The sequence below is a fragment of the Silene latifolia genome, chromosome X, assembly GCF_048544455.1.
Source record: "Silene latifolia isolate original U9 population chromosome X, ASM4854445v1, whole genome shotgun sequence".
NCBI classification, from domain to species: domain Eukaryota; kingdom Viridiplantae; phylum Streptophyta; class Magnoliopsida; order Caryophyllales; family Caryophyllaceae; genus Silene; species Silene latifolia.
Genome location: NC_133537.1, coordinates 276,381,017 through 276,453,105, shown reverse-complemented (window position 1 = coordinate 276,453,105; position 72,089 = coordinate 276,381,017). Strand labels below are relative to the sequence as shown.

Genomic DNA, 72,089 nt, shown 5'->3' with positions numbered 1-72,089 from the left:
CGTTAAGTTTTAATTTAAAGTACTTTGGTATTGTTGTACTTTGTTATTCACTACCTCGGGAAACCGAGATGATAACAGTCCGGTTTATTAGGGAATGTCTTGCTAAAGGCTCCTTCATAAACCGGGGTGTTACACGGAATAAGACTAAGGCAGAGCACATATTAGATATCTAATCGAAATTGCTAGTTCGAATCCTATACCCAAATTAGAAAATTATAAAAGTAAATATATCCAAATACAAGTTTTGTCGATAATATCCTAATACCTAAAAAGAGCGAGGAAGTGTTTGCACAATTTTGGCTGACTGGACTATTTTACCCTCTATACTATACCTTCTGCAGTCTTGCTTAATTTATGCGGAGACTATTTTACCCTTACTCAAAACATACGTATAATTGACCAACATTAGAAGGTTAGATGCCTCTTGAGTCTCGACTCCTTTAGGCGTAGGACAATTAGGCCCTTGCTTAGCTGTCCACTTCTGACTTTGCTGAATGTATATATAATTGACCATATTTTGCCAGGTGTGCATCGTATTCGACACGTTGTTTCCTCGAGTCCACTTCTCCCTATACCTTCATAAATAAACTTATCTTACACCGCTGTTCTTTTTTTCCTTCCCTTTCATCTTTTTTAGGGTGTATTTAAATTGAGTGATTTGGAAGGAAAAGAAAGGGAGAGACAGTAGGGGATTTAAAATCCCTCATTTGGATAGCAAATGAGGGTGGAGGGAAATGGAGGGGGAGAGATTTGGAGGGATCAAATTTCTCTCCACCAAGCCTTATCAAAATCTCTCCATAATAGGCAAGATTTGGAGGGAAATTGTATCCAAACACCCACACCCCATTCTCCCTCCCCTTCCCTTCTCTCCTTTCCCTTCTCTCTTTTCCTCTCCCCTCCCTTTCCCTCCACTTTTGCTATCCAAACACACCATTAGGGTCCGTTTGGATACAATTTTAGGAGGGAAAGGGAGGGGAGGGGGAGTGAGGGGAGGTGAAGGGAGGGGAGAGAAGGGGAGGACAAATGGAATGTGGGTGTTTGGATAACAAAAATTATGAAGGGATATGGAAGGGGAGGAAGGAGGGAGATGAAGAATGGATGGAGGATTGAAGGATGGTGGTGGTATAATTAGAGTCCAAATAATGTTTTCTTTCCAAATCTTGCCACCCTTTGAAAGATTATAATTTGTTCTATAGGAGGGAAAATAAGTCCTCTCATTTCTCTCCCCTTCCATTTCCTTTCTCCCATATTTTTTATCCAAACAAAGGAAATTAAATCCCTCCCTTTCCCTCCCCTCCCCTTCTCCCCTTCCATTTCCTTTCTCCCTTTTTTTATCCAAACAAAGGGTGTGTTTGGATAGTAAAAGTGGAAGGGAAAGGGAGAGAAGGGAAGGGGAGGGAGAATGGGGTGTGGGTGTTTGGATACAATTTCCCTCCAAATCTTGTCTATTGTGGAGAGATTTTGATAAGCCTTGGTGGAGGGAAATTTGATCCCTCCAAATCTCTCCCCCTCCATTTCCCTCCACCCTCATTTGTTATCCAAATGAGGGATTTTAAATCCCCTACTCTCTCTCCCTTTCTTTTCCTTCCAAATCACTCAATCCAAACACACTCTTAAGCTTCCTGCTCCTCTAAACGCATCTAAACAATTTGTCTGTAATTAATTCAACGTCGGTCATTCCTCTGTGGAACGACTTTCAATCAGGTTTGTATATTTGTGCTCTCTAATATGAAATTAGCAGCCTTGACATAGTCAACTTCTGATTGTTTATCTTTCTCTTTGATGTGTTCTTAACAGTCTTATACTTGTATGTGTTCATTAGCTTTAGCTGATGTGTTCTACTTTTTTTTTTTTTTTTCTAATTAGAAATACTAATTGGTGGTCAGCTGAATTGAGAGAGTACTTTCAAGTACTTTAGCGTGCAACACCTTTATTGTTGAAGAAGAATTAGAATTTCCGTTAGACAACAGTTTTCGTCGTTTTTGGTTAGCTTAGAACAAGAAGGATTACGGCGCACACCAACTGTTCGATGAACGCTACATGGCGTGTGTCTAGGTTACGCTACTTCCGTCTTAATTTCGGTATCTGAGCCATGGAGAACATGATAGTCGTGTTTTTTTAAAATTATATAAACAATATCTCAGGTTAATATCTCGATGTCCGAGGTCAATATCATCAAGTTGCAAACATACACAATCTTGTTCGCGATTTTTCATTTGTTGCTGTTAGCTAACGAATGTTCCATATGATTGAACATAATTATTTTTCTTCGCTGTCTAAACTTCGCTTTGTTAGTCATTACATATTTACATGTGTCAAAGTTATCACATTAAGAAACGCAATCAGTAACTTAACTTCGGAGATTTCTCGGAATACCTTTAGATTTTGCTTCCCCTATCTTTATTACTCCCTCCGTCCCGGTCAATTGTTGTCTTTTGGTTTTGGCACAAAGACCAAGTAAAGAGGAGAGGGCCAATAACTAAATGACAAGTGGAACAAATTGAATGAGAATGATCAAGTTACTCATCAAGTTCATTCTTAAAATAGAAAGAACAACAAATGACCGGGACACCCAAAATAGAAAAGGACAACAAATGACCGAGACAGAGGAAGTACTTCGTTTATGGATACCGACTTGTTCAACTGATGTGTCCGGTGCTCTTTGTATTCCCTTATTAGTCGGGTCCATTTGCAGTGACCCTCTTAACTTATTTTCCTTGTTACTACACCGCTTTCATTCCATACCGGTTCATAGCCAGATTAACGAATTTTATATGGTCAGTCTTGTGTAACATTATTAGAATGGAAGTTATTTCACCTTATGTAAGTTGAATTACATTTAATTCTATCTAATATCACAAAATCAAATTAGTTTACTTCATTTCAGGTCTGCATGTCCACAAGTTGGTGGTATATCAGTTACGTACTCTTTAATCTGCTTAAGCTTCAATGCGGTTACTGAAAGTGTCCAGCAGGTTTTTGCTTTGGCTGAACTCTTTATTATTAGTATATACATTTTGTTGTCCTCATATGTATAACGAAAAACGAATAGTAGTACTTTAGCAAAGTATATATAATGCTTAATGAGTTGTCATTAGTTCACATATATAGCCAACATTACTCCAAAGTGATAGATGAACCAACTCAACCAAAACCTTAAGGTTATGGTTGAGGCCCAACTATTATAAATATTCCTATTACGCTCCCTCACTCAAATGCCCGTTGGGCTTGAAGAGTGGTTAGTTGTCACCGGCTCCCCGCACCGTGTCTTTGGGTTTCCACTTCGAGTTTTTGAGGAGTTTTGAAGTTGTCAGGATTTGAACCCGTGACCTTCGGTCACACTGGCTCTGATACCATGATAGATGAACCAACTCAACCAAAACCTTAAGGTTATGGTTGAGGCCCAACTATTATAAATATTCCTATTATAATAGGAATATTTATAATAGTTGGGCCTCAACCATAACCTTAAGGTTATGGTTGAGGCCCAACTATTATAAATATTCCTATTACAAAGACCGACCAAGAGATGGACTATCAAGGTGCGTGTGAAAGAGAAGTCTTTTCCTCTGACTGCTTCTCAAAGTTCCAAGAAATATCAGAGGCTAATAATTCTTATCGATGGTCAGGTAAACTGAATCTTTTTCCTTTCGTAAATCATTCTTTCGCTTGCTTTTATGAAATAGTGGTTGTTTTGCAGACCCTCGCTTCACTGATATCGCTCTAGTACTTTTGCAATAGTTTTGCTTTGTTTCGTTTGCTTTTGTAGTTTTTTGGTTGGTTTAAAATTTTCATGTTAGCTAGAATCAATGAAATTTAGATTACTCCTGCCGCCGTCGTCATTTGTTTCCGTTGATTCACATGTCCCTCACAAAGAATGATATACCTTCTTAAAAGAGGCTTTCTGACAATTTCATCCTGCTTAGTGTATGGCAGATGTCAAATTAAGTTGGCCATGTTTCCTTTTATAGCAGGATACACATGCTTAAACTGAAAAAACGAACGTACAGTGCAAGGGAAGAAGGAAAAGATTTCTTATTGATACTACTGTCAAACAATACAACTAAATATATACTAACTTACAACTTATCAAACCCTATATTAGATCCTACATATAAGGTAACCATATATACACTTAACTAATATAACAAAGATATTATACATCTAATATCACAACAATATTATCCCAAGATATCGGATAATATCGTTTAACACTCCCCCTCAAGTTGGAGCACTCGGTAGTCTAATGCCCAACTTGAATTGTAGATAACGAAAAGTGTCAACTCCAAGCGCCTTAGTAAAGATATCTGCCCTACTTTGCTCCTTGCTTGGTATATAAGAGGTCGTAATCGTCTTGCTAACGATATGATGCCGTATGAAATGACAATCAATCTCGATGTGTTTTGTTCTATCGTGAAACACGAGATTTTTCGCTATGCTCAAAGCAGCTTTGTTGTCACAGAATAATTCGATGGGCTTCGTATGATTAATTCCCAGTGACCCCAGAAACGATTTTAACCAAATAACTTCACTAGTCACGTTAGCCAGCGCACGATACTCTGCCTCAGCCGTAGATTTTGCCACCGTGCTCTGTTTTCGTGCCTTCCATGAAATAGGCGAATTTCCCAACATGACAAAGTAGCCCGTCAATGATTTTCGAGATAAAGGACATGTCCCATAGTCGGAATCTGAGTATCCTCGTAAATTCAAATCACTATGTCGTTCTATAACAATTCCCTTTCCTGGACTTCCTTTCAAGAAACGAATCACTCGATAAACCGCATTTAAATGCTCTTTTCTTGGGGCATGTACAAATTGTGACAATATATGCACCGCATACACCAAATCTGGTCTCGTGATTGTCAAGTAAATGAGGCGCCCTACTAGACGTCGATACTTCATAGAATCATTCAAAATGTCCCCCGTCGCCAACTCCAATTGATGATTGGGTTGAATTGGCGTGTCTACTGGCTTCGCCCCATCTAATTTCGCCTCTTCTATAATCTCCATGGCATACTTCCTTTGGCTAAGGAAGAGTCCTCGGGATCCTGTGGCAACCTCTATCCCGAGGAAATACTTGAGCCTACCGAGGTCTTTGATACCAAAACTTCGGTCAAGAAAACTCTTAAGACGATTACTTGCCTCATCGTCATTACTTACAATTATCATATCATCCACGTATACCAAAACACCAAGGAAAATATTATTTTTATTGTAAGTAAATAGCGAATAGTCAGCCATGGATTGGACAAAACCATACCTCGTCAAAGAATCCTACAATTTCGCAAACCAATTTCGTGAGGCTTGCTTGAGCCCATATAAAGACTTCATTAGCTTGCATACTTTAGTTGATCCATTTGCATCAAAACCAGGCGGCATTTTCATACAGACCTCGTGTAGCTCACCGTGGAGGAACGCATTATTGACATCCAGTTGGGCAATGGACCATCCTTTTGTGGCCGCAACAGTGAGAAAACAACGCACGCTTGTCATCTTGGCAACCGGAGTAAAGGTCTCATGATAGTCCACTTCTTCCACTTGGGTGTATCCTTGAGCAACTAACCTTGCTTTATATCTTTCAATGGACCCGTCTGCCTTATATTTGACCTTATATTTGACTTTGTAAACCCACTTGCACCCAATGGGTCTTTTGTCTTTTGGAAGATCAACCACCTTCCAAGTACCATTCATCTCGAGTGCTTCATATTCTTTCGACATAGCCTGTCTCCATTCGCTTCTTTGGGCAGCCTCATGATAGCTACGCGGTTCTTTTATTGCGTCTATCTTGGCTAGAAAACTCCTGTGATTAGCAGAAAAACAGTTTGTAGTGACGTAATTAACCATAGGATAACGAGTACCTCTCTTTGTGGACGTCAATTGGGTCGAGTGAGCTTTCGAACCGGGGTCTATGATGCGTGTTGACTTGCAAACGTAGTCCTTCTTCCAATATGTGTCGAATTTTTCACGAGCACCTCTTCCCATATTTTTATTTTGTGTCACAGTTTCTGCATTTTCTGCTCCTGTGTTTTCTGTTTCGGTGCAGCCTGCGTCTTGCACCTCTTCACTATCGGTCTCTCGGCTTAATTCGTTTGTGGTAATGGTTTCAGTGGTATCAATATTCTCATGAGTATTGCCACGGTCAGCTAAATCTTCATGCCCAATATTTAATTCATCATCGAAGGCCGGCATATCATTTTGATTTATTTGTTTTATTTCTTGCTCAGTGGAAGACTCATTTGCGAAGGGGAAAACGTGCTCGTAAAATATTACATCTCGTGACTCGAATAATTGCTTTGTCTTTAAATCGTAAACCTTCCACCCTTTCTTGCTATGAGAATATCCTAAAAACACGCACCTTTTTCCTCGTTCATTGAATTTGTCTTTGGGCTTGTCTTTACTGTGAGCATAACACACTCCCAAAAACACGGATATTATCAAGGCAAGGTTTGGTTCCATACAAAACTTCATAGGGAGCGTAAGACCATTTAGCAAACGAGTAGGTGTCCTATTAATTAGGTACGCAGCGGTTAGAACACATTCCCCCCAGAAAATAATGGGTAAATTGCTTTGAAATCGAAGGGCCCTGGCTTTTTCTAGAATGTGTGTATGTTTCCGTTCCACCCTACCGTTTTGTTGTGGGGTGTCAATTTGACTTGTTTGGATAATTATTCCATGTTCATTATAACAGTCTTTCATAGTACCGGAAAGTAATTCCGCCCCATTATCACTTTGTACTATCTTAACTCCTTTCCATTGTGTCCTAGTCATGTTACAAAAATTCATCAATAATTGACTAGCTTCCCCTTTATCACGCATCAAATAAACCCAAACACCTCTACTTCGGTCATCAACAATGGTAAGGAAATATTGGGCTCCTGACAAACTTTTAACATGATATTTTCCCCCGATATCGCAATGTATAATACCAAAAAGTTCATCACTTCTTTTATTATTTAAATTGATGGGGCATATTCTGCACCCGCTGACCAAGTCAACATATTGACCAAGGTCAAAGCTAAAAGACAACAAGTCAAAAGAAAAACGGCCTAACCGACAAAGCCCGGCTGTCATGGGTCTCGGCTCGGCAACTAGCCGGCCGAGAGGCATATCCGTATACTCACATCCAGTCCCCTCGGCATGGAGTCAACCAGCTGCCGGCCACATCATGGGTCCCTCGGCCGAGGGTAAGACAGATCTTTCCACCGCTTTCGCCACTTGGCCACTACGCGACAAAAGGTGAAAGTCTATAAATACTCCACATCTCTCATTGAGAAATCAACTGGAAAATCTGGTATAAAACTCTCTTATCTCTCTACAATATACTTGGATAAGTTAAACATACAACTTATCAAATTGATGGGGCATATTCTGCACCCGCTGACCAAGTCAACATATTGACCAAGGTCAAAGCTAAAAGACAACAAGTCAAAAGAAAAACGGCCTAACCGACAAAGCCTTTGTCGGCTGTCACTGGTCTCGGCTCGGCAACTAGCCGGCCGAGAGGCATATCCGTATACTCGCATCCAGTCCCCTCGGCATGGAGTCAACCAGGCCTGCCGGCCTGTCATGGGTCCCTCGGCCGAGGGTAAGACAGTCTTTCCACCTGCTATGCCACTTGGCCACTACGTGACAAAAGGTGAAAGTCTATAAATACTCCACATCTCTCATTAAGAAATAAACTGGAAAATCTGGTATAAAACTCTCTTATCTCTCTACAATATACTTGGATAAGTTAAACATACAACTTATCTCTCTAAGTTTACTGACTTGAGCGTCGGAGTGAGTACGCTCGGCCCCAAGCCGAGCCCTCAGTTTGTTCATCTTTACAGGAAAGAGTGAAAGGAAGAGACGAGCAACGACATCATTCTACAAGCTCAAGTGGTCACAATCCTGCTCCGGAATTACACCCGGAACAATTGGCGCCGTCTGTGGGGAGACGTACTAAAAGCTAGTCACCTACATTACCAAAAAAAAAAAAAAAACCATTCAGCGAGCTAAGAAGATGTCAAAGCAACGAAACTGTGAGTGAAGGAACTGCATTCTTCCAGGATGACACGTTCCGTACTTCGAGATCGGCGATCCCCACCGGCCGAGTCACTGACACGGCGCACGGGATGCCGAAAGAGCTAGAAACACCGCTGCCTACCGACCAAGTCATTGTCATGGGACATGTGGTCGATGCGGCCAAATTAAAGCTATTCCTAGACCTGATGGGTAGTACGCCGATTACCTCTGTCACGACGACGGGGGGGCGGCGCATCCCACAGGTGACCAGGGCCCATAGAGTGACTCAACAACTTGTCCGGAGCGATACAAGGAGCCGGGCGTGCTAGAACGCCAGCAGAGCCCGGTGGTGCCGGTGGCGGACCCGAGTCCTTCCCCACTCGCGGAGGACAAACGTCGCCGCGAAACAACGAGGCCAGCCCCGAAGGAATGAAAGAAGTCCGACTCACCAAAGTCGGACAACAAGCCCTTCCCGCCATAGGGAGATAAGCCGGACTAAGGTTGCGAGGAGCCGATCGCCGCGTGTCATTCGACACGTGGTCGACAAACCCCTCGGTCGCCCTATGTCCTCGAGATCCCCGTGCCGACTAAGTGCTGAGCCGCCGCCCTATCATACAAAGGGGATAGCGACCCGACCGACCATGCCGAGGCTTTCGAGTCGTACATGTCGGTATGGGAGCGGCCGATGAGGTGTGGTGCCGAGTCTTCCCAACGACCCGTGGGATGGCTCGAGTTGGTACAAGGGCTATCTAATGGCTCGGTATCTTGTTATGCCGACACGAGAGATAATTTCATACCCCAAAGATGCTTGCAACAAGAGAAGGGCCGTGGAAACATCAGATCTCCTAACTATCCGACAGGGGGAGGACGAGTCCCTCCGAAGCTACGTGAAAAGATTCGACGCAAAGGTTCAGCAGATCCGTGAGCTGAACACCGAACTGGCGGCCTTCGCGCTGATGAAAGGCCTCCCGAAAGGGGAGTTCAAAAACGAGCTGATCAAGTGGAAGACTATCACAAAACCTGGGTAGGCCACAGTGAAGCTGGGCACCCAGAGAGGAAGAGCCGCCGGGACAACGTAGATGAAGGTCGCCGTGACGGGAATAGGTCACGGCCGAGAGATCTAATAGGAAATGCTTGACACTCGGCGGGCGCCGGGGGGAGTTCGGGACCATACTACCAGAAGCGGTACAGTAGTCTCACCCCCCCTGGTCGCCTCTCCAGCCGAGGTCTTTACCCTAAGCAAGAATGATGGACAGAAGTGGGCAAGGCCCCCCAAGGCGAGGGGGGACGGTGACACAAGCCAGTTTTGCGAGTACCACGGCCACACCGGCCATAAAACTGACAACTGTCGACATCTAAGGAACGCCATCGAAGAGCTAATCCGAAATGGGGGCCTCAACAAGTATGTAGCTGGAGGCCCAGGAACAAGCACCGACGGGGCGAATAGAAAATCAGTTTTCCAACGGATGGGAGTAATCCAGGTTATCATCGGGGGAAACGAGAACGGTGGGTCAGCTAATGGGCACAAACGACACCTAAATGAGTTATACCAAGCCATCAACTTTGTGCCTAAAACAGCGATCCCCACTTCCACCATCCCCGATATAACCATTGGAAAGAAGGACTACGAGGGAGTCGTCGCCCGCCGCACAAATGACCCGCTTGTAGTCCACACCGGATATAGCCAACCACTTGGTCAAAAGGTGCCCGATTGACACAGCGCCTACACGAACATCATGTTCGGAGTGCTTTCTTAATCTCGGTCGAAGATTGGAGACCGAGCCCCCGCATTAACCCGCTATACAACTTCTCTGGGGGCCGGCCTGGTCCCCATGGGGTCAATCGATTGCCGGTGATGTTCGGCCAAGCGGATGCGGCTAAAAATGTTTTATCTGAGTTCGTGGTTATCGATGGTTCGTCTGCCTACAATGTTCTCATAGGCCGGGTCACTTTGAGCAAGGCCGATGCAGTGATGTCCATCCGGGCCCTGACATTGATGTACGTCTCGGACCGGGGGGAAGCATAAATGCTCGTCTCAAAGGACGAGAAAGATGAAATAGTCAATATCTAAGTGTCTGCCAGGGGGTGCAACATGCAATCCCTCAAAGTGGCGAAGAAATCGGAGAAAGGGAAGAGCCCATCCTTGCAGCAGGAGGGCGAGCCGATGAATACTAATGTCGGCATGGTCGAAGGAGCCGAGACCGAGGAAGTGGAAATTGACCCGGGCGCACCGTAATCGCGGTGTCAACCTGGAGCCAAAATCAGGGCTGATCTCCTAGACCTACGAGGAAGAACAAAGATGTCTTCGCATACTCAGTGCGCCGAGATGCCAGGCGTGAGCGGGAGGTGATCGTTCACAAGTGAACGTACTCCCCACCGCTCGGCGGTCAAGCGAAGATGAGGAACTCCTCGGCCGAGAAGGATGAGGCCATCAAAGCTGAAATAGACAAATTATTAGCGGCGGGCTTTATCATGCCCTGTACTTACCCTGAGTGGCTAGCAAATGTTGTAATGGTGAGGAAATCGTCAGGGGCGTGGAGGATGTGTGTTGATTTTACCAATCTTAATAAAGCGTGCCCTAAAGATTGCTATCCCTTGCCTCGAATAGATGGTTTAATTGACGCCACGGCAGCTACACTATGCTAAGCCTCGCTAGACGCCTTCTCGGGTATCATCGGTATTTATGGCCGAGGAAGATATGCCTAAATGCGCATTCATCACCAGTCATGGCACATTCATGTATAAAATGATGCCGTTCGGTTTGAAGAACGCTGGCGCAACTTACACTAGGTTGGTGGACAAAGTGTTCCAAAATAAAAAAGGGCGAAACATCGAGGCTTACGTCGACGATGCTATTGTAAAAAGCAAGTCCGACAAATGAGCACTTAGCCGATTTGGGCGAGACATTTTGTTCACTAAGGAAATATAAAATGAAGCTTAACCCAAAGAAATGTAACTTCGGTGTCCGGGCCGGAAAGTTCCTCGGCGTGCTTGTCAGCGCCAGGGGAATTGATGCCAATCCGGAGAAAGTCAAAGCAATACTAGACCTACCGGAGCCGAGAAATCGAAAAGAGGTTATGACGCTGACCGGAAGGATGGCGGCTCTCGCCCGCTTCATCTCTCGGTCGGCCGACAAGAGCACTCCGTTCTTTAAAGTGCTGAAGGAGAATAAAAACTTTAGCTGGGGGGAGGAACAGAGCACGGCTTTCAGGCAACTGAAAGCCCACCTTCTGACACTGTCGACCTTGTCTAGGCCGACGCTGGGGGAGACGCTATATCTATACTTAGCAGTAGAGCTGTTCAAATGCGGGCTTGGGCCAGACATGGGCCGGGCTATGAAGGAAAAAGTTGCCCTTAAGACCTTAGTGGGCGGGTCGGGCCTTAATTATGGGCCAATTATTCTTGCCCTTGCCCACCCTTTAGTCAAAAGTCGGGCGGCCCATGGGCTAATGGGCCGTAACACGAAACTTCAATTTAGATGGTTTATTAATTAAAATATATAAGGCTACCCAATATATAAATATTTTCGTTATATTTTAACCGTTATAGTTTACCTATTATTTTAGCGTTCCACATCCATATAAAATTGATACAATTTTCTTTGAAAATGTCTTTTTTTAAGAGTAAAAGTAAAGGATTTAAATAATAAATGGGCCTAATGGGCCGGCCCACGGGATTTTCTTGTTGTCCATACCCGCCCATTAACTTGGTGGGCTGGGCTTGGCCCGCCCTCTTAATTTTTCGGGTAAAAAATACTTGTCCAAGCCCACGTAATAAGCGGGCTGGACGGGCGGGCCTAATGGGCGGGATGACCCATGAACAGCTATACTTAGCAGTTACCTCGGCCACGGTCGGTCTAATCGTCGTCGGGAAGAAAATAAGCGGCAATACCCAATTTACTTTATCGACCATACACTCGCTGGCCGAAAGAAATTACCCACGAATCGAAAAGGCGCCCTCGTGTCGTTTGCCGCAAGGAAGCTGAAACCCTACTTGACGCACATCCAAAGGTGACGGTCTTAACCGACCAGCCATTGGAGAAAGCATTAGAAAAATTCGAAAAATCCGGCAGACTTATCAAATGGGCGGTGGAGCTCTCCGGCTTTGGCATTGATACAAGCCGAGGCCTTCGATAAAGGGGCAAGCGCTTGCGGACTTCTGGCCGAGTGCACTTATCAAGAAGAATCACATCCCAGCGTGTGGGAAGTGTATACCGACGGGTCCTCCACGGCGAACAGCTCAGGAGCCGGCATCCTTATCATCAGCCCTAACGGTAACGAGTTTGAGTACGCCTTGAAGTTTACCTTCTCGGCCTCAAATAACGAATCCGAATATGAGGCGGTGATATTTGGAGTCGAGTTAGCTAGAGCTGCCGGGGCGGAGCATATTGTGTTGAAAACAGACTCGCTCTTAGTGACTAATCAAATCCGAGGAGAGTATGAGACTCGAGACGATGGGATGGTAAGGTATCTGGAGAGGGTAAAAGCTGACACCTCAAAATTGAAATCTTTCCAAATACAGTGCATCCTCAGGTCTGAGAACCACCGAGCCGACGCTCTCTCAAAACTTGCCAGTTCAAGCATCAAAAATGTCAGTCGAACCGTGCTGGTGGATATCAGAAATGCTAAAAGCATCACTGAGACCGTCGGCATGGTGGGCGACATCGAAGCCGAGACGACGTGGATGACTCCGATAATGAAATACAAGCTGACAAAAGAGTTGCCGGAGGACCACAGTATGTCTCAGAAGATAAGAAGGATGCTGCAAGGTACTTAGTGTTCGAAGGAGAATTGTACAGAAGGTCCGTAATAAGACCACTCTTGAAATGTGTCGGCCTAGCCGACGCGGAGCTTCTACTGACAGAGATTCACGAAAGCATCTGCGGACATCACATGGGGGCGAGAACGCTAGCCCACAAAGCTCTCCGAGCTGGATACTTCTGGCCTACCATGCTGAAAGATTCCAGGGCAAAAACCAAGAAGTGCAAGAATTGTCAGATGCATGCTCGGGTAATACATGCACCTTCCCGAGACCTGCAACCGGTACTTAATTCCCTACCATTTGCACAGTGGGGGATGGATTTATTAGGACCATTTCCGACGGCCTCCGGAGGAAGGAAGTACCTGATTGTCGCCGTTGACTACTTCACCAAATGGGTCGAGGTCGTGTCAGCGGTACTGCAAAACCACGGCGCCGTAAGAAAGGTGATTTGGGAGAACATCATAACTCGTTTTGGGTTGCCCCAAGTCATTGTATTTGACCACGGCCGAGAGTTTTGGAGCGACACGGTGATGAATTGGTTGGAAGAGCTCGGTATCAAATTTGCATACTCCTCTGTCTGCCACCCTCAGAGCAACGGGCAGGCGGAGGCAGCTAATAAAAAAATACTGAACGGGTTGAAGAAGAAGGTTGAAGATCTAAAGGGAAGATGGCCTGATGAACTACCCGGCGTCCTGTGGTCCCTTCGAACCACGGAGAAAGAAGCAACAGAGTACAGTCCATTCCACCTAGTCTATGGGTCTGAGGCCGTCCTGCCAATTGAAGCAGCGGTGCCGACATTCTGAACGCAAACCTTTAACCCAGTCGAAAATGAAGAAGGCCTGAGAGCCTCCCTAGACCTGGTCGAAGAAAGTCGAGATACGGCACGCTCAACTTGCGCAAAGATATCAAAACCGAATGAGAAGAGTATACAACCGTAGGGTCCACAAAAGGGACTTAAGAGTAGGAGATCTAGTACTGAGAAAGTCGGCCGCAACCAACAAAGGAAACATCCATGGTAAGATGACGGCCAACTGGGAGGGACCCTACAGGGTGGTTGAAGAAATGGGGCCGGGGACATACCGGCTGATAGACATGGAGGGTGTGCCTCTAATGAGCCATTGGAACACAGACAACCTTAGGAAATATTTCGTATACCGGCGGAGGTGTCCGAGACCGTTGTGGGCTGTTGGGAAATGTGTCCTCAACAATAGTGCGATCACATGATTTAAATATCATTATTAAATCTCATTTTAAGAATACATGTGGGATGTAATATTTTACAGTCAACTGGTCCACACATATCGGTAATGATTGGCTGACTAGAGTTTGACATTACTGTCGTGCGACGGTGGTGATCAGTTGATCCCCTTAGGTCATACCTATAGGGAAATACTCTTAATTGATTATTTAATTAATCGTATACCGATACGAGTTAATTAAATTGCTTAAAATTGACGGATAATTTTGTGAGTATAATTTACGTATCTCATTGTAAATATGATTAAATGAGACACGGTCTAAGTAATCGAATTATTTTATTACTTAGATGAAATTATTGTTTGCAGAAACAAATTGAAACGGAATGAATAAATTATTATAAATACAGAATGTTGTAGTTTATAATTTGGAAACATTTTTGGTACAAGTAATTACGAATTACTAGTCGATTTTGTAAATGACATATTTTATGAGTATGTTGATTTTTAATATGTTAAAAATACATTACAAATTCACATGTCAAGTAACATGTCACATATGTCACACTTGACAAATGACAATAAAATGGACCTTCCATTTTATCTTGTATAAACCGAAAATTAGAAGGAGTATTAGTGGAATAATTATGTTGATTATTTTAATAAGAGAAAACATAATTATTAAAGTCTAATCTCTAGCCATGCACACCTATGCTTTTGAGAAGAGCAAAAACAAAAGTATTGGGCATCCTACCCAAGCCAATTTTCGGCCAACCATACAAGAAAAGAAAAAGAGCTTTTTCTTTTTAATTTTATTCATTCATCATTTTACATATAACATTTTCTAGTGTAAGAAAATGTACAATCTCTACAATATATGAATTTTCTAGAGAAATAAAAATCTCACATATACTCCCTCTTGACCGAGTGATTCAAGAGCCAAAAATACAATTTATTTTGTATCATTTTATAGCAAAACTAATATTATTACTAGATCTAAATAATATTAGTTATTATGAGTATTCCTTGGGTATATGCTTTTGGGAGGGATTCTATACTTGAATCTTGTTCATCCATAAGGAAAGCTCAAGAACAAGTGAGTAGGTGAACTCACTTGTGCCCATAAATCCGAAAACATCCAATGTAAGATGTTGATTTCTTCTCTATATTTTATATTGTTTGCATGCATAAAATCCATATTTAATTTTATGATAAATTAAATTAAATCACATATATGAATATGTATGTATATAGATCTACATTTCCTTCATGGGCACCCCAACGCGTGATTATATCTTATGAAGAGTGATCCAAGTTTTCCATCGAAATGCTTGTCCCCTCCGTAGTCGTACCAAAGTAGACGCCACGGCCAAAGCCGGGCAGTCACTACAAATGCGATTGATACTGCGAAAGCGACCAACATGCTTAAGAACGTATAAGTACAGATTGAGAAACGCAAAATCGATCGCCTCGGCCAATCCGGGAGTGGCAGAGGAAGCGATCAAAATGTCTATAGATACGAATGCGGTCGAGCCGTAACCTCGATTGCCTCGGCCAAAGCCGGGAGTGACGGGGAAACGACCGATATGCTAACATGTTTACAACAGCGTTGGGAAGCGCCGTCGACCGCCTCGGCCAGACCGAGAGCGGAGGAGGAAGCGACCGACATGCCAACATGTTGTTGAGCAAATTGGGAAACGTGAATCTTGCTACCTCGGCTGTTCAGTGCAGTGCGAGGGCACGACCAATATGCTAAAAACGTTTAAGTACAGTTGAGATACGCAATCTAATTGCCTCGGCCAAGCCGAAGGTAAAACGAAAAAAGCGCTCAATATGTTTAAAAACGTAAGAAGACAAATGAATGGAGGATGAGATCAAAGCCTCGGCCAAGCCGAAGGCAAATAAACAAACTTCATTGAAAATGTTTACAAGTGAGACAAGATAAAGTCGACGGCCGTCCCCATAGGGATAGCCTAAGCTCAACCTACCAAAGTTTAACAAAAAAGAAGGAACAACAAAATTACAACATTAAGACATGAAGCGCCAAAAGGATGGCAGGGAGGAAAGGCTCAAAAGTTGGCCCCCGAATAGCTGAAGCTGTCCGAAGGGCCAGGTGAATCTGGTGACGACCGCCCGTCTCCCTATGCCTGTTGCCGCTCGCCACCGGCAGCAGCAGCAGCATCACCGTCGGTGGACGGCCCAAAGGACGACTTGGCAGCTTCACGTGCCTTTGCCTTCTCAGCCTCCTCTCTAGCCTCCTTCACCTTAGCATCATGGGCCGCCTTGGCCGCAGCTTCCCCGAGCGCCTTCGCGCCTTCGCCTCGGCCGCGGCCTTGGCCTCCTCGGCCGCCTTCTCATCCGTAAGTTTGTCAAAATCTCGCCACGGAAAAGTGCCTTCAGGAAGGAGCTCCTTAATCGCATCCCTTGTAGCATTTTCGACTTGGTCCCGCACGGCACACATTTCGGGATGATGACGGTTTTCCACACTCAATATCCTTCTCCCTCTGAGCAAGGATAGCCTTTGTGCCCTTATGTTCCTTCGCCTCGGCCAAATTCAGGGTCTTCCATCTTTCCCTCTGCTCAACCATGGCCTTATAACCGCCCTCAAGTTTGTTTCTCTCCTCCCGCAACTTAGCGGCATCGGCCAATGCGGACTCAACCTTAGCTCTCTCGGCCAGACCACCTTCTCGGCGTCCCCTTAAGCTTTCGCTCGGCGAGAAGTCCCGATTCGCCTTCTCGGCCTCCTCCCTAAAAGCGGCAAGCTCAAGCCTAAGCCGTTTGAGCGTAGAGGCGATTTGAGCCACGAGCTTTTCTTGCTCGATAAGATGAGTGCCGCAACGCGCCCACTTCACCGACACCTTTTGGCCAACCTCATGCCGTCCGCCCCCGAGCCGAACGAAGGAAGCCTTCTCGGACGAGGTGTCGGCGGCGACATTTTTGTCGCTCATCCGCACAAAGTCGCTTCTCCAATTGCCGTTCGGTGAAAGCAACAAATGGCGACGGCCGATCTAGAAAAACCCGGACAAAGCGTCCATGTCAACATTCATCGACATATCGAAAGCTTTGTCATCGAATGCATAAGGAATCTGCTAAATCCGAGCCATGGGTTAGATCCGTACCAGTCCTAGCCTTCTTGGATTGAGGGCCTACGACCCCTTCTCTTTCCCCGCCTCGAATAACAGCGGCAGCAGCAGACGTTGTTTCTTTCCTCTTATGTGAAGGAGGAGGACCCTCCGAATCGGTGAGGTCCTCGTCAACATTGACGACCTCCTTATCTTTTTGGACTATGGGGATTGGAGATTGAGTTGGAGTTGACGTCGTAGCCGCCGAAGACGTTGCTTTTGGTCTCCGGCGCGCACGTTACCGCCAATCTCTCGCTGAGTCGCCCCACATCCATTGCTTTCAACGCCGCTCCATGAGTTCGTGCGGGGCCCGCTTGCGATCACGCGACGCGCCTTAGGGTGCGATTCAACAACTCTCCCTGTCCCGGTCAAGTCCTAACTTGCTTAGGATGGAGACAGAGAGATCCCGCCAAATCGATCCGCAAGAAACAAAGCAAGAGTTAAGCGAAAGAAGTAAACCGAGGCTCAAATATCGAAGCATAAAAGCAAGGGGGCCTCATACCGACCCCACTCACCCGGGCCGAGGGCCGGTATGAGGCCGACGTGACAAAGCGGCTCGTCTTGAAGGACGATCCGCGTCGGGGGCATCCATCCCTTCGGCGTGCCATCCTTCTCGGCCTCAAACATGCTCATTGCCCGCACTTCGTCGTCATTAAGATAAACCTTCTTGGCATCCATCTTAATCTTATTATGGGAGACATATCTTTCATGCTCCCCCGACTCTCACAACAAAAATTGACGCGGCGCTGAAAGGACCGGGCAAAGGGATAGTCCTCCGGAACCTCGACATATACCCACCACCCCTTCCGGTCTTTGCAGGGATGTCGGCTTGGAGACGGTCCACGTAACCCGGCTCGGTCCGCACGCTGTACCACCCCATGACGCCTTGGGTAGACAAAGAAGATGGTGGAGCCGGCGGAAAAGGTTCACCGTTGGGGCCACCCCCTTAAAGAGACAAAACCATACGAAGCCAATAATCGTCCTAATGGCCAACGGGTGCGGTTGTGCCACGCACAGCACAAATGACATTCATGGCTTTGATTATGGCCGAGACGTGTTCATTAAGAGGAAAACGGAGCCCATACTCCAGATGTCTAATATACACGCCTATACAACCTTCGGGAGGGCAACAGATCGCCGATCACCCACAGGGACAATAATTCTATACCCCCCGCCGAAGTTGTAGTGGTCTTCGAAAAGTTCAGGCCCGAGACACAAGCGAACTTGTTCGTCCAAACGAGATCGAGTTTAATCGAGCGGCTTCGCCGTGCCACAAGTAATGTGGCCTCTCTCGAATCGATTGGGTCTCTTCCTCCTCATCATCATCAAAATCCTCGAGATATTTCTCGTCGATTTCAGGAGAAGACGACTTACGACCCCCGAACCCTACCGGGGAGGCAACCAGTGGCTCCTGTTCAGCGGGATGCGGCGGTTCGTCCCCCGGGGTTGAGGTACTAGGCGGAGCGTCGCCAGCAGAGACATGGTGGCAACGAATACTTAACAAATAAAAGTTGGGGAAGAATTTGTTTTTACCTTGAAAGAAAGTGTTACGCCGAGTAACGCTTCGAAAATTAGAGAGAGAAAACTCTTCGAAAACTAGAGAGAGGAAATTTTTCTTGAAAAAAAAATTTGCACAGCAAAATGAGGGGCATACTACTCTATTTATAGAGCAAAGCCCATTCAGTGGACCAATCAGAGCAAAGCCCATGAAGCATCCACCAATCAACACCAGGCCACGTGTCAAGCATGCAGCCGCGGAATGTCAATCGACATACAGTGACCCATCTTCTTCGACACGCTCCTTGGTATCTACTTGCCAACGGCCAGCTGATCAACCAGGCTTGGCAGCACCGGCCGGGGGCAATCAAAAGCAAACGTCACTCCCAACCTTGGTCTCGGCCAGGGCCATTTTCTTTTCCACATTCGATGTCCATTACACAACAATGTGGAGGGGGGATATGGTACGGCCTGAACAGGACCAAGCTGAGGAAGAAGTTCGACATGCGCAGAATACGCTCAACACGCATCGAAGGTCCATACCACGGCATAGACTACGCTGGGGGCAAATTGATGGGGCATATTCTGCACCCGCTGACCAAGTCAACATATTGACCAAGGTCAAAGCTAAAAGACAACAAGTCAAAAGAAAAACGGCCTAACCGACAAAGCCTTGTCGGCTGTCACTGGTTACTCGGCTCGGCCAAGAACTAGCCGGCCGAGAGGCATATCCGTATACTCACATCCAGTCCCCTCGGCATGGAGTCAACCAGGCCTGCCGGCCTGTCATGGGTCCCTCGGCCGAGGGTAAGACAGTCTTTCCACCTGCTACGCCACTTGGCCACTACGTGACAAAAGGTGAAAGTCTATAAATACTCCACATCTCTCATTGAGAAATCAACTGGAAAATCTGGTATAAAACTCCCTTATCTCTCTACAATATACTTGGATAAGTTAAACATACAACTTATCTCTCTAAGTTTACTGACTTGAGCGTCGGAGTGAGTACGCTCGGCCCCAAGCCGAGCCCTCAGTTTGTTCATCTTTACAGGAAAGAGTGGAAGGAAGAGACGAGCAACGACATCATTCTACAAGCTCAAGTGGTCACAATCCTGCTCCGGAATTACACCCGGAACATAAATTAAAACCCGAACAAGTCTGTTTGGCCCGACAACACGGGTCACAAATGTCACTAGCATTCCACGACAAATTAAAACCAATAAATTCGATAAAAGAGGTAAAATACTGGATGATGGGTGTGTTGGAATATGTGTCCTCAACAATAGTGCGATCACATGTTTAAATGTCATATTAAGAATACGTAAGGGATGATTCATTATATATAGTCAACTGATCAGCATTAATCGGTAATGATTGGCTAACTAGAGTTTGACATTACTGTCGTTTGACGGTGGTGATCAGTTGATCCCTTAAGGTCACACCTAAAGGACAATTCCCTTGATAGACAAATTGATTAATTGTATGACGACACAAGTTAATCAATTCCTTAAAATTGAACAATTCAATTGTGAGAGAGAATATTTATATCTTATTGTAATGGGATTAAATAAGATTTATTTTAGTAATTAAAATGCTTTGTTACTAAAATTGTTTATTGTTTGTGAAACAATAGAGATAAGAATGAATGGTTAATTATAATTACAAGATGTTGTGAATTATAATTATATGACCCATTTTATTTATGTGATCAAGTATCACTAGTCAATTTGTTGTATGTAATTTAATTAATTCATAAAATGATATTTATGTGATAAATATGCATTAAATTAATTAATAACATGTAACATACTACATGTGACATATTGTGTGACAGATGACAAATTGACAAAATAAAATGGTAGTCCATTTTATGTGGGTTTGACCGAAATGGAGGGAGTATTAGTGGGTTGTGATTATTTTATTTTATGTGATGAAATAATAAATAATGGAACCTACACTACTGGTCTTACACAATCTACACTTTGATAAGAGAAAAAAGAAAAAAGGAAGATGCCTTCCTTGGCCTTACATGAGCCGGGGACCGAAGGCAGTTCTCCGTGCACCGGACACGTAGTTTTGGCTCTTTTATCTTGACTCTTACACACTACTCATTCATTCACACAATAGCAATCTTTCTAAAACAAGTTTTTAGAAATACAAGAATTTGTTCTTCCATTCTAATATCAAAATAAGATTACTAGTTTAGTAATAGTAATAATATTAGAATTAATTTTAAGGATACTAGTTTATTAATCTAGTTAATCAGTATACTAGTTTAAGGGATAAGTCTTGGATGCAATATAAGGAGGTTCTCTACTTTGGGATTTTTGGAGGATCATCCAACATATTAAGCTAAAAGCAAATAAGGAAGGTGACCTTAGTTGTGTCCATTAATTTCGAACCAATATACAATGTAAAGGACATTGTTTTTCTTATAAATCTCTTATTTTGTTATGCATGCACTAGATCTAAAGAACAAATAAGTAAAAAGTTAATTAGTTCTCTATTAGAGGAGTTTAATAAGAGGTATATAAATCTAACAAGTGGTATCAGAGCATAGGATGTTGCATGCATAATCTGTTATTGTTTTTCCGAGTTAATTTGTTAACATAGAAAACTAAAAATTTGTGATTTATAAGAGTAAGCCATGAAATCATGTTGTGTGTTATATATTCTGGTCCTAAAATATTTTTAGGTCATTTTTATGATTTATGGAAATTTATTGCTCATTTTAATGATTTTTTTAGTGATTTTATTACATTTTTATGAGTAAAATGAACTTTTATTCACTAAAATAAGTTAACCTTCACTACTAGCCGTGATATTTTAGTATGACCTCACATGAATATTTTATGTATTACATGTAAAATATCATATTAATGTGATTAATATTTCATGATTTATGATTTTTATGAGATAAAAATGGCATAAAAGGTGGTTAAATGACTAAAATTGGTTAAACTTACTCTCTGACCTTGAACATTTTATATGACCTCACATGAATATTTTACAAGTAGTGTGTAAAATCTCGTATTAATTTGATTAATATTGCATGATTTATGATTTTTATGAGATAAAAATGGATTAAAAGAGGTAAAATGATTAAAAATAGTTAAACTTCGAACCAGACCATGAAACTTTAATATATTGTTACATGCATGATTTACAGAGTTTATGTAAATTTTGAGATGAAATGATCTCATTTAGCATGATTTATGAATTTTTAGTGTAAAAATGGCATAAATAGTGACTATTTTAGCATAAATAACTAAAACGAATTGCATGGCATGAGAGAATTATTTTAGGTTGCATAAATATCCCACTAATCAGATATAAGGTTGTAAAATTGATTGGATTGATTTTTGTATACTTTAGATGTTTTATGAGATAAAACCGATAAATTGCAACTATATTTTCTCAAAATTAATTAGAAAATTTTAACCAAGATTTTTGACATTATGAGTGTCATGGAAATATTCCAGAATGTTCAAAAATTTAAAATTCAAATTTTGAAATTATTATAATTTAATTTGGATTTATTTCATAAATATTATGATTTTAAGCTCAAAAATGAGCATAAAATTAAATCAAGTTGAATTATTATCAAAAATTGAGTGATGACTAATTTTTGAGTCCTAAGAGTTTTAGGATAATTAACTTGAGCTTAAATGTGATTTAAGTGTTAATTTGTGATTTTAAGAAGTTATTATCACGCATTTCCATAAAACCGGGTTATATATACGATATAAGTTAAATAGGGTGATTTGGCACACATAATTTGGCATGATAGATACATATTATAATGCTGTATATTTCAATTGTTGAATGTCTTTTATTTATATAATTTTGAATTATGTAATTTTATCTTAAGATGGCCTTAGTTTTAATCGATATTACCCGTAATGAAAGGGAATATTGATTCGGTTGTATTTTAATATGATCTCGTATTACTTTTATTTTTACTAGTTTTTCCATTTTACAAATATATAATAGGAATAGCTTTGTATTTTTATTATTATTTGTAATTATGGAGTTTCTTCAAAGACGGTGCCATTCGGAAAGGTCTTCCGACGAAGACGGTGTTCTTGGGAGGCGTGCCACTTGAAGATTCAAGGGACCAAAGGAGTTAGTTTACGAATATGTAATAGATTATTTGATTTTCTATTTTTAGGAAGGTCATACTAGGAATTTATTATTATTGCTTTGCATTTATTTTAATATGTTGCATGCATTGCCAAATCGTCATAACAACACACGCATATCATATCGAGTCATCGACCGTGTCAATTATAATTATCGTAGTTCACCGCTCTAGTTCACTTAAAACGTGATGGATAATAAATTGACAAGACCTCTCACAAATTAATAATTGAGAATTAGCCTTGCCAAATAGTAGAAACCATGAGTCCCAATTTCATAAGGAAGTAGGCTCGGCTCACCGGGGTACTAAACTTGTTATGTTGGGCAAGTGGGTAATAAAATGTTATTACATGGAAATTTGGATTGAGCTCAACGGAAGTATTCGTGACCGTAGTCACATGTGTTCCGGGTTAAAGATAAATATTAACGTAATTTTTATCGACCGAGAGTTCTAGAAGTAGAATCGATTAAGAGGTTAATCCACCGAGTTATATTAATAAGGGATGAATCGACTCACCGTGCCCGAGTTAATATGAATTTGGATCTTGGGATCATTTATAATAGTTGGGTAGAGGTCACTATATAAATGCAATACTTGTATTGAAATTTACGAGTATTATTAAAACGATAGATGTTAATTATTTCCTTCATTTTCGTTTTTGTAGTTATTTATACGCAATGAATTCATCTAATACTCCTACACCAATCACTATTGATTCGTGGCTCCAATTATTCGATAAAAAATGCTCCGAGTATGACAATGATACGATTAGAGAATTATGCATTGGCATTGGTCAGGATGGAAATCTTTGCTACTTTACTACTTCTACACCTCCCACTCCTATATTCATGCCCACCACATCCTTGGTAAGGGAATCATATGAGGATAATTTCACAAAATTCCAAGGTATCCTTGTTTGATGAAGCACGGAGAAACATCAAATTAAGTGGGAGTTCTTGTAAGAGTGTCCTTGCAACCGAAAAGGGTAATAGTATTAATAAGGAAAGGCAAAGAAGGGTAAGAAACCCAAATCCGATTGTGAATTGGAAGTTGATAGTGAGACTACCACAACCAAGACCAAGAAGGGTGCCCAATCTTATGAAGAATGTCACTATTGAAATGTCATGGGCCATTGGAAGCGAAATTGCCCCAAGTATTTGGGAGATATCAAAGTTGGACTTATTACTCCAAGTGAGACTTGGAAAAGTGGAAAAGCTAAACAAGGGTGATGTAGATCTCCGACAAGGAAATGGAGCTAGGGTAGCCACCACTTCAAGAGGACTTATGTACTTGTTTTAGCTAATGACTTTGAGTTGTATTTACATAATTGTCATTATGTACCGATTTTTATCTAAAACATTATTTCATGTTGGACATGGAAGGATTCATATTTTGTCATCAAAAACAATTGTTGTATTTTGTTGAATATGACTTGGCTGTGAGCCAAACCACTTTTATTAATGGTATTCATGTTTTAGACACTTCCAACTCAAATAAAGATATCTATAACATACAATACAAAAGACTCATAACAAGTGATCCAAATGATTTGTACATTTGGCTTTTTCGATTAAGTTACATAAATGAGAAACGCATTAAAATGCTAGTGTCGACTAGAATTATTGGACCATTTAATTTACAATCATATGGAACATGCGAATCTTGTCTCCTTTGCAAAATGATTTGTACTCCCTTTAGTGGTAAAGGGACATGAGCAAGTGATTTGTTGGAACTAATACATGCACTACTACAGATACAGGATATAACAACGGTCAAAAACCGTTGTTATATAAAAAAGCGGACGTTGTTAAAGCGTCCGTTGTAAAAGGTTTTAACAACGGTTGGTTTTCTTAAGGAAACCGTTGTGAAAAATATTAACAACGGTTTTAAGTATAAAAACCCGTTGTGGAAAGTGTGACTCAATTTTGGGGGGAAAGTTATAACAACGGGTTTGAATATACAAAACCGTTGTTATAACTAAAGACAACGGGTTGTTTGTAAATAACCGTTGTTGTTTGTTCTTAAAAAATAAAAAAAAATTAAATTAAATATTACTAGATGCATGTATAATTACGGCCCGTTAGAATTCCGATGCATGCAGAATATCCCTTAAATTAATTACCAACGGTTTTGAAAAAACTTATAAATGTGACTAGCTATAAATATTAAAGCATCCTTTACTAACATTCATTAATTGAAACAACATGGCAATGAACCCTAATTTTATCAACAACGAAGAATGGCTTACACAAACGATTGAAGATGATGGGAAGGTTCTCGTCGGGCTTCCGCGATCAACACCCATTAATCAAAGCATCCCTTGAACATCAACGGAATTATTGGATTAAGAGGCGTGAAGCAATCCGGCTTGTCAACAAAGCCTCATCATCATCATCATCTTCATACCCTCGTCGGCTTTGTTACTCGCAACTTGGTCAATTTGCGACCAGAGATATGTTGAGTTGTACTCTTCCAACCTTATCTCCACATGCAAGTCGTGTCCTTGCATATATTCAATCTATTATTGCAAAATATGAAGCCAATGACCCGGAAGTTAGCGGTATACCAGAGTGGCGTGATTGGTGGCGGGTTGAGAAGCGCTTTTTACGCTTAACCGGTTGTTCCGCTTATTATACATCTTTTGATTTCGATAATTCTTTGTAATGTATTTGGTTTAAAATTAAATGAAATGATCATTTTGAAAGTGTTGAGTTATGCTTGTTTGATTTGCTTCCATTTTTTGAACTCCATAGATCGACATCATCAAGATCCAGTTTATTACGCCATCACTTTGTGCATATGAACGGACAATATGGAATGAGAAGGGTTAGTAATAAGATTTGAAGCATTGAGAGATATGATGATGCTGATTATGGCACAACTTCCTAACATATATATTAATTATAAAACAACTCAACCCACACATTGCTTAGTATAAATACATTGCATTATCTCAACTAACATGCATTTCCATTATCTCAATATATTCTCCAAACCCTAACTGCTAAAACAAACTCCAAATAAATTAACCCTCTCCTTAATCTTTCAAAACAAACTCCAAACTCCAACAAAATGAATGATATCATCCTTAAGACTCTTACTATGCTCGATCCGTCTCAAGGACGCCAAAGAAGATGGCTTGACGGAGGCAGGAAATGCAGCTATATGACGATATAGCGGATCTTTGAACGGAACCTAATGGTCGATAAAAACACATACATGGAAATGAAATAATTAGAAAAATAAAATAATGACGATGAAACAAACCTGATAATTACAGAACGTACGTAAAGAGACGATGAAATCAACAATGACGACGAGAAGATAAAGCGGCGATGAGAAAGAGAGAAAGAGACGATGAGAAAGTGTGTGTTTTGTGTTTGTGTTTGGTCTTTTCTTTGGGTTTGTGTTTGTGTATTAAGGTTTGTGTTTTGTGGCTGCAGCAGACTTGTGTTTGTGTGGTTTATAGTATGGAAGGTATTGACAACGGTTATTAAACAACAACCGTTGTGAAATATGTTTTAACAACGGTTGTAAAAAACACCCGTTGTTAAATAAGTTTTAACAACGGGTTTCAAAAATAACCGTTGTGATTACATTTCACTAACTTTGCGCCAATTTTGCGCCAAATTATTAACAACGGTTGTTCATGTGTGACCCGTTGTTAAAACGAATAACAACGGTTTTTATAACCATACCCGTTGTAATTGATTTTAGTAAAATTCGCGCCATACATTCTACAACGTCTATTGTGATTTTCGTGAATAATCGTTGTTAAAGGGGCGTTGTAGTTGCCTGGATTTGTAGTAGTGATGCCGATGTATATGTTCTAATGAGCATCACCGCAAAGGGAATTTATGACTACTTCGTCACTTTTACCGATGATTTAAGTAGATATGGGTATATTTACTTAATCAAAATTAAAGTGAAGCATTTGAGAAATTTGAGAAATTTCTAAATGACGTAAAGAACCAATTGAACAAAGTATTAAAGCATTATGATCCGATCATAGTGGCAAAGATCTAAGTAATGAATTTGATTTATTAAAATATGGATTATGACCTAGTGTCACTACCCATAAGATCAAACTAATATGAGTCAGTTTGAGTTACTGAACTCAATTTTGGGAATTTGCAATCCAAAACAGACACGTAATTCTAAACGGATGGTCAATCTGGAAATACCTGAAATAGAGAGTCTATTTAACAAATAACATGGATCAGACTCGCATATCACATGAATCAAGCTGCCATGATAGAGCTGGTCTTTTATGTGCAAATGTGCCAGTCTAGAGAAACTCATAGTACTCCACCATATGTATGTTTGTAACTCACAAAGCTATCTCTCAAGAAGATAGATGTATTTCTGAGAGATAGAGTGGGAGTAGATTGGATCGTAACAAACATGTCTTATAGTTAATGTGTTACTTTGTGAAAGTAATAAAACTATAATCTATAAAGATAGAGTGGGAGTATAGCTCAGTGGGAGTTTAGCACTCATGTTCTGTTGTTAAAATATTGCTTTGCGAAAGTAATGGTATTATGACCTTATTCCAAATCGACCTTGTTGCATACGAGCCATAGCCTTACAATCAAAAGATTGTTACTCAAGAGTAGATTTACTTTAAGGCGAGGGTCTCTTTAAAGTAAATAGAGCTTTAGAGTACTTAAATGCATAGATTGACATGAAGATGTTGATCAAGATAAATTATGTTAGGAATCGCCACATTTCATTTTGATGAAGAATGGCGAATGATATTAAAAATTCGCTTTTCTAAAATGGAAATTTAGAGAAGGATGTGTTTGGAACACAAAATCTTAGATGAAGATCTAAGAATCCTAACATATTATGCGTAGCTTTCTTAAGTGATCCTAGAATGGTCTTAAGCAAGCATCAAAGGATTATACTTTTCGTTCATGTGATATTTGAGAATGGTTTCATTCACATGATTGAAGAATCATGATTATACATGAAGTTAAGTGGGAGCTAGAATTATTTTTTCCTATATCTTATATGTTGAAGACATATTACTTATTGAGAATAATGTACCAATGCTCTCTTCTGTCAAGAGTGATTGGGAGACTAGGAAAAGGTGTGATATATTCTAAGATTTCTGAATCTATGTGAGAGAATATTGGCATAGAGTTAAGAGTCTTATGACGATAAGATCTTTCAAATCTGTTTAAAATCAACAAGGTTGAATAGGTTATTCATGGTGATGAAAGTGGAATTACTATGATGGAGTCATAGTCATTCACTGAACCTATTAAGTTGTTGATTACATGAAATCGTTTGCTAATGTTTCCGCCATTAGAATGATCATGTATGCCAACAGACGCACATGTCATGATGTGACATATGCCTAGAACATTATAAGCCAATAACAAGATAATTCCCAAGATATGGCTTGTGAAAGCCTTAAAGAACAATTGAGGATTTGTTTATATGTTTGGATGATATACTAAGTTATGTGTTGAAGGGTTGCACAAACTTTAATTTCCAAACCGAAAAGGATTTGTTGAAATCCTAGTATGTCTTATTGACTTAGGAGTAAAAGACTAGAAAAGTTTTTTAGTTTCGCGCATTGCAAATTCTACAAAAGGAATCTAAGTAAATTGTGATAAAATGGTCAACGTAGGGATTAAGGGTGAATCCCTCAACAAATGACTTTATCACAAGATATGCGATAACAGTGGGAGCATCTTTCAAGTTAAAGAGTCCAAGTCTAGTAAGAAATTCAAGTTATTAGAAATAACATTGACTAGTAAGAAGTCCAAGACTAGACAAATACTTAGAGATAAATTCAAGTTATTAGAAATAACATTGAATAGAAGGAAATAGCAATTGATAAAGTTGGAATATATGGATATATGGTATATCCACTTGCCAAGTTTTTATTACATTTCAACAAGTGTAAAAGGTACAATACACTATAGATTATAAGATATGAAGTAGTAATAGAGTATTGACTATTCATATATGATAATCACATTTATCGTTTGAGTTTTATTAAACTCACCCATTACTTTGTTAAATCCAAATGGGTTGTAGAGACAAATTGAACCCCATTAAAGTGAACTGGATTGACATGGTATTCGCCCCTAGTTACTTATATAAGGTGACGTCTCGAAGTGACTAGAGTGTGATGTGAGTGATGGCAAGTTCAAGTGCCATAGAGTCATATGGGATGACTAGTCGATCACATAGACAGACTGTATGAGACACTCTGTCGGGCAGTGACCGCTTATAGAGTTCTGGTAATTCATAAAGTCTGGTCGTGGCAAGAGCTGTTATAGTATTCTTATGAGTCAATTCTTTTGACTAGAGACTATTCGCCCAAGTTGGCACAAATTTTCTGATTGGCTTTGATTTATGCTCTACGGCTGTCGTAACTGAGGTCAAATGAGTATATTTTGGGTTATGATGAACTATGGCTAAGCAAAGGGAATAGTGCGATAGGAATTGTCCATCCCTTGTCAGGGTTGTTTTAAATCTCAAGGCCACTCAAGGAGTAGTGAACTGGAAATGCGTGGCCACGCTCAGAAGGTATCTACGGCAGATAATTCCGGTCAGTCAGTTACACTCCAGATCGAGAAAACCACTCAAGATATGATCAAATGCAAGTACGACCTGCGAGACACCTTGCATTGAGTGGGAGATTGTAATAGGACAAGAGAATTGGTGACGCACACTTGTCTCAGACAAGTGGGAGATTGTTGGAATATGTGTCCTCAACAATAGTGCGATCACATGTTTAAATCTCATATTAAGAATACGTAAGGGATGATTCATTATATATAGTCAACTGATCAGCATTAATCCGTAATGATTGGCTAACTAGAGTTTGACATTACTGTCGTTTGACGGTGGTGATCAGTTGATCCCTTAAGGTCACACCTAAAGGACAATTCCCTTGATAGACAAATTGATTAATTGTATGACGACACAAGTTAATCAATTCTTTAAAATTGAACAATACAATTGTGAGAGAGAATATTTATATCTTATTGTAATGGGATTAAATAAGATTTATTTTAGTAATTAAAATGCTTTGTTACTAAAATTGTTTATTGTTTGTGAAACAATAGAAATAATAATGAATGGTTACTTATAATTACAAGATGTTGTGAATTATAATTATGTGACCCATTTTATTTATGTGATCAAGTATCACTAGTCAATTTGTTGTATGTAATTTAATTAATTCATAAAATGATATTTATGTGATAAATATGCATTAAATTAATTAATAATATGTAACATACTACATATGACATATTGTGTGACAAATGACAAATTGACAAAATAAAATGGTAGTCCATTTTATGTGGGTTGGACCGAAATGAAGGGAGTATTAGTGGGTTGTGATTATTTTATTTTATGTGATAAAATAATAATAATGGAACCTACACTACTAGCCTTACACAACCTACACTTTGATAAGAGAAAAAGAAAAAGGAAGATGCCTTCCTTGGCCTTACATGAGCCGGCCTCACTACTCATATATGAGTAGTTTTGGCTCTTTTATCTTGACTCTTACACACTACTCATTCATTCACACAATACTACATGCAAAATATTCTCTAGTTCTCTCAATCTCTCTAAAACAAGTTTTTAGAAATACAAGAATTTGTTCTTCCATTCTAATATCAAAATAAGATTACTAGTGTAGTAATAGTGATAATATTAGAATTAATTTTAAGGATACTAGTTTATTAATCTAGTTAATTAGTATACTAGTTTAAGGGATAAGTCTTGGGTGCAATCTAAGGAGGATCTCTACTTTGGGATTTTTGGAGGATCATCCAACATATTAAGCTCAAGAACAAATAAGGAAGGTGACCTTATTTGTGCCCATTAATTTCGAACCGATATACAATGTAAGGGACATTGTGTTTTCTTATAAATCTCTTATTTTGTTATGCATGCACTAGATCTAAAGAACAAATAATTAAGAAGTTAATTAGTTCACTATTAGAGGAGTCTAATAAGAGGTATATAAACCTAACAGGGTGTCCAAGCCTTTTGTGCCACAATCTCGCATCTCCATTAAGGCTAGTACGCGCAACAGTATCTCCTCTTCCGCCCTTGAAATAATAGACCCCGTCTCTGTGCTCACCCTTCCCATTTTTCATCCTCGTAGATTGGTCCTGTATAACACAATGGTCAGCATAAAAAGTCACAATACAATTGTTTTCTCTAATCACTTGTTGTATAGAAATCAAATCGCAAGTTAAAGATGGGACATAAAGGACATCTTTAAGTATGAAATTTTCTTTCAAGACCACACTTCCACGTTCTTGAGCCTTGATACACGATCCATCGGGTAAGCCAACAGTAGACGTTTTACCGGTCCATATGTTATTAAGAAGATTACGTTGCCCTGTCATATGATGCGATGCTCCGCTATCAAGCAACCAATTCGCAAAACAATAATTATTCATACCTGCTTGCTTTGCATTACCATTACTTTTGTTACTTAGCATACCACGTAATTGCACCATTTCTTCCTGAGTGAACACCAGCTTTTGTGCGTCACTTTCGGCTGTAGTTATTGCGGCATGGTTTATCATTGCGTTCCATTGTCGCCAAGCCACGACTTCTAAACTTTCTTCCTCGCCTTCCTCAACAAGAGGTTTCTTTACGGTACCCTCGATAAAACTTAGTTTGTTTTTATCATCGAGGCCCGTTCGTAATGCATCTGCCCATAACTCAAAATTATCTCCACTAAAAATGGTTTGAGTTAATGACAAACTAGTTTAGATCCCGCGCAATAAATGCGCGGTATTTATAGAATTACTAATATAGACCTCGTACAATATATGAACGGTTTTTATAGAGTTTTACTTTTTAGTGTATTATTTATAAAATTTAAATTGACAATTCACTTATTTTTCATGTTTTTCCTTAATGTATTTTGATTAGATAAATAAATAAAAGTGTTTAAATCGTAAGAAGTAATAAAATGAGTATTTTTTTGATTTTTTTTTGTTTTTTTACCGAGAAATTAATGATGTTAATTTACAAATATTTACTAATATAACATATTTTTTAGCTGCAAATTTTTATCATAAAAAGTCAATAAATTTTAGCAAATATTTACTAATACCATAATTTTTAGCCGCCACTTCTTATCATAAAAAGTTAATAAATTTTTATCATTAAGTTCTTTAAAAAAAAGAATTTCCTTATCCTAAAAACATCGGACATAAATTTGTGTAGAATGTGAAATATTAAATGTTATAAATATTTAAATACAAAATATTATATCCATTTATAACTTATCATCTCCATATAGTATATGCTAAAACTACCAAGCACTATTCTAGGAAATATTTTTAGGCGGGAAAAGTTAGAGTTTCGCTTATTCATTTAGTAAATAGGGGATTCAGGCTTTCACTTGGATGCAAATACAGTGGCGAGGATTGTGAAATTTGTTTTAACATTAGAATTAGTATTTTGGTGAATTTTTGAGTTTCCTTCTCCTTCCGTCATATTGTGATGTGTATGTGCATGATTATAATTTGTATGGATCAACGGAATGACTCTGATGCCATGAAAAAACGAACGCGCAGTGCAAGGGAACAAGGAAAAGATTTCTTATTGATACTACTGTCAAACAATACAACTAAATATATACTAACTTACAACTTATCAAACCCTATATTAGATCCTACATATAAGGTAACCATATATACACTTAACTAATAATATAACAAAGATATTATACATCTAATATCACAACAATATTATCTAATATAACAAAGATATCCCAAGATAATGGATAATATCGTTTAACATAAACAGAGAAGCGTCTTAAGATGACTATCCATTAACAAGAATGCAGTCAAAGATAAGAATGAGAGCTCCTTGAGGACATAAAGTAAAGTGAGAGAATCATAAGCTTTGGGTTCCGTACAGGCCTTCAATGTGAGATTTCTTGCAAATTATTACATTCAATATAATATTTTTTTCCTAACTAGCAGACACTAACCTGCATGCACTTCTACAGGGAAACTATCTTGATGATGACAAATGTCGTCAATTTGTTCTCAAATTTGAGTGGAGAAGCAGACGTTACTAAGGTATCTCATTGATACACACCGAAATCTTCATTTAAGATATGGTTTTTCTTCTCTTTTGTTGTCCTTTAATTTTGGCATAGACACCAACGAAAGGGGGAGGAGGCCAATTACTAAAAGACAAGTGAAATAAATTGAGTGTGAACGATCAAATTACTCATCAAATTCATTTTTAAAATAGAAAGGACAACAAATGACTGAGACACCTAAAATGGAAAACGACAACAAATGATCGGGACCAGTGGCGTAGGTAGTATAGTAGCATGGGGTAGCACATGCTACCCCACTTTCAAAAAAAAAAGAGAATATTTTTTTTATGCTACCCCATTTAAAATATATAGATAAATAAAAGGAAAAAATATAACACAAATAAGACAATTAGTATTTCCCTAGAAAAAAAGCCAACTGACTTTCAATCTTCCTTAATTCTCTCAAATATTTTATCTTTCCTAATATTATACTAATTTACGTGTAAACACATAATAAAAAAAAGCATTGATTTTTCTCTACTCTTCCACCAATCTTACGCACAAGCACAACCCCCAATTCATCCATCCATCTTTCTTTTCTTTCATTTGAGGTATGTATAAATCATCTTTTTTTATTTAGTTTATATTTTACAAATTTGTTAATTTTGTTATAGATTATATTTATATTGAATAATTGTTTTTTCATAATTTGAGATTATAAATGAGACTTGTCTACTTAGAGAATAGAGATCTATTAATTTATATGTTCATCATCTTAGAAGTTAGAACTAATTTTAATATTTGTACTAAAAATTAATTATAATCACAGTTTGGATATCAAAAAAAAGTTGTATAAACTAAGTAAATTGTAAAACAATAAAACGAAAATCGAATTATAGTTTGATTGAAAAAAAAAGTATATATCAAATGGAAGCATTTTTTATCTAGTGAATGATTAAAATTGTATTTTAATATTAAATCTTGTTGAATTTCAGGGATGAAGAGAATTAGTACGCCGACTATTACGAGTTTTTTTGCAAAAAGACAATGCAATGATGATACACATACACCAAATCCACCTGATTCAACTCTCTCGGGTGATGATCCTGAAACTAATATTGACGAGTTAATAGATGGAGAAACCGAATTGGGAGGTAGTTCAAATCCTTTTACTAGTCCAATTTTAGATAGGTTGAGTGATTTTGATGTGATATCTCTTCCCAAAGATCCCGGATTAAGAAGAAAATTAACCGATTTTCACATAAATGATCGTGATATGATAAGACGAGAATATATTCGGAGGGGTCCTTGTCAGCCTAGTAACTACACATTTCCTAAAACTATGCGTAACTTTGTTCGTAAATGGTTTGAAAAGTATAAGCCTTGGCTTGAGTATAGTATAGAAAAGGATGCAAATATTGCTTTGTTTGTTATTTATTTAAGAATGATAGCGCTTGTGGAGGTGATGCTTTTGTTAATGGGGGTTTTAGAACATGGAGTAAAAGTAGTGCCTTTGATAAGCATGTTGGTAATCATATGAGCGCTCATAACAATGCTATGAAGAATTTTGATATATTCAACAAACAAAAGTCCTCTATAGCTTGTTGCTTTGAAAAGTTTACAAATGAAGCTAAAAGTGACTATCGCATTCGGTTAGAAAATTCAATTGAAGCATTGAGATTTATTTGTTTACAAGGATTGGCATCTCGTGGTCATGATGAAAGTGGAAAATCATTGAACCAAGGAAATTATCTTGAACTTGTGAAAATATTTTCCAAGCGTGACAAAAATACGCCTAGAGCTCCCGTATTAAAAACACCTGGAAATTGTACACTTACCTCCCCTGATATTCAAAGGGATATCATAAGTGTTTTTGCAAAGAGACAACCAAAAAAATTATTGAAGAGTTAGATGGTGGCTTTTTTGGTATTCTTGCAGATGAGTCGGCTGATATAGCATATAAAGAGCAAATGGCTCTTTGCTTGCGATATGTTGATAAAAGAGGAGCGGTTGTAGAGAGGTTCCTGGGTATTGTGCATGTGGGTAACACTACTTCTTTAACACTTAAAGCTGCAATACAACAACTGCTTCTTGAGAATTCTCTTACTTTGTCGAGTGTTATAGGTCAAGGTTACGATGGTGCTAGCAATATGCGGGGTTCTATTAACGGTCTTAAAAGTTTAATCATGAATGAGTCTCCATGTGCTTATTATGTTCATTGTTTTGCTCACCAACTTCAGCTAACTCTTATTGCGGTGGCTAAGAAAAATGTTGATTGTAGTGAACTTTTTGATTCACTTGCTATTTTACTAAATGTGATTGCATCTTCACCTAAACGTAAAGAAATATTTAGAGATAAACAAGCAGAACATCTTGAGAAAGCATTACAAATGGGTGAAGTTGCATCAGGGAGTGGCTTAAATCAAGAAAAGGGTTTAAATAGACCGGGTGATACTCGTTGGGGATCTCACTTTAAAACCATTTTGAGTGTGTTTTCTTCATTTTCCATCGTTCTGGATGTTCTTGAAGCCATTGGTGATTTTTGTGATGGTACTGAGCTAGTAAAGGTAGAGAAACTGGCACATACTATGCGAACATTTGATTTTGTTTTCATTGGACAATTGATGATTACTATTTTGGGTATTACTAATGAGTTGAACTTAGCTTTACAAAAGAAAAATCAAGATATTGTAAATGCTATGGCACTTGTTGATGTCACCAAAAAGAATTTGCAAAAGATAAGAGATGATGGTTGGTGTAACACCCCGTAATTTCGGACCGTTATTATTTTGCGAAAGTAATTTATTAATCAAGTTGAATTTAATATTAATGTATTTGAAGTAATAATAATTCAATGAAATATAATTCTATTATATTTTGAAGTAAAGTATTTATTTTGATAGTTTCGAAATGTTTAAAAATAGTTTAAACCATTTAAAAACCTTTTATTTCGAAATAAGGGCATATCGGGAAAAATGGCAATTCTTTTGAAAATTGGGCAAACGCTTTTGGAAATGGGTCATATGAGTACTTAATCTTCTTGTAAACTCGTGTTTAAGAATTTTGGCAATGTCGGAATTTGTGTTTGATTTAACGTTTCTAATTATCGTTTAAACGAGCCAAAGCCGACTAATAAAATTATCGAAGTTTCTTAACAACGAAGAAACGTCGTATAATAAATAGCGGTGGCAGGCAAGTTCTCCCTCATTTTCTCACGCATCATCTCTCTGCTCTTCTACGTTCCTATTTTCCTTTTTCCAGTTTCAATTTTTCTTTCGTAAAATTGATTTTCGGTCGTCCGTTTCTCATCCGTTTTCGACGATTTTCGTTCCATAGCGTTCCTCTCGTTGTTTCCGTCAATCCGTTGTAAGTAAAATTCATTTTCGTCATTTATTTTTACAAACCCAATTTATACTTTCAGCTTTATTTATTATAAGACGGTGTATACTGATATATAGGGATCATTTTGGATGCTAATTAACCCGTTGTATAGTTGAGATGGTGTATACTGATATGTGGAGATGATTGAGACGGTATATACTGACCTGTAGGGATCATTTGGGATGATAGTTAGTAAGTGGTATATTTAAGACGGTGTATGCTGACATGTATGGATTGTTTTGGGTGCTAATTGTTGTCTTTTATTGTTTATTTAGGTGAGGATTTGGAAGACGAGTTTGGGGACTCGTATATAGTTGAAGATAGTGGCTAGTTGCATATTAGGGTTGGGTGTTCAAGGTGTTAATTGCTCATTTTGTTGCTAAAGGTAACTATTCCGAGTTACTCGACGAATTAATGTCACATTAGTAGTAAATGTGGTGCTTGTTGTTTGTTAAGTGTTTAGGTGATTAATAATGTTTTACTTTCATTTTTCACATGATAGAAATTGGAAATAGCATGAGAATAATATGGCGATAAAATTTGTAATTTGGGCCAAAGTAGGCCAAGACTCGAGTTTGGGCGGTTGACCGAACGAGTTTGGTCAAGCTAGGTTTAAACCACCGACCTCGATTTGACCGATGACCCGTCGCGGGACTCGGGTCGAGGGTTTGTCTTTGAGGTGAGATTGGTTGTTATTGGAAATTTTATGTTATGCCTTGATATTTGTAATTATCATTTCACATGTTGGTTGTTTGATGAATTGGTTGCCTTATACTTGAGTCTTCTTGCCTTGTTGCCATTTTAGCTTGTTCTCATAAATTATGAGATTAACTTAAGTGGGAATTTGGATTATTATTGATATTGTAGATATTGTTGGATTGTCTCTTTAATAGACATTTATATAGCTTTTCACATGATAAAATGTTAGCATTTATGTTGGTAAGTTGGACTCTTTGCCCCTCTTATGGTTAATTGGGTATCCTACTTGTCTTGTGTGGTGTGGGCTAAAGTATTCAAGTCGGGACTAGTGGGACTAGGTCCTAGGTGAGTATTTCAGCCTTCATCATAGATAGGCCATTATAGTCTTTGACGAGTGTATGTTCACTGCTTAATAGCCTCTGTGTTCCTGACTTGGTGGGTTTATATCCAAGTTGGGGCATGACCTCGTTACTTATTTTGAGAGTAAGTGGTCAGCTTAAGTACTAGCCAACCCTTTGGTGGACTCCTTAGGGTACTCACTTTGTTTTAGAAAAATTGTGGGTCTTGGGTGCGGTGGTGTGTATCCGCATGTCTAGGTCTCAAGTGATTTTAGGCTAGGGTTGTGTTGTGTCTTGGCCATGTTTTGATAGAACCTCCGAGCCAAGATACCGGTTCGATTACCTTCCCTACCTCGTGGTATAGACTCGAGTTCTGAGTGACTATTGACGGGACTAAGAACTTATGCCTGCCTTTGATATATTGTCCTTTCTTGTATGGTGATTTTATGAATTGTAATAGGTGAGATGCAAGCCGGTTACAATTGATAAAGTTTGGATTATTGCTTGTTATATGTTTCACATGATAGTTTACTTTGGCCAGTTTAGTGTTCATATGTTAGAATACTTGTTAACTAGATTATTTGTGATGTTGATTACATGTTACATTACATGTTACATTAAATATGACATTTCGTAAGTGGGGGAGGATTCGGGTTACTCCCCACCGAATTGTGGCTTTCGTGTTTGTATAAAATGCGATTGACAAAGTTGATGATGATTATATGGGTACACGACGAGCTAGTGAGCAAAAGAACCTTGGACTTAGTTTGGTTATTTTGTAGTAAACCTTTAAACATTTGGTTGTGTTTATATTTTGAAGGGACATATGTCTCCCTCTCTTACTTTGGTTTGTATCACTTTATTCTCTCGACTTTAGCATGGTTATGTAAATTAGTTTGTTAGAATTTGCAGGTTTTGGCACTCTCCTTTTGGAAATGTTTGTGAATGGTTTAGAAAAGTTTTTAAAATTACAGGTTTTATCTGGTTGAACCAATTACAAACATATCCTGTCAGTTTTTCTGTAGAATTTTACGTGTTTATTTTACGCTAAAAATGAGGGTGTCACAGTTGGGATACTCATATGGAAAAGGTGAAATCATTTTGTGATAAGTATGATATTTTTGTTCCTATCATGAGTGATATTTACGTGGCTCCGGGAAGGTACAAGGGTGGTAGAAAAGAAGTGGATAATGATGAGCACTTTCGGATTGATATTTTTCTCTGCGTGATAGATCAAATTTTGCACGAAATTAACAAAAATTAGCTTTGATGAGGTAAGTAAGACATTACTTGTTTGTATGTCTTGTTTGATCTAATGATCAATTTTCTTCATTTGATGTTAGCAAGTTGCTCCGTCTTGCTCACTATTATCCAAGTGAATTTTCAAAAGCTGATTTGTTACACTTTGAATATCAACTTAAAAATTACTTTGAAGATATCCGTCATGACGAAAGATTTTGGAATTTGAAGAATCTAAACGAGCTTTCTATCAAGCTTGTTGAGACCAAGAAACATTTGATACATTCGAAGGTCTACTTGCTTCTTAAACTTGTATTAGTTCTTCCCGTGGCGACTGCAAGTGTTGAAAGAGCTTTTTCGGCGATGACATACATAAAGAATAAACTTTGCAATAGTATGAGAGATAAATTGTTGAATGATTATTTAGTTACTTTTATAGAAAAGGATATATTTTGTAATCTTACCGACGATGAAATTATAAATCATTATCAAAATATGAGAACTCGTCGACTAAGATTAGAGTAGCTTTTTCGCATCAAATTTGTATTTTGTAATCTTATGGCTAAAATTATTGTCGGATGAAATATATTTTTTGTCATATATTTGCAATGCATATTTTTCGTTACCCCATATTTGAAATCCTGGCTCCGCCCCTGTCCGGGACAGAGGGAGTACGTTTGTTTAGAAAACTTTAATTGCATACATGTCAAATTTCTCGTGAATATTTAATTAGAGGCTTCTTATAATACATTTATACATATACACAATTGAGAATTTATATTAAAAAAATGGAACTTCGCTTCATTGTTTGATCTCTTGCAGCAGTGAGCTTTTGCAGCCTTAAATTTGATATGCGTTCTGTAAAGTTTTTAGAGATTTACTCAAATCAAGAACTACGTTTTTTCCCTGTTTCAAATGTCTTTTATTTAGTATGATTGTAGCTAGAGGAGTAAATCTTTTTTTTTTCCCAGGATTTATTAGCTTTGTTTGAGCACAATTGTGGTGTTGTTATGGGGGTAGAATGTCGATTTATTACCTTTTTTATTTGATGAGGATCATGTGATATGTTGATATTTTCTCTCTCTGATCATACTTGGGTCGTTCTTGCCCATTATAATTAGATATTTATGCCCGAGAGTGAATTGAGGAAGATCGGTATATAATTGCTTCTATATATCTTTTGTTGAAGAGCGGTTTTACGTTTTCCCCAAACGTCGTGTCAATGTTTCTGCATTAGATGGGCAGTAAACGTTGATCTTACGAGTGATGTGCATGTGGTGAATAAAGGAGGCGGAGGACTGGAGTAGAAGGGACTTCATTACATTATGTAGTGTATTTCCCATAGAAATGAAATGGTATAGTATCTTTGTTTGTTGTTTGATTAGTTTAAGGCAAAGCATATATTAGCTACTGGAAGTGGACTTTAAGAAGTATAGATAAAAGTATTGTTTGTGGATAAGAATGTCAGAATGTCCAAAGTAAAGCTAGAGGCTTTTTTGCTTGTATTAGAATGTGAATGTGTAAGTGTGTTTTAGGTAGATTATACATAGCTAATCTGGATAATTATATAACAAAGCATCTTTGTAATATACTCCGTATATACAGTTCTCTTGATTCAGTCTGATCTTTGAAGCATTTTGCAGAATGTCGGTCCTATGTAGTAAGCGGGATACATTCACATTAGAAGTTGCTGAGTACTGAACTTCAATACATTTTCCTGGAGTGATTTTGAAGCACGTGTCAAGGATAACTTGAAATGAAGTCGGTTGAATATGAAGATGATTTAGTTTTGTACTTAATTTGAAGAAGATTTAGTTTTGTACTTAATTTAATTTATCTGTATAAATGTATAATCGTGAAATGTACTTCAACGTATGGCCGATGGCCAGGCCTACTGTGGTTGTGATTGTGGTTGTAGTGAACAAGTGAATATCCATCTCCAACGTTAAACGAGTCGAGTATGAAGATGAGATAAATATAGAATGTCTAGGAACTAATAAAGAATTTGTCCGGATTTCCGAGGCTATTTGACCCGTTCTAATCATGAGAAGATACTTAACGTTTTAAGAGAGACCAAGTGTATTTGATACGAAGTATAGTATTTTTTTAGACAAACGATACGAAGTATAGTAGAATAAGTGAAATGGAAGTAATTGCGCTAAAAGGTGCAGCCCGGGCAACGCCGGGCCTAAAAACTAGTATTTTAAACAAAACATTATTTATAGCATGTCAATTCTTCAAGTTGAGATCATAAAACATTTCGACTTATGTTTGGCTATTGACATTTGTCATGAGGTTGCGAATTCACTACAGTATGAAACACCACTTTAAATCATTTGTATTAAAACTTATAATAAAAACACAAGTATTGATGTATGTTTTTTAAGACCATCCCCAAGCAGTCGTCACGCTAACTAGGTCACGACCCGATTTTATTCATAATCTCACCTTATTAACCTTGAAACATTTTCACCCTCCCAAGCAGAAGGTCGCGACTTCGGTCATCAACCCAATCATTATCCACTTTACAACATTCTCAATCATTTTCCACATTATCTATCCCACTTTTCTCTCTCTTACTTTTATTATTTTTTATCCTAATATTTTATAAATATATTATTTATCTATTATTGTAAATATCCTAATAAAAAAACTATACCAATATTTTACGACTATATTAATCTTATGACGTACTTTACGAAAATTTACTGTTAAATTCAACAAAGGGCTTGGGCCGCACCCAAACGGAGGAGAAAGAGTCCACAACGTAGACCCAAGAGGGTTCCACTCTAAAACCAATGCCTTATAAAGTGGTAATTCTTCTTCTCTTTTAACAATGTGGGACAACCCTCACATGTGGAAATTTTGGGTTTCTTCACATTTACCAACATTAAATTAAAAAACATTAAATACTACGAAATTATAAAATGCTTACCCAGATCACCAAAATTAAACCAAAAAGTAAAAGGAATTGATCACAAAGTGTGTTAGAAAAGAAAAAAAGTTAGGGTTAGGAAATATAAATACCTAAGTCAAATGAATGACCATGACTAATAAGGAACAATAGATCTTGGTATAGACGGGTGGGGCGAACAGACGGGTAAAGACCTCTAATAAAATGGGTAGGGGGACAAGGTGGGGCACCCCCATGTGCTTCCCACTTTATGGCAAATGGATATTTTGTGAGGGAAAATGGTATCCGTCTATACGTATAGACGGATAGTGTCCGTCTATAATGAGAATTTGTGAATAAGGAAAGGCGTTCCGTCAATGTCAGTTTGAGAATCAAATAATCAAAGGTGAAAGTAAAAGGAAACATATGAAGCTAAAAATGAAAGAAAAACAATGTATTGATAGAAGAATGAGGTGAGAGTAGACCTGTCAAACGGGTCAAACGGGCGGGTTATGGGTTCAGTCATTTCGGGTTCGGGTAAAATACGGGGTGGGTCTATTTCGGGTTTGAAAAATGCGGGTCTATACGGGTCGGGTTTATACGGGTTTCGGGTCGAACTTTGGGTCAGAACGGGTCAGATTAACGCCTTTTTAAAAAAAAATCATTTTCTTTATTTCTACTTATAAACACAAAATTATTCTTAAATTTTTATTATTATCTAGTTTGATATATGATATTAGTAAGATTAAACATTTTTTGCTTAATATTTTCAATATCACACCGTTATACGAACGGTTCGATACAGGTTTCGGGTCGGGTTCGGGTAAAAAACGGGTCGATCAACATCTTTTTCTGTCATTTTTTGAAACTTTTTTATATCGTAATTCCTACCATTTATACGTTTTTTTCTCATCTTGCTTGTCTTAGTCAACTTAATTGTCACCATTCTCACCATCACCACCTCGTCATCATCATCATCATCATTACCCTCACTAACTCGCTAAGTACGACAGTGAGACTCAAATAAGATGATGATGACAATGATGATGTGGCATGTGATCAGAGGTGATGAGGCGGCAGTGCTAACTCGCTAAGTACGTGGCTTGTGATCAGAGTCTAACTTGCTAAGTACGACAGTGAGACTCAAATAAGATGATGATGATGACAATGATGACGTGGCATGTGATCAGAGGTGATGAGGCGGCAGTGCTGACGTGGACTGCGGTTCCACGTAATACGATGAAAGTGACAGTGTGTCACACACTTTGAAGTGATGATGTGGCATGTGATCGAGGTGATGACGTGACAGTGCCGACATGGAATGCGATTCGATGTAATACGGTGAAAGAAATGGTGTGGCACACACTTCTAAGTTATGATGTGGCATGTCGCCTGAAATGATGACAAGGCAGTGTTGATGTAGAATACGGATCGATGTAATATGGTGAAAGTGACGGTGTTGCACACACTTTGAGGTGATGCCGTGGCATATGGTTCAAGCTGATGACATGCCATTCCGTATATATACATATCTTTCCTTGAAATTTTATAAGTCAATACCTATTTGACATTATCATTGCCTTGACCCAACGGTCAACCCGTTACGGGTCGGGTTTCGACCCGCTATTTACGGGTCAAAACGGGTTCGGGTATTTTTCGGGTTCGGGTTGAAAACACCGGGTTATTTGCGGGTTATTTACGGGTTGGGTTACGGTCGGTTTTCAGGTCGGGTCAGGTTTTGACAGGTCTAGGTGAGAGACGTGATCTTGATGGTGTGGTGGAGTAAAGAGAAAATGGGATGTTCTGAACTGATGTGATGATTTGATTTAGAGAGTGAGGAATAATGAAGTGTGCTGTCTTTGTATGAAGGCCCAGGCTAAAAAATGCAGCGTTAAACAAGGCCCACATATATAGCCCAAACGCAAGGAAAGACCAATGCCTGGTCATTAGTAGCTGAACTCGCCATGATCATTATGAGTGGCATGATCACGAATCTTATGATCGTTATAAATGGCATGATCACGAATCTCGCCATGAATTTCTACGAATCGTTCTTGCGTCGACCTTCTACGACGATGATATTCATACTGGTCATCAGTAGCTGAACTCGGATTATCTTCCTTATTTAATAAATAAATCGAGTAATTCATCTAATTATTAAAACCGAGTTTTTTATTTAATAAATAAATAAATCCGAGTAACCAATTAATACAAGTAATTCCGAATAACTCTCTTAATAAATAAATCTAATTCCGAGTAACCAATTAATAAAAACCGAGTAACTCATCTAAATCTGAGTAATCAATTAATAAAAATCGAGCAACCAACTAATACAAACCGAGTAACTCATCTAGGGTTTGTAATTCATCAGAGCCAATATTCATAGATGATCTCCATCTCTTCTCCATCCCCCTCCCCTCTCTCTCTCTATACACGATCAATCAATCTCCTTCTCCATCCTCTCCCTCCATACACGATCTCCAAACACGATCTCGAGCTCCATAACACGATCTCCATACACGATCTATACACGATTAATTTTTTCTTCTCCATCCTTCTTCTCCATCAATTTATTCATACTCGATTAATTTTTCTTCTCCATTTATTCATACTCGATCAATTTATTCATACACGATCTCCATAACACGATCTCGATCTCCATGAACACCATCTCCATACTCGGCAAAGCTGGTATGAACAACATCTCCATACTCGAGATTTTCAATGCCGGAAAAGCTGGTATGATCACCATCTGCTGGAACTCGGTTAAAATTTAATAAACTGCTGGTTTTGTGCTGTTAAGATTAATAAGATTAATTTGTTGCATTTGTTTCTAATTTTGTTGATTAATTTTTTGATGATTAATTTGTTGATTTTGCTGGTTTTTTGTTGATTTTGTTGGTTTTGCATTTGTTGATTACTTTGTTGCATTTGTTTCTGATTTAATAAACGGTAATAATCGTCTTTAACTACATCAGATTAATTTTTTGTCTGCGTATTACTTCTGATTTTGTTGGTTAATTTTTTTGTTGTTTTTGTCTGCTATTTTGTTTTTGATTGCGATTAAATCCGAAGATTAGTGTGAATTGAAGAAGAGCAGTGGAGCACAGTTGAGTTGAGCTGTTGAGTTGAAGAAGGAGCATGAGAAGTACAATAGACTATAGAGAGTAGTGTAGATTAGATTAGAGTAGAGTACTTTTTTTATTGTTTTATAATTGTTCAACCAATAAGAAATTGACACATAAGAAGGTCAATAAGACATCTATTTTGATCAACCTTTGTCACAAATTGACCATTTCTTGTTGTTGGTCATAATTTATCCACCTTTGGTCACACATTAACACTCCTAATTACTTCATTAACCATGACCAAGCAAGGTAATGACCAAGCAATTGATCTTGCTTGAAGATGGTCTAAGAAACAATTCGTTCGGATCACATTCGGATAATATTTCCATGTTACACTCTCATGCTCGTTGGTTATATTGAGATATGTGACGATTAAGGGTCTTATCACGACAAATTGTAGTAAATGTCATATTGATCTTATGTTAGTATGATTGATGGACCAAATTCCTTAAGTTGGTCGAAATGTTTGATAACATTTTTGAATTCATAAAATTTTTAAAAATACAATTATCACGTTTTACACATGTGTAAAGGCCAGGTGGCAATTGAGTCACTTGGATTGATTACGGGTCAGGTTATACGGGTTGTGTGGGGGTCTATGATGGATTCAGGTCAGTCACAGTTTATGTCGGATCATCTTCAGGTCAGCTCATCATCGGGTGGCAAGTCGGGTCGGTTATAATCGGGTAAGTATCGGGTCAGGTTATCAACATATATTTTATCTTATGCATTTAGTTTTTCATGGGTAATTTTATTTCTAAGTGATGAGTAGGTGTATTAATTGTAGTTTAAAGTGCAAAACAATTGAAATGAATGGAAATCTGGTCTTATTTACACCATTACTAAGCTAGTTTATTATCAGTTCCTCCATCATGTTGAGTTTATGTCGGGTCACGGGTTGGGTCGGGTCGGTTCTGCAGGTCGAGTTCAGATTGGAAAAGTTAAGGCTGCTATCGATTTTCGGTTTAGCCTCGGGATGGGGCGAGTCGGTTACACTTCACCCAATTTTCGGGTTTTATTAGGTCGGTTTTCGAGTGGGTCAGGTCGAGTCAGCTTTTTTTAGCTTTACATATATATATATGGATGTATTTAGCCAAGTGGGAGATTGTAAAAATTATGAACGTAAATACAATACATGTGGACAACTTAATTAATTCAGTTATTATTGTACTTAATCACTACTTCCTTATTTGTTAAGTTTAGCTCAATGTAAGTAGTGGCGGAGCCATGATTTTACATCATTGGGGGTGAAAAATTTTAGCAGGGGCGATGTGGTTATACTATAAGGCAACTTCGGAAAAATCCGAAAAGTTTAACTAAAATTTTTGAAATTTTCAAATGCCAGCGGGGGCGGGCGCCCCTGCTAACCCCTCCGCTCCACCGTTAAATGTAAGGTGATCCACTACGGTGTAGATCAAAAGAGCTTATTATTTATATATGTCTTAAAAAGTATGGTCAGACTATTTAGTAGTGTAGATACTCATTACATTTTCTAATGTATGATGAGCGCATTAGAATAAAGAGGCAATATATAACCATCAGAATTTTGGCCTTTCCTAGCACAAAATAACTTATTCACCCCACATCCATTAGTATAGAGATCTATAAGATACGTGTGTCTACTAAAAGACCTAGTCCCGAAAACATTTCATCCCAAGCTTTTGTCGTGGTTCAAGGTACGCTTCTGTATATAGTATTTACCGAATAATTTAGTATGAAGTTCATGACCTTTCAATCAGATTCAATCTAACATAAGATAGCCGCTACTTCACATAATAGCGGTTTTTTAATCAAATACACAAATTATAAATAAATGCAAGAACTAAATGGAATATTTTTCGGTGCTCACTATTTTGGGTCACATTAAAACCTTTTTTAATCAAGAGTGTTGTTATACAAGAATTTTGACAAATTCTTACAAGACCTTTCCAGATGGTTGAAATTAAACCCATGGAAAACAATTTTTTGTAGTAAAAGGATAAAGAACAGTCAAATTTCTTGTATTAAAAAGGAAGAGTCAATATCCAAGCTAGAGAAGCCGTAGAATTAGTATAAGGTCAATAATACACCCTATTTTGATTACGTTCTAAACAATACACGTATAAACAAGAATATTACTATATAATAACTTGTTTTGTCCCCTTAGGAACTCATAATTACAAAGTAAATAAAAAACAAACAATGGTGAGATACTTGAGTGCTATGAAATTGCCAAATATCACATACGAAGATGGTTTTAAGATACTAGGAATTTCTGGTGGTTTGGTGCTTTTCATATGCTTGATTGTAATGTCTATGTCAATTATATCCATGATTGTATTTGGTTGTGCCGATAGTGATAACTCTGGTAAGAAAAAGAAGCGTCGTCGAGGCGGGGTTATCATATTTAGCGGTGGTGGTGGAGGTGGTGGCGGTGGCGGCTGTTGAAATGGCACATTACCTAGTAAAGCCTTGTCCTTGTGGTAATATTAGCTATTGTGATGATCATCATCACAACTAATTAAACCATATTTCTCCTTGTTGATTGAGGAAGTCATTGTATATAGCGTATGTATGTTTATAATCTAATAAAGTATTTTTTTTTTTGATAAAGAGATCCCGAAGGCTTACTTCATTAATAATGAATCAACGATAACATAACTATTCGCGATCGGTGCTAAGACATCCGACCACACAACTCTACCAACTACTCTAGGAGAAACATGAGCTAGCGCATGCGCAACACTATTGTTAACACGACTAGTATACGACCAGATAAACGAAACAAAAGAATTACACAACAATAAAATGTCATCAAAAACTAAAGATAGAACACTGTGACACCTCCATATACCAAGGAGCCTTAACAAGACCTTCCCTAGCATATAAGGGCGTCACCATCACGGTTGCCCGAGGACAGTAAATATCAAATGTCGATAAAAGAACAATTAAGTTATTTTACAACTGATTCACCAAACTAAAGATATACCAAAAGATGCAACTCAAAACCACTATCTACTATGTGAACTACTTCTGTCGTGACTGTAATACTACGGTTTTATGAGTCTTAGGGTACTCTATCGAGTGGGGCTTACTCTGTCGAGTAAGTTTGGTTGTACGCAAAACAGTAGTCTGTCTGATGGGTACTCGATCGAGTAAGCTTGACACTCGATCAAGTAAGGGTCACTCGATCGAGTAAGTGACTTACTCGATCGAGTAACTTGGTTAACGGGTGATTTGCGACGGGTTTGTAAATAATGCGGATTAGTATATATACTTTCGTCATCTTTTCATAAAACACTTTTACAAAACCTAAATCACAATCAAGGAGAAGTTTCAAGTTACGTTGCTTAATCCCTTCGCATTATTAGCAAATCCCGGAGCTAAAGGTGTCGGTTTTCATCGTTCTTTATACCTTTGTGATCCTTACGTCGTGGGTAAGTTATACATATAGTTTTCTTATCATTTTGTTAAGGTTGGTTAAACCCTAATTTGGGGATTTGGGGGTTTTGGTGGTTATATGATTGTATGTATTTATGTATGTGTGTATAGGAGGAGGATTCGTTGAGGAGAGATTCTGAGTTAGCTGCTTGATCATCTATTGTTGGTGTTTGCTTTCCAGGTATGGTTTCCCTACTCGGTATTAATTACTTGGCTTGATTCGTTTGATGTTGTTGGTATTGAATAATTATTGTACTGGTTTCTGAGTTGGTGGTTGTTGATAAAGTTACTGTGATTACTGTATAACTGTCTGTGATCTTTGGGGTGCGTCCCTGGCTGAGTGGAGTCACTTGCGGGAGTGACTTCACGCCCTTGATTCGCCTTCTGTGGAACCCGCCAGAGAAGGGATGTGCATATTAATGAACATGGGTTTATCGCTCAATGGAGATGAGCGGGACTTAGGTGGGAACGGCTGCGGTCCCCCACTGGCGGCAAGGAGTATCTGTTGCGATGGGTACTCTGGCAGGGCTACACACTGTAGTGTGTAGTCAGTGATGTGGTGATTGGAGATGGAGACTGGGATTGTGTGTGTGAGCTGTTTGTGTATTGTTCATCGTGGCTTTGTTTTTGTATAATTAGTACTGACCCCGTTTATTGTTTTAAAAACTGTGGTGATCCATTCGGGGGTGGGGAGCAGTTGTTGAACATGTATGAGAAGATACGCATGGGTTAGGTGGGATGAGTCATCACGAGGCAGTTTAGAGTCTTCCGCTGTTATACTTTAGTTGTTTGACACATTTGGATTTTGAGAACTTGTATCGTACTTTTATAAGTTTTGGGTTTGAAAATGTAATCACTTTAAACCGTATTGTTACTTAAATTATGTTTCTTCATTGTCTTTTGATTATCATTGCCTCGGGTAACCGAGATGGTGACGTTCTTATACCTGAGTGGTCCTGGTAAGGCACTTGGAGTATGGGGGTGTCACAAAGTGGTATCAGAGCGACGATCCTGAAACCTGTAACCAATGAACCTAATGAACATAAGGAGTCAAATTAAAATGAACCCGGGGTAGAAGTTGTAGGAGCTAATGCAAAGGCTTGAGAGACGTCCAAAAGTCGCGAACTCGCCCTACAATTTTGAACCGGTCACATGGGGTACGTGTCGGGATCGTTATGTGCTAGTCTTGTGTTTTTCATATCTATCTACTGGCATGTGATGTGAATTGGTGGGTGTATGTATGTGGAAGGTGAAAATAAGAGGTGGAGAATGATGGTTATGTGAATTGTATGTTGATTGATTATGAGGCATGAAAGTATAATGTTTGATGTGTAGTGTGGCATGTTAAATTTATGAGAAGTATTTTGTTAATATGTATATATCGATGCGTAAGTACATGTGTGGTTGTTGTCGTTTGATAATAGTATAGAAGTTGGGAATGTGAGATGGAACATGCGGGTAGTGTATACGAGTCTGCATGACTCGATCGAGTGGCTTGGGAATGTGAGATGAACATGCGGGTAGTGTATACGAGTCTGCATGACTCGATCGAGTGAGGGGCACTCGATCGAGTAGGTGAGAGGCTCGATCGAGTGGGTCTGACTCGATCGAGTAGGTAGTTTTACGTTTTCTGGGCAGAATCAAGTTTTTGGGCGCTAGATTGAGTAGGTTATGGCACTCGATCGAGTAGGGTCAGCTCGATCGAGTGGATAGGCGGCTCGATCGAGTATGTTTTTAGCAGCTTTCTGGTCAGGTTCTGGACTCGAGGCACTCGATCGAGTAGAGGGGGCAACTCGATCGAGTGTCCTCAACTCGATCGAGTGGGTTGAGGGGCTCAATCGAGTGGGTTTTATACAGGTCGTATCCGTGTTTGAGATGTGGGATATGTGTGTTTATGTCTACCTTTCTCTTATATAGTTACAAGATGCCGCCAAAGCGGAACGCTTTGTATGCTAGAGTTGAGAGTATGACTGTTGATGACATAGTGAAGATGTTGGAGCACCAAGATGCTCTCACAAATGCTTTGAAAAGAGTGGGAAAGGATAAAGATGTTGATAACTCCAAGATCAACATTCACATAGCGAGGTTCAATCCTAAAGAGTATAAGGGGACAGGGGCGCCAATTCTGCTGGATAATTGGCATAGAGAGATGGAGAACATTCGAGTTAGTCCATTGCCCGGAGAAGTTGAAAGTGGAACAAGCTGCGTTCTACTTGAGGGAAGCGGCCGGTGAGTGGTGGGATAAGGTTAAGGTGAGTGCTAGGGAGTTGTATATGAAACAGGGGCTACCTACGATACCGTGGGATGACTTCAAGAAGGCTATGAGGCATGAGTTTGTGCCCGAACATGTGCGTAGTAAGCTGAGGGAAGAGTTTGATGATTTTAAGATGACGTGTGAGATGACCATTGCTGAGTAGTACCATAAGTTTAACGAGAAGTCTAGGTATGCTGAAGATATGGGTTTGAGCCAAGAGAACTTGGCATTGAGGTTTGAGAAGGGGTTGACACCCAAGATTATGGAGAAGTTACCGGTGGGGGCTCTTACTGATGTGAACGAGGTTTATGAGCGCGCTGGGAGGGCTGAGAGACTCGTTAAGATGACTAAGAAGAGAGGCTCTGAGAAGAGAAAGGCTGAGAGTGAGGGAGGTGGACAGTTGAGTTACAAGAAGAGTGGTCATAACCACGCAAGGGCATATTCATCGGGTTCGGGGTTTAGTGCTGGGGCTTCTTATGGGCGCGGTCGTGGGAGTGGTAGTAGCAGCTAGGGTATGACTTGTTTTAACTGTGGCGGCGTGGGCCACAAGAGGCATGAGTGCACCAGTGCTGTGAGTGGGGGTTTCCAGAGACTGTCATAGGGGAGTTTCTCTCAGGGTCCTTCGCAGAGCTATGCTAGTAACAGGCCGGCTGGGTCGTGGAACAACAGGGGAGGTCAGAGTAACCACAGTGGGGCTAACCGCAATAGCAGTAATTCATACCAGAGACAGGCAACGAACAACAACAACACCAACCAGGGGTCGGCTGCTAAGCCGGCTACCTCAGCTAGTACTGTCCAGGGAGGTGGGCAGAAGACCAGTGGCAAGATGTTTATGATGGAGAAGAAAGCAGCTGAGGATGATGCTCATGTTATCACTGGTACCTTTCTTGTTAATGGAGTTTTTACTTTTGTTTTGTTTGATTCGGGAGCGTCACAGTCGTTTGTATCATCGAGTCATGCTAAACGACTGGGTTTGAGTGAGTATGAGTCTATGAGAGAGGAAGTTTTTATACCTTCGGGTGAGTCTGTATCTTGTGGGCGGTTGTATAGAGGTATGTCTATGATAGTTGGGCAAGTTGATCTACCTGTAGACTTGTTAGAGTTTCCTTTGGAGGGTTTTGAGATGATCGTGGGTATGGATTGGTTGGGAAAGTACAAGGCTAAGATAGATTGTCATCAAAAGAGGGTTTCTTTGAGAGGTCCTAAGGGGATTAGTGTATCTTATCGAGGGTTTGTTGTCAAACCCAAAGTCAAGGTGATTGCAGTAGTGACCTTGAAGTCCTATCTGAGGAAGGGGTGCCCGTTGATCTTATGCCATGTGAGAGATCATAGAGTGGAGAGTCCGTCAGTTGAGCAGATACCAGTGGTGGGGGAGTTTCCAGATGTTTTTCCAGAGGATATTCCAGGGTTACCACCGAAGAGGGAGATAGATTTCAGTGTTGAACTGAAACCGGGGACGGGGCCAATCTCCAAGGCACCGTACCGTATGGGTCCTAAGAAGTTGGAGGAGCTAAAGAAGCAACTGGATGATCTGATTGAGAAGGGATACATTAGACCTAGTGTATCACCGTGGGGAGCACCGGTTTTGTTTGTGAAGAAGAAAGATGGGAGCTTGAGGTTGTGCATCGATTATATGGAGCTGAACAGAGTGACGGTAAAGAAGAAGTATCCTATACCGAGGATAGATGATTTGTTTGATCAGTTGAGCGGTGCAGCAGTCTTTTCTAAGATTGATTTGAGGTCGGGTTACCATCAGGTGAAGATTAGAGAGGAGGACATACCAAAGACAGCTTTTACATCGAGGTATGTTCATTATGAGTATGTGGTGATGCCGTTTGGATTGTCTAATGCACCTGCAGTGTTTATGGATTTGATGAATCGGGTCTTCAGTCAGTTCTTGGATCGGTTTGTGGTGGTCTTTATAGACGATATCTTAGTCTTTTCTAAGACTAAGGAGGAACATGAGGAGCATTTGAGGATAGTGTTGCAGACTTTGCGAGAACATCAGCTGTATGCAAAGGTGTCTACGTGTAAGTTCTGGCTGGAGGAGGTTGCCTTTCTGGGGGACGTGGTTTCAAAGAAAGGGGTAGCTGTGGATCCTGCAAAGATTGAGGCAGTTACCAAGTGGGAAGCACCAAAGAATGTGGCAGAGACCAGAAGTTTCTTAGGTTTAGCAGGGAAAAGAATGGGTTGGGGTGTGTCTTGATGCAGAATGGGAAAGTGATTGCCTATGCTTCTAGGCAATTGAAGCCTTATGAGGAGAACTACCCTACACATGATCTGGAGTTGGGTGCAGTTGTGTTTGCTCTCAAGATTTGGAGGCACTATCTTTATGGGGCGACCTTTAAGGTGTTTTCAGATCACAAGAGTCTCAAGTACATCTTCACTCAAAAGAAGCTGAACATGAGACAGAGGAGGTGGATGGAGCTGATTGGTGATTATGACATGGATATCATCTACCATGAGGGGAAAGCTAATGTGGTTGCAGATACCTTGAGCAGGAAGAGTGTGCATTCTTTATGCACAGCTATGTCTTTGATGAGACCGAGAGATGAGGTGGGGAAGATGTGGATACATATGATCCAGAGAGGGGATGCTAGAGGGGATTTGACAGTGGAGCCAGACCTTTATGATGAGATTTACAGAAAACAGGCTTTGGATCCCAAGATTGAGGAGTGGAGAGCTGGAGCAGAGAAAGGGACAGTGTCTAGAATCTCTATTCATACAGATGGTAGTGTGCGATTTAATGGGAGGTGGTGTGTTCCTTGTGATGAGGAGTTGAAAAAGGTAATCATGACAGAGGCTCATTGCACACCATACTCGGTACATCTAGGCGGTGACAAGCTATATAAAGATTTGAAGAAGACTTCCTGGTGGCCTGAGATGAAGAAGGAAACAACTGAGTTCGTGGCTCGTTGTTTGACTTGTCAGAGAGTGAAAGGGGAGCAGCGTCGACCACAATTTAAGATTCAATCTCTTGAGGTACCTGAGTGGAAGTGGGAGTCCATTTCTATGGATTTTATAGTTGGTTTGCCGAAAAGTCAGCAGGGTAACAAAATGATATGGGTTATAGTAGACCGACTGACGAAATTAGCTCACTTTGTGCCGATGAAAGATAATTGGACCAAGATGCAGTTGGCTTTGGCTTATAGGAGCATGTGGTTCGTTTGCATGGGGTGCCTAAGGATATAGTGTCCGATAGAGATGCGAGGTGTAACACCCCCATACTCCAAGTGCCTTACCAGGACCACCCAGGTATAAGGATGTTACCATCTCGGTTACACGAGGCAATGATAATCAAATAAACAATAATGAAACAACGTTTAAATAAAAATACTTTAGTGAAAGGTTACAATCCAAAAACCAAACCAAAAGACGAATACATGTTCTCAAATCAAATGTCTACTGATCTAACTGAAATGTTTATGAAAACTATTAAGCTACAGCGGAAGACTTCTATCATCAGACCATGGCACATCCCAGCTATCCCAGTACTCAACTCATACCTGCTCAATATCTGCTCACCATCAACGAATGGATCACCGCAGGTTTTAAAACAATAAACCGGGGTTAGTACTAATTACACAATATATATAATCAACAGTATGGTAAACAACACAGCTCAAACAGTCACACACAATCACCCACTCCAATCAATCTCCGTCTCCGACTGTCCACTGGACCAGCCCTGCCAGTGGGGGACCGCAGCCGTACCCACCAAATCCCCGCTCATCATACCGAGCGATAACCCTGTCCCATTAATGTGCACATCCCCTTCCGTGGCGGGTTCCACGAAGGGCGAAACTAGGGCGTGAAGCCACTCCCGCAAGTGACTCCACTCAGCCGAGAACACATCTCGAGAACCAGAGACAAACAATCAGCAATCACAATACAACAACAACAACCGTCTGAATCAATCAACAATCACTAACTACAGCACAATTGATGCGTGTCTTTTATATAAGGTTTTCACCTCATTTTTACACGCATTTCTGTGCTTTTTATGTAGCATCTGGCTACAAATACCCCCGAATATTCTACTTTGGTCCGTTTATTGTAATTTGCAGGAATTGACCGAGGAGGAGCTAAATCGAGCCTTAATTGTCCCAATTGTACGCATTCATGGGAAATAAGGAGCCGGAGCTTAGAAATCTTACACTTGGAGGACGTATGAGCTGAGTAAAGGAAGAAATTCAAGTCCTGACGTGCCTATATAGCTCGATCGAGTGCTTTAGTGCTCGATCGAATGCTTTACACACTCAAGACTGGTCGATCGACCAGTTTAAGGAGTCGATCGAGGAAGTTCAGCAAGCAGTGCTCGATCGAGAGGTTGTCCTGGCTCGATCGAGTGACTTGGCGTTCGATCGAGTGATATTTCTCCTCGATCGAGGGGCTTTCGTGTGCTTTTGGTTTATTTCCGCCTAATCTTTTATGGGCTTTTGTAATCAGTCCATAGATTAGGTTTAAGATTACTTTCTAGTACAAGACTGAGGAGGACATCACGTTACTCCCATCTCTTGACTACGTACATTTTCGACTGCTACTCCTGTTACTGTTCTTTGGATTTCTATTCTCTACATTTGTCATTCGGATTCGGTATTATCAATCTAATTTATTTTTCAATCGTATTTACTGCTTTAATTCCTTTTCTCTCTTGCTTTATAATAGTTCAATCAATCTCTTAATAGTTTGTCATCATGCTTAGTTTTAATTATTCAGTTATTGTAATTGTTAATCCGATGATTATGAGTAGCTAATTTCCTATGCTAAGACTATAGGGGATCCATGATTTGAAGGGAGAGTAATCGATTTACTAGGTTAATACCAGTACCGTCTTTGTTGTTTAAATGCTACAATTAATTGTAATTGTCTAATTGAGTCGACGCAATTAGACCCTTATTCTTGGTGGACCTTGACCTAGACCGAGAGGTTGGAAGAGGCAGACTAGTAGCGAACAATAGAGTATTGCAGCGAGGGCGAAAGTTAAACTGTTTACACTTTAGGGTGAATTAAGGACCGAAAGGTGACGTTCGCTACCCCTTAGACCGTACTGCATTGACCTGGGACCTAGATTACTTGACCAGAAGATTGTGGTGAACCGCTTGTCTTAGCTATTCTCCTTTATCTGTTAAACTCCTCCCTTTATTCCTCTTCCCTTATTCTCTTAGTTTAGAAATCACATTTTATAAACCCCCAATTTGGTTACTTAGACGAACTTGAATTTAGCCGACAAATTCCTACCTCCCTGTGGATTCGACCCGACTTCCCTAGCTATATTAGTTAGAGCCAGTTGGTTATTTTTTTGACAGTGCGCGACGGCGTGTCAAATTTTGGCTCCGTTGCCGGGGAGGTGGCGCAATTTTGTTGCTTAATTAAGTTTGTCTTTTGTCTCAAGGGATTTATTCCTTGAGGCTGATCTCATTTTCTGCAAAGTTTTGACAGTTTTGCAGATTGGCTGTTGTTTCGAAGGTTGCTTGACAATATGCCTACGATTACAGAGCATACAGAGCCATGTGGTAGATGTGGCGAGGAAGGACACGATCTCTATGAATGCACGGCAGGTGTAGAGCGCGCCCTTGCATATAAGAAGTACAAGCAAGGGGTTCCTTTTTCTCAGCTATATGAAGAGATAAAGAGCGTCTCTACCCCTTCTACGCCAGTACCACAACCGGTCTCTCCCTCTGCAAGAGAAGAAATTGCCGAGTTGAAATCCATTATGATGAGTATGTCACAAAAATCTGATACGGTTATATCAGAGTTGAAAGAGCAAGTCGCACAGTTGACACATGCAACGGATCAAGCCAAGTTTCTTCCAATTTGCGATCCAGCCAGTGCGATGAATTTTCAAAATGACCTTATTCAAGAAGAAAACGAGGTGTTGACAGCTGATGATGACTCAGATGATGATCTAGACGAGTTCTTGCAGGAAATACTTGCTGCGTGTGCAGTGACCACTCGATCGAGCAACTCATCTACTCGATCGAGCGGTTCTAATCATCCAGTCACTCGATCGAGTGACAATGGCGGTCGATCGAGAAGTACAGAACTCCAAGTTGGTCGATCGAGTAACTATGCCGAGGAAAACACTCGATCGAGTGTCAAGACGGGTCGATCGAATGAAATTGAAGAAGAAACTGGTCGATCGACCAGTAAAAGTATTCGACCCAGTGCTGTAAGTGGCGGGAATCCTAATTTATTATCTAATACCGCCACCGTGTCATCTTCCCCAGCTGTGGAGACGTCACGCATTGATAAGGGTAAAGAAAAGGTCGCAGGACCGCTCATCGCTACCAGGGTACCCTTTCCAAGTCGTCTGAAAGACGCAAAGATCGAGCAACAGTACGGTAAGTTCGTGGACATCGTGAAGAACCTCCAGGTAACTGTACCTTTTTCCGAACTTGTTACTCAGGTGCCCACTTACGCTAAGTTTATGAAAGATATTGTGACGCGTAAGAGAAATTTGAGTGAATTTGAGACGATTTCATTCATGGAAGAGTCTAGTAACTTGCTGTTAAATAAGGCCCCTCCAAAAATGAAAGACCCGGGCAGCTTTTCTATTACTTGTGTCATAGGTAATATGGTTATTGATAAGGCCCTTTGCGATTTAGGTGCCAGTGTCAGTGTCATGCCCCTTCCTGTCTGCAAGAAACTAAAGATGAGTCATTTCAAAGTGACTAACATTACCCTACAGATGGCTGATAGATCTGTTAGGAGACCCTTAGGTGTCCTGGAGGATGTGCCTGTGAAAATAGGCAAGCTTTACATCCCAGTAGATTTCATTGTTTTGGATATAGCTGAGGACACCCGGACCCAAATTATCTTAGGAAGACCATTCCTTTGTACAGCTGGGGCCGTTATTGATGTCGATAAGGGCGTCGACTCTTGCGATGAGGGATGACGCTATTACATTCGGTTTGCCCAGACTCTAGCCCACCCAATGATAGAGGACACTTGCTATTCTACGATATCATTGATGAGTCTATTTATGACTTCCGGTCGGGTTCTTTTATGAAGGACCCACTTTGGAAGCTCTTATGCTTTTTGATAAGTGTGCGTATAGCCCGGCGACGATGACGCTACGTTGGATTTGCTTGTTGATGATTTAGATGAGCATGAGGGAGAGCAGGTGGAACAAATGATTAGCACACTTTGCTCCATTGAGGTAAAGGTACCGGAGCGTAAGCCTCTCCCTTCTCATCTTAAATATGCTTTTCTAGACGATACAGAGCAGTATCCAGTCATTGTTAGTGCTAAGCTCAATGATGATCAGCTGACCTCTTTGTTAGCTGTACTTAAGAAAAACAGGAAGGCAATGGGCTATTCACTGGATGATATCACGGGTATTAGTCCCGATATTTGTATGCACAGGGATAGAGTGAGGAGGATCACAAACCTTGCAGGCGGTCGGCCAATGCTGAACCGGGAAGATGCAGGATGTTGTGATGGCCGAGGTAATGAAGTCTTTGGATGCGGTATTATTTATTCTCGTAGGTAATTCTAGATGGGTAAGCCCAAGACATGGTAGTCCCGAAGAAAGGAGGGACAACTGTAGTTAAGAATGAGAAGAATGAATTAATACCTACCCGAGTAGTGACCGGTTGGCGGATGTGCATAGACTACGACATAAAATGCCGCCACCAAGAAAGATCACTTTCCCCTTCCTTTTATTGATCAAATGGTAGAAAGGTTAGCTTCCCACAAATTTTTCTCGCTATTTAGACGGGTATTCAGGTTCTTTCGGATCCCTATCCACCCGATGATCGTGCCAAGACTACATTTACCGTCCTAAGGGCGTTTTTGCGTATCGCACGCCTTTTGGTTTGTGCAATGCCCCCGCCACCTTCCAAAGGTGTATGATGGGGATATTTTCAGAGTATATTGAGTCTATCATGGAAGTTTTTATGGATGACTTTAGTGTATATGGAAGTGATTTTTCCGATTGTCCGTCTAACCTTGAAAAAGTGTTGCAGTCACCGTATTGAGGTTAACCTTGTCTTTGAATCGGGAGAAGTGCCACTTTATGGTCAACGAGGGAGTTGTCTTAGGGCACTTGGTTTCTGATAGGGGAATAGAAGTTGACAAAGCAAAGGTGGAAGTGATTCAGCAATTACCACCTCCTGTTAATGTTAAGGGGGTGAGGAGTTTCCTTGGTCATGCCGGCTTTTATCGCCGGTTTATCAAGGATTTCTCCAAAATTGCTAAACCACTTACACACACTGTTGCTTAAAGATGCCCCTTTGTGTTTATCGACGCTTGTCTTTCTGCTTTTAACAGTTAAAGCAGGCCTTAGTCTCCGCGCCGATCATACAGCCTCCCAACTGGACTTGCCGTTTGAGATCATGTGCGACGCGAGTGACTATGCACTAGGAGCGGTGCTTGGCCAGAGGAAAGACAAAGCCTTGAATGCTATTTACTATGCGAGCCGAACTCTGGATGAGGCTCAAGTGAAGTACACTACCACTGAGAAGGAGCTGTTAGCTGTAGTTTATGCCTTAGAGAAGTTTCGTACTTATTTAGTTGGGTCAGAAGTCACTGTTTTTACTGACCATGCAGCTTTGAGGCATCTCCTTGCTAAGAAGGAGGCTAAACCGCGCGGCGAGATGGATACTCCTTCTTCAGGAGTTTGACCTGCAGATTAAGGATAAGAAAGGAGCCGAGAACGTTGTAGGCCGATCACTTGTCGCGCCGATGATGCGACAAGAAGGGGAAGATTCTCTACCCATTGATGATTCTTTCCCTGACGATTCTTTAATTGCTGTTATATCGTCTATTGTTAATCAAGAACCTTGGTATGCAGATATAGCTAACTTCGTTGTCAGTGGCCAGCTGCCGCCTGACCTTTCTCATCGCCAAGAAAAGAAGCGTTTTACGTATAACGCTAAACAAGATTTCCAGGATGATCCTTACTTGTTTAAGGAATGTGCGACGGTCTCTACGACGGTGTATTCCGCAGTGGGAGACCAAAATAGTCCTGGAGGGCTGTCACTCCTCTTCATATGGTGGTCACCACGGTCCATCGCGCACCGTGGCTAAGGTACTTCATCTGTTTTTACTTGGCCTTCTTTGTTTGCCGACGCCAAGTCTTTTGTTTCAGCTTGTGATGCATGCCAACGATCAGGGAACATTTCGAAGTGACATGAGATGCCACAAAACGGCATCCTAGAGGTTGAGGTTTTGGATGTCTGGGGCATTGATTTCCAAGGACCGTTCCCGTCCGAAAAAAGGTAATGTACATCTTAGTAGCAGTAGACTATGTGTCAAAATGGGTTGAGGCAATTGCTTCACCCCATTGTGATGGTAAGACCGTGATAAAGATGTTCAAAAAGATCATATTCCCCCGTTTTGGTGTTCCTAGGGTCGTCATTAGTGATGGGGGGATGCATTTTAAGGAAAAGAAACTCACTTCCATACTGTCTAGAGTTGGTGTCCAACACCGGCGTGGTTTGGGGTATCATCCCCAAACTAGTGGTCGCAGAGGTCTCTAATCGTGAGCTGAAAGAGATCTTGTCTAAGGCAGTTTCTAAATCACGGAAAGACTGGAGTCTTAAGCTAGATGACACATTATGGGCTTATGGAACTGCCTTTAAGACACCAATTGGTGCATCACCTTATAGGTTAGTTTATGGGAAATCGTGTCACTTACCTGTTGAGCTGGAATGCAAGGCCTGGTGGGCAATTCGTGAGCTTAATTATGATCCTAAACTGTGTGGTCAGAATCGTCTTTTGCAGCTAGATGAATTGGAAGAGTTTAGGCTCAATGCCTATGACAGCTCGCGCATTTACAAGGAAAAGACGAAGAGATGGCATGACAAGAGAATCCTACCTCGGGAGTTTCATGTGGGGCAGAAGGTGTTGCTGTTTAATGCCCGGTTGAGACTATTTCCTGGCAAGCTGAAGTCCAGGTGGAGTGGTCCATACACGGTGACAGGTGTTACCAAATTTGGATCCGTGGAGCTTGAAGATTCCGAGGGCCACAGATTCAAGGTGAATGGCCAGTACGTGAAGCATTACCACGAGGCGAGCGAAGCGGATAATCGTGTCGAAGTCTTGCGCTTCGACGAGCTCGACGCGCCAGTAAATTGATGCCAGAAAGGTCGTGCGGGACCTCTTAAACCAGCGCTCTCCGGGAGGCAGCCCGGACTGTTTTATTATACCTTTGTTGAACTATTTAAATTTTCTTAGGCTTACGTTGAACTTTGAACGCTGTATTTTGAACTCCATCTGCATTTTCTTTGCTTTTAGTGCGTGTTTGCAGGTAAGAGTACTCGATCGAAAGATCGTATGCTCGATCGAGCGCTTTTTGAGGGAGATTCCACTCGATCGAGTGATAACAGTCCTCGATCGACCAAAACCCATACCACGTCTACTCGATCGAATGGTCTTTCAATCGATCGAGTCCATTCATGCTGCAAGACATTCGATCGAGCTGTTCCAGGCGCTCGATCGAGTAGTTATGACCTCCGGTTGCTATTTTACGTCTACAAAGCCACTGTTGGACTTTCTTTGACCTCCCATGTTCATGGTCGGTTTGGGGAGGTCCCGCTATATGACGTTTTGTAAGTTTTCCGACTCCACTTCCCCTTTTCTTTTCAATTTGCATTTCTTTCCCTATTTTTGGTACAATGAGGGCATTGTACGGTTTGGTTTGGGGAGGTATGCATCCATATCTGTGTCTGCATGTTTCTTGCATTTCTGCTTGCATATTTATTTATTTCCGCATGCATTGTTGTTTTAATTAATTCCAAAAAAAAAAATCATATCAAAATTTTCATGTTTAATTTGAGTCGGAACGTTTGAACATTGACGCTACTTTGAATCTTTACTTGAGCCTGGCATATTCTTGACATTTAGCTGGCATGATTATGCGCATAGTCTACGAGTTTTTGTTTCTCTCTTATCTGAACAAATAGACTTGATTCTTTATGTCGGCAAGCTACATTACATTCTGAGGTTAGAGCTTATTAAACTGGTGACATTCATGACCGGTTTCATTTAGAATGTGAGTAGTACTCTCTTTAAGACATGTAACATCAATTTGCATAAGCATGAGTCCAGTCTTCTTAATACCTGTATGCATTCGGTCTGTGGATGGTGACACGTGTTAGGAGAGGCAGTCCCCCTTAATTCATTCTACCCATGAGCCTCACATAGCCAAATTTGCTTTTTGGTCCTATCAACTACTTTCTATAATACTTCCTACCCTAGCTGAGCTAGTAACGAGTAGTTCTTGGAATGTTTTATTGCAATATGGTTATTTCATCTGATTTCAGAAGATGGTGGAAGAATTGAAGGGAAAGGAAGAAAAAATGTGTTGAATTGTTGAAAAAAAATGGAACGAGAAAAAAAATAAAAAAAGTGCGAAAAAGAAAAGAAAGAAAGCGATAAAAAAAAAAGAGACAGAAAAATTCAAAAAGAATGAAAAAAAAAAAGAGAATGAGAATTGCACAATGTTTCACACTCCCGTGCTTTATTTGTATTTTATGGGGAGTTGACGACCTCTGGGGTGTTTTGTGAGTTTAGTGCATAAATTTTGCACCGTTTCATCTTGCTGTTATGAGTACGAAGTTGGGATGCAGTCTAAATTTGGATCCGTTGTTGCTAGCCTGGCTATTAACCCCACATATCCAAATTCATGTTAGCCCCTTCTTACCCATTACCTCACTAACCCAAATGTAAGCCCTCGGCACGTGTCTTGGTCATTAGTATGGTTGGAATGCATATGTACGGTTGTAGAGACTTTATTCATGTTAACTGCATCCATGTTCTTATAGGTCGAGTTAGGTGAGTGTCTGATTCTTCCCTATCTTTCACATATATACTCACCTTGTACCTGATTTTGAGTGACGAGCGACCCGTGAGAGTCCGACATCTTTGAGTCTTGCAAGGTCGACGGTTCAGTAAGCTTGAAACATTAATTTAACTCGTTTGCACTTTTCAGTTGCCACTTTGTCATTTTGTTGCATTAAATTGGTTCTAGTGGATGATTTGTAGCTGATGCGTTGGTCCCGTTCTATTGTTCACCCTTAGTTGCATTCATATTTGCTTGGGGACAAGCAAAGGTTTGGTTTGGGGAGATTTGATGCGTGTCTTTTATATAAGGTTTTCACCTCATTTTTACACGCATTTCTGTGCTTTTTATGTAGCATCTGGCTACAAAAACCCCGAATATTCTACTTTGGTCCGTTTATTGTAATTTGCAGGAATTGACCGAGGAGGAGCTAAATCGAGCCTTAATTGTCCCAATTGTACGCATTCATGGGAAATAAGGAGCTGGAGCTTAGAAATCTTACACTTAGAGGACGTATGAGCTGAGTAAAGGAAGAAATTCAAGTCCTGACGTGCCTATATAGCTCGATCGAGTGCTTTAGTGCTCGATCGAATGCTTTACACACTCAAGACTGGTCGATCGACCAGTTTAAGGAGTCGATCGAGGAAGTTCAGCAAGCAGTGCTCGATCGAGAGGTTGTCCTGGCTCGATCGAGTGACTTGGCGTTCGATCGAGTGATATTTCTCCTCGATCGAGGGGCTTTCGTGTGCTTTTGGTTTATTTCCGCCTAATCTTTTATGGGCTTTTGTAATCAGTCCATAGATTAGGTTTAAGATTACTTTCTAGTACAAGACTGAGGAGGACATCACGTTACTCCCATCTCTTGACTACGTACATTTTCGACTGCTACTCCTGTTACTGTTCTTTGGATTTCTATTCTCTACATTTGTCATTCGGATTCGGTATTATCAATCTAATTTATTTTTCAATCGTATTTACTGCTTTAATTCCTTTTCTCTCTTGCTTTATAATAGTTCAATCAATCTCTTAATAGTTTGTCATCATGCTTAGTTTTAATTATTCAGTTATTGTAATTGTTAATCCGATGATTATGAGTAGCTAATTTCCTATGCTAAGACTATAGGGGATCCATGATTTGAAGGGAGAGTAATCGATTTACTAGGTTAATACCAAGATCCGTCTTTGTTGTTTAAATGCTACAATTAATTGTAATTGTCTAATTGAGTCGACGCAATTAGACCCTTATTCTTGGTGGACCTTGACCTAGACCGAGAGGTTGGAAGAGGCAGACTAGTAGCGAACAATAGAGTATTGCAGCGAGGGCGAAAGTTAAACTGTTTACACTTTAGGGTGAATTAAGGACCGAAAGGTGACGTTCGCTACCCCTTAGACCGTACTGCATTGACCTGGGACCTAGATTACTTGACCAGAAGATTGTGGTGAACCGCTTGTCTTAGCTATTCTCCTTTATCTGTTAAACTCCTCCCTTTATTCCTCTTCCCTTATTCTCTTAGTTTAGAAATCACATTTTATAAACCCCCAATTTGGTTACTTAGACGAACTTGAATTTAGCCGACAAATTCCTACCTCCCTGTGGATTCGACCCGACTTCCCTAGCTATATTAGTTAGAGCCAGTTGGTTATTTTTGACAGGTACGCGACAGACGTGTCAACAATCACCACACATTATGTAACTAATACTGAGTAGGGAAACCTTACTTGGAAAGCACAACAATCAGACGATCTCACAGCTGATATAAAAAAGCTTCCTCTACGAATCCTCCTCCTAACATACAAACATATAATCACTACCAAGCATAACATACTACAAAACCCCCAATTCCCCAAATTAGGGTTTAACCAACTTTAAAGAAACATTATAAAAACGGTATATAGGTCTTACCCTCGATGCAAGGATCACAACAGTATACAGAAAGGTGAAATCCGCCCTTCCAAGCTCCGGGATTTGCTAACAATGCGATTAAAGCGAATAACGTACTTTGTTTTCTCTCTTGACAGTAATTAGGTTTGAAAAGTGTTTTAAGAACAATGACGGAAGTATTATATACTCTAATCGCATTATTAACAAAACCCGAGAAATCGTCCCCCGTAAACCGGCTACTCGATCGAGTAGCTAAGGTACTCGATCGAGTGCCCCCTTACTCGATTGAGTATCCACGGTACTCGATCGAGTACCCAACAGGTCAGAAACTATTTTTAATCTGCAACTCGCCCTTACTTGACAGAGTAAGGCCTACTCGATAGAGTACCCCAAGACTCATAAATACGTAGTATTACAGTCTTCCCTCCTTAAAAAGAACTTCGTCCCCAAAGTTCAAACCACAACAAAACAAAGACTCACACTACGGACTACCGACTCAACAACCAAAACAAAACTCAACATAAAACATGTTACTAACCCAAACTCAACCCGACTCAACGACAACAACTATACTGACACAACATAAAAAGGGTGTAAAAACTCTTAAAAACTCTTTGCGATCATCTCCTACCCCCCTAAAAGAAACAAGGTTACGTCCCCGTAACCATACATACCTGATCAAAAAGGAAAGGGTAACGCTCTCTCATGGCATCCTCTGCCTCCCATGTAGCTTCCTCAGTCTCGTGGTTAGACCAAAGGATCTTAAGCAAAACTGTCTCACCACTCCTAGTCTTCCTAACCTTCCGGTCAAGAATCTGCTTAGGTACCTCAAGATATGATAAGGACTCATCTAGCTCTAAGCTCTCTGCCTCTAACACATATGACGGGTCACTCACATACTTCCGCAGCTGCGATACATGAAACACATTATGCACTCTCTCTAACGCAGCCGGTAAAGCCAGACGATATGCAACTTCCCCAACTCGCTCTAAGATCTCATAAGGACCGATGAATTTCTGGCTCAGCTTTCCTTTCTTCCCAAATCTCATAACCCCACGCATAGGAGACACTTTCAGAAGAACCTTGTCTCCAACCTGAAACTCTATATCCCGGCGATGTAGATCTGCATAACTCTTTTGCCTATCCTGAGCTGCTCTCATCCGTTCCCTGATCATCTTAATCTGTTCAACCATCTCATGTACCATCTCTGGTCCTAGAACCATTGCCTCAGCACTGTCGTCCCAACAAATCGGACTCCTGCATCTCCTCCCATATAAAGCCTCAAACGGTGCCATGCCAATACTAGTATGATAGCTGTTGTTGTAAGAAAACTCTATCAAATCCAACCTCTGTTCCCAGCTACCACCAAAGTCCATCACACAAGCTCGTAACATATCCTCAAGAGTTTTAATTGTTCTCTCAGTCTGACCGTCTGTCGCAGGATGAAAAGCTGTACTCATCTTCAAAGTTGTTCCCAAAGATTCTTGCAACTCTTTCCAAAACCTTGAGATAAATCTCGCATCTCTGTCAGACACTATGTCCTTAGGGACTCCATGTAACTTAAGCACATTCTTCCGATAAGCCATAGCTAATTGTGCTTTAGTTCATGTATCTTTCATTGGCACAAAGTGAGCTGACTTGGTCAGTCGATCCACTATTACCCATATCATGTTGTTACTCTGTTGACTCTTTGGCAAACCCACGATAAAATCCATAGAAATGGATTCCCACTTCCACTCAAGTACCTCTAAAGACTGAATCTTACCTTGTGGTCATCGCTGTTCCCCTTTAACTCTCTGGCATGTCAAACAACGAGCCCCAAACTCAGCTGTTTCTTTCTTCATCCCAGGCCACCAAAACGTGTTCTTCAAGTCCTTGTATAGCTTGTCACCACCTGGATGTACTGAATACGGTGTACAATGTGCCTCTGTCATGATTGTCTTTTTCAGCTCCTCATCATTAGGGACACACCACCTACCATCGAACCTCAAACTACCATCTGTATGAATAGAGAATCGAGACACTGTCCCTTTCTCTACCCCAGCTCTCCACTCAACCATCTTAGGATCCAAAGCCTGTTTACCTCGAATATCATCATAAAGATCAGCCGCACCGTCAAATCTCCCACAAAGATCCCCTCTCTGCATCATATGTATCCCAAACTTCCCCACCTCATCTCTCAACCTCATCAAAGATAGAGCTGTACATAAGGAATGTACGCTCTTCCTACTCAAAGCATCTGCAACAACATTGGCTTTCCCTTCATGGTAGATAATATCCATGTCATAATCGCCAATCAGCTCCATCCACCTCCTCTGTCTCATGTTCAACTCCTTTTGAGTGAAGATGTACTTGAGACTCTTGTGATCTGAAAATACCTTAAAGGTCGCCCCATAAAGGTAATGTCTCCATATCTTGAGAGCAAACACCACTGCACCCAACTCTAGATCATGTGTAGGGTAGTTTTCCTCATACGGCTTCAATTGCCTAGAAGCATAGGCAATCACTTTACCGTTCTGCATCAACACACATCCCAACCCATTCTTTGAGGCATCTGTATAAACCTCAAAGTTCTCGATCCCTTCAGGCAATGCTAAGATAGGAGCTGTGGTCAAATGCTCCTTTAACGTTTGGAACGCCTTTTCACAACTCTCATCCCAACGAAACCTGTTCTCTTTCCTCATCAAAGCTGTCATAGGCCTAGCTATCTTGGAGAAATCTTTCACGAACCGTCTGTAGTATCCAGCTAAACCCAAGAAACTCCCGATCTCAAGAACATTCTTTGGTGCTTCCCACTTTGTCACTGCCTCAATCTTTGCCGGATCCACAGCTACTCCCTCCTTAGAGATCACATGCCCCAGAAAAACAACTTTCTCTAACCAGAACTCACACTTGGACAGCTTAGCATACAACTCATGCTCCCTCAGAGTCTGCAACACAATCCTCAGATGCTCCTCATGCTCCTCCTTAGTCTTAGAGTAGACTAAGATGTCATCGATAAACACCACCACGAACTTGTCCAAAAACTGTCTGAAGATTCTGTTCATCAAGTCCATAAACACAGCCGGTACATTAGATAACCCAAACGGCATCACCACGTACTCATAATGACCATACCTCGACGTGAAGGCTGTCTTTGGTATGTCCATCTCTCTAATCTTCACCTGATGGTACCCCGACCTCAAATCAATCTTGGAAAAGACCGATGCACCACTCAACCGATCAAACAGGTCATCTATCCTTGGCAAAGGATACTTGTTCTTCACCGTCACTCGGTTCGGCTCCCCCCGTAGTCTATGCGAAACCTCAAACTCCCATCTTTCTTCTTCACGAAAAGAACTGGTGCTCCCCACGGCGATACGTGGGTCTAATGTATCCCTTCTCTATCGATCATCTAACTCGTTTTCGAGCTCCTCCATCTCTTTAGGACCCATCCGGTGCGGTGCCTTAGAGATTGGTCCCGTCCCCGGTTTCAACTCAATGGTGAAATCTATCTCCCTCTTCGGAGGCAACCCCTAATCTCCTCCTAAAAACATCTCGCAAACTCTCCCACTCACCGTATCTGTTCAACCGTCGGACTCTCTATCCGGTCATCTCTCACATGGCATAAGATCAAAGGACATCCCTTCCTCAGATAAGACTTCAAGGTGACAGCTGCAATCAACTTAACTTTGGGTTTGACCAGAAACCCACGATAAGACACACTAACACCCTTAGGCCCTCTCAAAGACACTTTCTTTTGATGACAATCTATCTTAGCTTTATACTTTCCTAACCAATCCATCCCGACTATCATCTCAAAAACGTCAAAAGGAAACTCTAGCAAGTCTACAGGTAGATCAGCTTGCCCAACTATCATAGACACATCTCTAAACAACCTCCCACATGATACAGACTCACCCGAAGGTATAAACAATTTCTCACTTACAGACTCATATACCCTCAAACCCAACCGTTTAACATGACTCGAAGATTCAAACGACTGAGACGCCCCCGAATCAAACAAAACAAAGGTATGAATACCATTAACAAGAAAAGTACCAGTGATAACATGTGCATTCTCCTCAGCTGCTTTCTTGTCCATCATGAACAAACTTTCCATCGGTCTTCTGTCCACCTCCCCGACAAGATCTTGGTGATGTGGTCGGCTTAGCACCCGACCCCTGATTGTTGTTGTTGTTCGTAGCTGGTTTCTGATAAGAATTACCGCCATTGCGGTTACCTCCACTCTGGTAGCTCTGACTTCCCCGGTTAGACCATGACCCACCTGGTCTGTTGCTCGCATAACTCTGTGCAGATCCCTGAGAATAGCTCCCTTGAGCCGATCCCTGAAAAGCTCCAGGCATACTCGTGCACTCATGTCTCTTGTGGCCTACACCGCCACAACCATAACAGGTCATTCCCCAACTACCGCTACCACTCACATGGCCACGCCCAAAGGAAGCCCCAGCACTGAACCCTGACCCAGAAGAAAACCCTTTAGCTTGATTGTGGTTGCCTTTCTTGTGATTAGATTGGCCTCCACCATCACTTTCAGCCTTTCTTTTCTCACTCACTCTCTCCTGAGCCATCTCCACCAACCTCTCAGCTCTCCCAGCCCTCTCATAAGCTTCCTTAACATCGGTAAGGACTCCCACGGGTAACTTATCCATAATCTTGGGTGTTAACCCTCTCTCAAACCTCGCCAGTGTTCTCCTCACTCAAACCCATATCCTCAAAGATACCTAGACTTCTCATTGAACTCGCTTGTAGTACTCAAAGAATCGACATATAGGATGTCATCTTAAACCCATCAAACTCCTCCCTCAGCTTACTCCTCACATGCTCCGGTACAAACTCTTTCCTCATAGCCCTCCGAAACTCTTCCCAAGGTATAGCAGGTAAGCCTTGGTTCGCATACATCTCCCTAGCACTCACTTTCACCGTATCCCACCACTTGCCAGCTACTTCCCTCAGGTAGAACGCAACTTGTTCTACCCTCATCTCATCAGGACAGTGAACCAGGTCTAGTATGTTCTCCATCTCACGATGCCAGTTGTCAAGAAGGTTTGGTTCCCCGGTTCCCGTGTACTCTTTTGGGTTAAACCACGCTATATAAAGACTGATCTTAGAGTGATCAACCTCCTTATCCTTATTCACTTTCTTTAAGGCCTCAGTAAGAGCATCTTGGTGCTCCAACATCTTAACGATATCATCCATATTCATGGTCTCAGCCCTTGCATAGTAAGCGTTTCTCTTGGGCGGCATCTTGAAACTATATACGAAAGGGTAAACATAAACATACGCACTAAAACCTCAAAACACGAAAGCAGACTGCCCAGAACACACTCGATCGAGTGCCTACCCCTACTCGATCGAGTAAGAGGCTACTCGATCGAGTGCCCAACGTACTCGATCGAGTGCCTCGACATCAGACCCCAAACAGACCTTCTGATCTCTAACATACTCGACCGAGTAGCCAGGCTACTCGATCGAGTGACCCCTTACTCGATCGAGTGCCCGAGGTACTCGATCGAGTGCCCAAAAACTCGATTCTGGTTGCAAAATCGTCAAATACCCACTCGATCAAGTCAGACCCACTCGATCGAGTCATGCTAACTCGAATATGCTACCCGCATGTTATAACATATCCCAACATGTAAAACAACTTTATAAACACAACATCATATCATAGTTAAGCATACTATGCTACTCAACTCTTCATACAATTAACAAACAACTATATCATGTTATCAAATGCCACATAGTAAACACCCAACATGCTTCTCATTCCAACAACAGTTCTATATGTCTCGTCAATATTTCATTTATATTCTCAACTTTCTACTCCAAACATCCAACAATTACAACGTATTTCATCACATCCACACACAAGCGAACAAACAACACATACGACTTGACATATATTCCCCCCATGTGACCGGTTCAAAATTGTAGGGCGAGTTCGCGACTTTAGGACGTCTCCCAAGTCTTTGCATTAGCTCCTACAACCTTTACCCCGGGTTCACTTTAATTGACTCCCTATATTCATTAGGTTCATTGGTTACAGGTTTTAGGATCGTCGCTCTGATACCATTTTGTAACACCCCCATACTCCAAGTACCTTACCAGGACCACCCAGGTATAAGGATGTTACCATCTCGGTTACCCAAGACAATGATAATCAAATAAACAATAATGAAACAACGTTTAAATAGAAATACTTTAGTGAAAGGTTACAATCCAAAAACCAAACCAAAATACGAATACATGTTCTCAAATCAAATGTCTACTGATCTAACTGAAATGTTTATGAAAACTATTAAGCTACAACGGAAGACTTCTATCATCAGACCATGGCACATCCCAGCTATCCCAGTACTCAACTCATACCTGCTCAATATCTGCTCACCATCCCCGAATGGATCACCGCAGGTTTTAAAACAATAAACCGGGGTAAGTACTAATTACACAATATATATAATCAACAGTATGGTAAACAACACAGCTCAAACAGTCACACACAATCACCCACTCCAATCAATCTCCATCTCCGACTGTCCACTGGACCAACCCTGCCAGTGGGGGACCGCAGCCGTACCCACCAAATCCCCGCTCATCATACCGAGCGATAACCCTGTCCCATTAATGTGCACATCCCCTTCCGTGGCGGGTTCCACGAAGGGCGAAACTAGGGCGTAAAGCCACTCCCGCAAGTGACTCAACTCAGCCGAGAACGCATCTCGAGAACCAGAGACAAACAATCAGCAATCACAATACAACAACAACAACCGTCTGAATCAATCAACAATCACTAACTACAGCACAATCACCACACATTATGTAACTAATACTGAGTAGGGAAACCCTACCTGGAAAGCACAACAATCAGACGATCTCACAGCTGATATCAAAAAGCTTCCTCTACGAATCCTCCTTCTAACATACAAACATATAATCACTACCAAGCATAACATACTACAAAACCCCCAATTCCCCAAATTAGGGTTTAACCAACTTTAAAGAAACATTATAAAAACGGTATATAGGTCTTACCCTCGACGCAAGGATCACAACGGTATACAGAAAGGTGAAATCCGCCCTTCCAAGCTCCGGGATTTGCCAACAATGCGATTAAAGCGAAGAACGTACTTTGTTTTCTCTCTTGACAGTAATTAGGTTTTGAAAAGTGTTTTAAGAACAATGACGGAAGTATTATATACTCTAATCGCATTATTAACAAAACCCGAGAAATCGTCCCCCGTAAATCGGCTACTCGATCGAGTAGCTAAGGTACTCGATCGAGTATCCACGGTACTCGATCGAGTACCCAACAGGTCAGAAACTATTTTTAATCTGCAACTCGCCCTTACTTGACAGAGTAAGGCCTACTCGATAGAGTACCCCAAGACTCATAAATACGTAGTATTATATCACGGTTTTGGAAAGAGTTGCAGGAGATGATGGGAACTACCTTAAAGATGAGTACTGCTTTTCATCCTGCGACAGATGGCCAGACAGAGAGGACCATCAAGACTTTACAGGACTTGTTGCGAGCCTGTGTAATGGATTTTGGTGGTAGCTGGGAACAGAGGTTGGATTTGATTGATTTTTCTTACAACAACAGCTACCATACTAGTATTGGCATGGCACCATTTGAGGCTTTATATGGGAGGAGATGTAGGAGTCCAATATGTTGGGATGACAGTGCTAAGGCAGTTATTTTGGGACCACAGATGGTACAGGAGATGGTTGAACAAGTTAAGCTGATTAGGCAAAGAATGAAAGCGGCCCAGGATCGACAAAAGAGTTAGGCAGATCTACATCGTCGTGATATAGAGTTTCAGGTTGGGGACAAGGTTCTTTTGAAAGTGTCCCCTATGCGTGGGGTCATGAGATTTGGCAAGAAAGGGAAGGTGAGCCAGAAGTTCATAGGACCGTATGAGATCTTGGATCGTGTGGGTGAGGTTGCGTATCGACTAGCTTTGCCGTCTGCTTTGGATAGAGTGCATAATGTGTTTCATGTATCTCGGCTGCGAAAGTATGTTAGTGATCCGTCACATGTGTTAGAGGTAGAGAACATCGAGCTGGATGAGTCCTTGTCTTATCTTGAGGTGCCTAAACATATTCTTGATCGAAAGGTTAGGAAAACTAGACATGGTGAGACAGTGTTGCTTAAGGTTCTTTGGTCCAACCATGAGGTTGAGGAGGCTACTTGGGAGGCAGAAGAGGCTATGAGGGAGCGGTACCCGTCTCTTTTTGATCAGGTATGTATGGTTACGGGGACGTAACCTTGTTTCTTTTAGGGGGGTAGGA

The 72,089-nt window shown here is 40.5% G+C and overlaps 2 long non-coding RNA genes across 2 annotated transcripts; both read left to right on the top strand.

Moving 5' to 3' along the window:
* Positions 1-32,404: 32,404 nt before the first annotated feature.
* Positions 32,405-40,455, top strand: LOC141621832 (uncharacterized). Its single transcript, XR_012532714.1, has 3 exons — positions 32,405-32,651; positions 32,734-32,806; positions 40,073-40,455. It is a non-coding gene; the product is annotated as an uncharacterized LOC141621832 (long non-coding RNA).
* A 3,290-nt stretch (positions 40,456-43,745) lies between these two features.
* On the top strand, positions 43,746-44,597 carry LOC141616793 (uncharacterized). The gene is made up of 2 exons (XR_012531045.1): positions 43,746-44,061; positions 44,398-44,597. It is a non-coding gene; the product is annotated as an uncharacterized LOC141616793 (long non-coding RNA).
* The last annotated feature ends 27,492 nt before the right edge of the window (positions 44,598-72,089 follow it).